Source organism: Lissotriton vulgaris, chromosome 9 (assembly GCF_964263255.1).
Source record: "Lissotriton vulgaris chromosome 9, aLisVul1.2, whole genome shotgun sequence".
Taxonomy (NCBI): Eukaryota; Metazoa; Chordata; class Amphibia; order Caudata; family Salamandridae; genus Lissotriton; species Lissotriton vulgaris.
The window spans coordinates 298,357,245-298,429,333 of record NC_141697.1 but is presented as its reverse complement, the minus strand read 5'-3'; positions in this window follow the sequence as shown (position 1 = coordinate 298,429,333).

Below are 72,089 nucleotides of genomic sequence, written 5' to 3'. Positions count from 1 at the left end.
TTACAGTGAACTACAATGGAATGTTTCCAGATGTCTATATTGCAGTGTATGTAGCTAAAACCTTTTGGGTATCCAAATATTTGTACACATTTCTCAAGAAACAATTTGATATTATACCCATTGCTGCTTTATTTATGTACTAAATCCAAAATACAAACGAATGCATATGGAAAGAATTAGCACAAAATAAATATAGATACATTCAAATAGAAATGTTTAAAAAATACCATAAATCTGGGAGTCCTGCATATAATATATTTAAGACATTTGTTAAGAGCTGAAGAATTAAAAAAATTGATAACTGGAAAGCTTTCATTTATTTCAGTCAATGGTAATGATTTAGACTGCATCTCAGTGCATCATTTTGTGACCACCATGCATCCTCAGATTTGACCCAGCTATATGCAAATCAACCCTGTTCCTTCTCCAGTAGGAACAGACCAGCCCAAACAGTCAAGGAAGGGCCTCACAGAACTAGAAGAAAACCAACTAAGTCCTGTTTTGGCATATTTCAGTTTGGTGCAGCTTGCTCCAAGTGAATTAGTGAGCATTGGATCTATGTCTAGGTATAGTTGTCGCACTTTAAGGTGCGACAAAAAAATAAAACAAACAAAGCAATATTGGGTGAAATGATTCAATTGATCTTAGGCACCAGTAATTAATTGGTGCTGCATCCCAGTCCACCATTTATTTGCCTAACATGCCACCTCAAATTAGACCCAGGATATGCAAAGCTTCCTTTGTTCTGCACCAATAGGAGCAATCCAGCCCGACTGTCAAGCCAGGTCCTATCCAAATTAGAACACAAGCAATCCAAAGCTAGTTTTAGCCTATTTGGACCACTTCAGTTGGGTGCAACTTAGTTTCACTAGCTCAATGAGCACAGGCCCGGTGTCTGGGCATATCTGTAAAACGCAGGGCATAAAAACCAAATACTAAATTTGGTTTTTGGTTGCTTGTGTTCCAGTTCAGAGGGGGACTAGTCTGGCAGTTCAGGATGGAAAGTTCACTTGGAGCAGGACTGATTTTCATATTTTTGAATCTAGTCTGAGGTGTCACGATGGGCAAAAGAATGATGGACTGAATGTAAACCAGAGTAATTACCAGTGGCTGAGGTGAATTCACACATTCAACTCATCCCTTTTTGTGTACATCAGTACAGACCTCTTTGTTAAACGAGAATACCCAGACTTGGGTTCCATGCTCACTGCCCCATAGGATTGGGAAAGGTCTATAGCCAAGTGACAAACAATGATTAGATAATTTAATTTATGGTTTTCTGAAAATGAAAACCTGAAATGAATGGTATATTAAGTCCAACTGTATACAGAAACCAATAAACATAAATTATTTCTGATATAGCTTTATTGTTTATTGTTATTTATTATTTTTTCTTTGTTTTCTACTGTTTTTTATATAGTTTTTATAAGTGATTATGTGTTTTCGTTATATAGTATTGAATTAAAAATACAAAAGAGAAAATACAAAATCAATAGACATGAAACGTATATATACAGTGATGAAGGCAAAGCGGTGGACACCACTACGCGCGTTTCGGCTCTTGAGCCTTCTTCAGGTGACCGTCTATTGTTAGAATTTCTCTAATTGAGATCGTTGCTCATATTGAAATCTCCACAAGGATGACTTCCTGCGAACTGATGGTGGTCTATGAAGGATGATCCAGCATACCAGTGTGCGGTTTTCTTGGCGGTCCGCTCCCGTTGCGAGTCCTTTTATACCAGGAGCATAATCATCTTTAGTAAAGCCTACGGACAATATTATGACTAGATCATCCTTCATAGAGTTTCCTGCTCCTGGGACACCTTTTCCACTTTACTTTTAGATAGATAATAAATATTCGTGTTGACAATCAGATACTACTATTGTTCACCTCCGAATACTTCATCTACTTGTGGAGATAAAATACTCATTTCCTGTCCTATCTCTCTCATCACCTCACCATCAGTTCGCAGGAAGTCATCCTTGTGGAGATTTCAATATAAGCAACGATCTCAATTAGAGCTACCTCCACTATATTCCCTTCTCTGATATCTCTGAATATCATATGACATTTTATAGGACTATATCCTTTCACATCTTAAGATTTTGAGAAGCTGTTTTTACCGACTGACCTATTTAATCCACGCCACACCAATTTTTGAGTTCCGGACTCTTTGAAATTCTAACAATAGATGGCCACCTGAAGAAGGCTCAAGAGCCGAAACGCGCGTAGTGGTGTCTACCGCTTTGCCTTCATCACTGTATATACGTTTCATGTCTATTGATTTTGTATTTTCTCTTTTGTATTTTTAATTCAATACTATATAACGAAAACACATAATCACTTATAAAAACTATATAAAAAACAGTAGAAAACAAAGAAAAAATAATAAATAACAATAAACAATAAAGCTATATCAGAAATAATTTATGTTTAATGGTTTCTGTATACAGTTGGACTAAATATACCATTCATTTCAGGTTTTCATTTTCAGAAAACCATACATTAAATTATCTAATCATTGTTTGTCACTTGGCTATAGACCTTTCCCAACCCTGTTTCTTCCCTATGTATAGCAAGTGCAACTGTATTATATAGGGGTCCCCTGTTTCCAAATATTCACTGCCCCATAGGACTCAAGCTACACCCGAATAAAGAGACCCAAATAGCCAAAACTGTATTGAATTGCTTGAGTTCTGTTGACAGAGACTTTGATCTGGAACTTTAAGGCTGGACTGTTCCATGTGGCTGGTTCTTGTGTGAGGTCATTGTCAGTTATGGTGGTCTCCAGTTGACAGTGCTATGAACCCTGTCTAAGTAGGGACCCTTCCTTCTAGTCAGGGTGAGGTAGTTACACACCTAAGATAATCCCTGCTCACTCCATTGGTAGCTTGGCATGCACAGTAAGGCCTATCTCAGAGGCAATGTTTAAAGTATTTGTACATAACACATAGAGTAACACAAAGAAAACACTACAAATGGACATCATAAACGTTTATAAAAATAAAGAATCTTTATCCAAACCACACAAGACCAAAATGACAAAAATCTAACATACAGAATATGACTTTTTAAAGGTTTCAAGCGATTCTGTTCATAGACATCTATAGATGTGGTGATGTTACACAACCTACCTTAGATGCGTTAAATTCCTCATAGAAAACAGCTGCAGAGGAGGAAAGTGTCGGAAAACACAGCGATGCATCGATTCCTTCGTCCCTGGGGAGGCGATGTGTTAGTTCTGCTGCACGCAGGAGTAGTGTAGAGATGAATCCGGACTGTAAGGGAAAGCGATGAGTCAAAATCCAAGAAAATTCTGGTCTGCGGGTGATGCGGTGGAGAACTTGGCCTACAGGTGCGATGCATAGAAATCCAGATGCAAAGGAGGTTGATGCAATGGCGGCAAACAGGCGCTGTGACAAAGTATTCAGCTGATATCACACGATGTGTCAATCTTCAGGTCTTTTGTACATTTTTGCAGCAGGAACAACCTCCGAGGGCACAGAACAGGAATTGGCACCACATGGCAGGTCAGCACTCCCAGCAGTGGAGTTCAAGGATGCTGCAGGTGAAGTCCTTGATGGCCCTGAGACTTCTTAAAAGTAGGCAAGCACACACAAGCCCTTGAAGAAACTTCACGAGCAGAATACAAAGCAAAGTCCAGTCCTTTTTTCTCTACAAAGCAGAAGAAGCAACTGCAGGCCAACCCAGCAAAGCAATACACAGCAAAGGGGCAGTACTCATCCTCACAGATCTTCTCCTTGGCAGAGTCTCCTCATGATCCAAAAGTGTTGTAATAGTCTAGGGTGTTTGGTCCAATACTTATACCTCAAGTAGGCATTCACCAAAGGATTGCCTTTGTAGTGCCCAAGTTCTTGCCTTGCCTGTTCTTGGTTCAAACACACTCCGGGGGGGGGGGACAGCATTGTGAGAGTCCACTCACAGCCCTATTCAGGTGTCAGTGACAACTCCTCCCACCACTCTAGCTCAGGACATCCCATCAGCCTGGTGATAGGCCATCAGGGTACACAGGTCACACCTCAACTCCATTTGTGTGACTGTGTAGAGAGAATGTATAAACAGGCTCCTGTCAGTCTAAACCAGAAGTCGATTCCATGCAGGCAGATGCACAGGATGATTAAACAAGAAAATGCCCACTTCCTAAAAGTCTCAACTATCTGGTGCGTCATCACGCACCAGCTTCATGTTGCACTGCTATTTCATTCCAGGCTCCACAAGGACAAGAAAGTTGAGTCCAATATTCATCCAGGTAAACTTTTTATTCAAAAAAATGACCACGATTATTTTTATCCATTTCCAAAATAGAGGCTGTGTGATACTGAGCTTCAAATGCCTGAGAAATGCCCATCCAGGCCTTTATCCCACGGCACAACAGAAATCACTTTATATGATGGGCAACCATGATGTCATGAAAACCCAATGCATTTTGGGCCGATGGCCCTTACTCAAGGGTAACTGTAACATAAAGAAAACCCAATAAGAAATGTGAGGAATCTCATGCAAAAAAGGACAAGCCTACAACATCCATCATGCACTGTGCCAGAAAACTACAAAAAGAAATGTGCTTCTGGCTTGCACGAAAAAAAATGCGTTATTGAAGATTACGTTTACATTGTTCAAACTAAGCATTAATTAGGAGTCCAGCCCACTACTTTCTCCTCCTACTTCCAAAAAGTGGCATTTTCAAACACACAATTAAAATAACACCTTTACTAAAAAGATGTGGTTATACATTCTGAGCTCAGAGTGTCAAAGCCCAACTCACCTGAGTTTCTGTTCAGTTCTGATGGAGGTTGAAGACAGTCCGATCCCACCCTGAAACTGCTTGTTCCAGCACACTAGTTTTAAAACAGTGCACTAAGAACCAGAAGCTCAAGGGAAGGGGGGAAGTGGATAAAATAAAAAAAGAGAGACAACACCGTTCTTGCGTTTCCACTGTAGAAGAGCTGCTAAAATCTGCGTCCCTCTCTGACTTCTGTAGAAACTGGTGCCTAATGAAACATAAACAAAGAACAGATAAGTGCAACCTATCCCTAAATGTGTTCCTGACTAAACCTTAATCTTATTAGAAATTCTCTTCTAAAAGTACCTCTTGGATCCTGGTCTCAAGCTTCCAGGTTTGGAATGTGTTACTGTTCATGGGATGTGCTTTCTATTACTGTAAAACTTCTGTAAAATCAAATGAATATCATTATCAGAATTACCAACGTCTAACATTCACCTTAATATAACTAAAGCCTAAATTCTTAATAGCAAACTCACTTTTCACACATTTCCAGACTTTGTATAAAACAAATACTGTACTTTTACATCAAAATACAGCAGGTAATTTCTGCAAGTCCTTGATTTACTGTTTGACTTGCTGTCAATGGTTTCCTCTGTTCGATTCTTAAAAAACAAGTTCCATGTAAAACAATGTTTATTTCACAAAGTTCCACAAAGTATTCTTGTAACAAAGGGTTTGAAGCACAAAGTTTGTGGGAGATATCTGGTTCCAAATTGTCTTTACATGAATCCAGAAATCGCCAATAAAGTTCTTTCAGGTAATAAAAGGTTTTGCACTTACTTGTTGCTGAAAAGGGATACTGATCAGTCTAACCTTGACCTCTTTCTCTTTTGCAGGTCGATTGCAGTGGACAGAAGAGGGGCTGAGGCAAGAAGGTGCCGGAATCCAGAAGAGGAAAGAGCCACAAGCCGTGCCTGTTGAAGTCAATGAAGGTCTGGAGAGAGCAGGAGTGCCAGCGCCGAAAGATCTTTTCTCAGGTAAGTGGGAGGTAGACAAGCATAAGCACTGGGTGAGGCTCAGGGACTGCCTTTTATAGACAGGGCTGGGTGTGGTTCAAAGAGCTGGGTGAGGTTCAAAGAACTGGGTCTGGTTCTCACAAGCAGGTGTGCAGAGCTTCAGTTATTATGCTAATGAGATAAAGTAACACATGGCCTAGGGAGGAGTGTTCTAAATGAGCCTTGGTAAAAGCAAGGCCCAATGTTTTCTAAATAAGCCTTGGTAAAAGCAAGGTCCAATGTTTTCTAAATAAGCCTTCGTAAAAGCAAGGTCCAATGTGCAAACAAGACAGCAATGTCCAAACTTGTGACTACATTGAGCAACATACACAGAAGTATTAGGGAGGGGCTGAGATAACAAGAAAGGCATTCAGCAGTATGTTTAAAGAGAGCTATTACAGAGACCACTAGTGCAATGAGAGGGGACATGCTCTTTGCTGTGCACAAACCCTAACAGTTGCCCCCCTCAAAGGGCCTCCTACTGGACGGGGTTTCCCTGGATTTTTTAGATAAAACTGTCTAATCAACCGCGGGGCATGTACCTAGGACGCTGGTTCCCATGAATTCTTAGTTTCGTCATATCCTTTCCATTCTACTAAATAAAACAGACGTCCATGAATTCTTTTTGCGTCTTTTATGCTTTTCGCTTCATATTCTAGATTTCCCTTATTGGTATGGGTGGAGGTGGTGGTTCAGGTCGGGTATTTGGGTTGTACGGCTTAAGCCAGGACACATGGAATGTAGCATGTACTGGGTATTCTTTTGTAAGTCCAATTTTACTGTTACCGGGTTTACTATGACAGTTATACTAAAGGGTCCAATGAAACGTGGTTGCAACTTTCGGGATCCCTCTATATTTAGGTTCTTTGTGGAGAGCCATACTTTGTCACCGATTTTATACATTGGGGCCTCAGATCTGTGTTTGTCTGCTTGTCTTTTCATGCTTTCTTTGTACTTTAATAAATGTTTCCTGGCCTTGTCTTGTATGTCACCTAATCTCATTAGTCTATTTGTTACTGTAGGCAACAGGGAATCATCTAATATACTGGGTATAGCTCTCGGATGATACCCCTGCATGAAATAGAATGGTGAGCAAAGTAGAGCTGCATGCTCAGTATTATTATAAACAAACTCCGCTACAGGGAGAGCTGCCAACCATTCTCTAAAATAATCAGCCAATAAACAACGTAGCGTTTTAAGTAAGGTTTGGTTCAGTCGTTCAATTTGTCCATCTGTTTCTGGATGAAAAGCAGTGGATAATGCCACATCTATTTTCAGTTTTTCGCATAATTTTTTCCAAAATCTAGAGTTGAACTGGCTACCTCGGTCTGACACCACTTTACTTGGCAAACCATGTAAACGCACAATTTCTCTTATAAAAATATCGTCAAATTCTGCCGCAGTTGGCAATTTCCGTAATGGTACAAAAAGTGCTATTTTAGACAAAAAATCCACTATCACTAACACTGTTGTGAAGGATTTTACTGGTGGTAAACCTACAATAAAGCCTACACTCACAGTGTGCCAAGGTTGTTTGGGTGATGGCATTGGTATTAACAAACCGTCAGGGGCCTTATGAGAAGATTTATGTCTTGCACAAACTGGACAGGTAGTGACAAATTGCTTAATGTCCTTACTCATATTGTCCCACCAAAAGTGTTTTCGCACATTTTCCAGGGTTTTTACCCAGCCAGGATGACCTGCCAACGGTGAGGCGTGATGCCAAATTATCACCTTTGTTTGTAATTCTGTGGTGGGCACTAACAGCATGTTGTCGTGATACAATAAACCTTGTTGTATTAAGTTATGGGAATCCTTTAACCAATCTCGAGGTGCCATTTGCATGTGTGCATTATATAGATCTGTGATGAAATCCTTCTGTTGTACTGGTGCCAAAAGTTTTTGGGCAGGAATAATAGGTTCTCCTATTTTGTCTTATTTCATGTCTGAGGTATGTCCGTATCTAGATAACACATCAGATTGAATTTGTTGTGCACCTGTCTATAGGTTATAGCGAAGTCCAATGTACTAAAAAAATTTAACCAGCACATCTGACGTGGAGTTAATGCTTTTAGTGATCCAAAGAACTGTAGGTTCTTATGGTCAGAAAAGATGGTAACAGGGTACTTGGCTCCCATTAAATGGTGCCTCCATTCAGAAAAGGCTACTTTGATACACAGTGTAATTTTGTTCAGCTGGTGATAACTTTTTGGAATAGAAGGCTATAGGATGTAATTGGCCATCTATTGCATCTCGTTGAGAGAGAACTCCTCCTAAAGCTACTTGTGAAGCATCCGCTTTGACAAAAAATGGCAAGTCAGGATCAGGATGTTTCAGAATTGGGGCTGAAGTGAACTTTTGTTTCAGGAGTTGAAAGGCGTGAGCCGCCTCATCAGACCAAAGAAATCATTGCCCTTTCCGCAACAAGGTGGTAATTGGGGTCTCAATGTCTGCAAAATGAGAAATAAACCTCCTATAAAAGTTGGCGAAATCCAGAAATTTCTGAACATCCTTCACAGATGATGGTTCTGGCCAATCAGTAATAGCACTGATTTTCTTTTCATCCATAATTATTCCTTGAGGTGACAGGCAGTATCCTAAAAAGCTCACTTTGCTGACATTAAAAGTACATTTTTCTAATTTAGCAAAGAGATGATTTTCTTTTAACTTTGATAATACTGCACGAACATGTTGGGTATGTTCTTCCGGGTTCTTAGAGTAAATGAGGATGTCGTCTATGTATACTATGACACAAACGTCCAAGAATTCATGTAGGACCTAATTTATAAAGAATTGAAAGGCCACAGGGGCATTACACAACCCAAAGGGCATTACTGTGTACTCAAATAGACCAAACATTCTCTTGAAAGCTGTCATCCACTCATCCCCCTCTTTTATTCGGACCAAGTGGTAAGCTCCCCGCAGATCTAGTTTAGTGTATACACTAGAATGTCTTAATTGATCCAACAACACAGGTATTAGAGGAAGAGGATATTTATTTTTTATTGTAGCCTTATTTAGTCCTCTATAGTCGATACACGCGCGCAGAGATTTATCCGGCTTCGGGATAAAAAAAAGTGGAGATGACACCGGAGATGTGGAATGTCGGATGAACCCAGACTGTAGTAGGTCGTCTAGGTAGGTTCTTAAATATTTGGTCTCTTCATCAGTCAAAGTTTATACTCTGTTAATAGGTAAAGGGGCCCCTGGGATGAGATCTATACAGCAGTCATATAACCACTGTGGGGGTAACAAACTAGCCTTCACTGGATCAAAAACGTCTTTAAAGTCAGAATATTCAGGAGGAAGACTTGGTTTGTCTTGTGTAACACAAGCACAGTGTATTACTGAGCTCTGTTCTGTACCTGCTCCTTGATAGAAATTGGTTCTACAGAATGAGGAATCCAAAGTAACTGTTCTGTTCACCCAATCAAGTTTTGGGTTATGAGTTGTTAACCAGGGTACCCCGAGAATCAAGCCAAAATTAGAGGTATCTATCAGATCAAAGCTAATCTTCTCTATGTGCCCGTTTTGACAGACCATGACAAGGGGACTTGTTTGTTTTGTGATTAATCCAGAGGTCAATTCTGACCCAACCCCTGCACATACTGCTTCTGGACGAGGCTTTAGGCAAATACGAAGACCTATTGTGTTAGCTAACTTATTATCCACAAAATTTCCTGTTGCTCCTGAGTCCAGTAGGACAGGGAGAGACATTCTCTGGCAAAATGTCCTGCCTTGCCACAATATAAACATAATTGAAGTTTTCTCCTTTCTTTTTCCTCTGACGTAAGTGGACCTCAGAGTGTCCCTATTTGCATAGGCTCAGGTTCAGGGAGTTTATTATCTGTGTCTTTCTTCTCATGTCTAATAAAAGTTAACCGCGATTCCAGTTTGGATTTATCTCCCTTTCTTTCTCCTTGTCTGTGTTCCTATTTCACGACTAAATCTACAAAGTCAGAACAGTCTTCTGGCAAATCAACGATATGAGCCAGCGTGTCTTTTAACTCGTCTCTCAAACCTTTATAAAAAAGGGAGACACGCTTTTCTTCTGAGCAACGTGTCTCGGTGAGTAAACGAATAAAACTAGTGAGATGGGTCAATAAATCCTTGTTACCTTGTTTAAGATTTAAAAGCTCAATATCGCTTGCCTGCATAAAAGTGTGTTTTGCAAAAAGGCTGGTCATAGTACGTTTAATTTGATTCCAATTATGGAGGATGGGATCATCTCTATCCATGAAAGGAATTGACCAATTGGCTGCTGTACCGCCCAAATAAGACAAGACGAATGCCACTTTCGTAGCATCAGTAGGGGACTGTTGTGGTTTACAAACAAAGTGTAATTGACATTGATTGATAAAAACAGGGAATTTGTTACTATCTCCATGAAAACGTTCAGGTGCTGCTAAAGGCACAGCATTAGGAACATTAACAGTAACCTCAACTGGGGGGGGGGAAGTTGCATGTTTTGCTCGCGCCCCTGTCTCTGAGGAGGTTTTAAACAAAAGGCGTAACAGCTGTGTTCCACTGAGATTCCCTAGGTTTATACCTGCTTAAATCCTGTTTTAAAAAGGTGTTTTTCAACTTTAATTTCTCTATTTCCTCTTGCATATGTTGCAAGATGCCAGACACTGATTCATTATGGGCCAAGTCCTCGTTTAGGTCCTGTGCCATATCCGTGGCGTCAATGCCCTCTGTTTCTTCCACGGCATTCATCGTCCAACAGAACTGAATATTTTAAAGTCTTGTGCTTCTGTCAAAGCCCAGCTCACCTGAGTTTCTGTTCACTTCTGATGGAGGTTGGAGAAAGTCCGACCCCACCCTGAAACTGCTTGTTCCAGCACACTAGTTTTAAAACAGTGCACTGAGAACCAGAAGCTCAAGGGAAGGGGGAAGTGGATAAAATAAAAAAGAGAGACAACTCCGTACTTGCGTTTCCACTGTAGAAGAGCTGCTAAAATCTGCGGCCCTCTCTGACTTCTGTAGAAACTAGTGCCTAATGAAACATAAACAAAGAACAGATAAGTGCAACCTATCCCTAAATGTGTTCCTGACTAAACCTTAATCTTATTAGAAATTCTCTTCTAAAAGTACCTCTTGGATCCTGGTCTCAAGCTTCCAGATTTGGAATGTGTTACTGTTCTGGGATGTGCTTTCTATTACTGTAAAACTTCTGTAAAATCAAATGAATATCATTATCAGAATTACCAACGTCTAACATTCACCTTAATATAACTAAAGCCTAAATTCTTAATAGCAAACTCACTTTTCACACATTTCCAGACTTTTTATAAAACAAATACTCTACTTTTACATCAAAATACAGCAGGTAATTTGTGAAAGTCCTTGATTTACTGTTTGCCTTGCTATCAATGGTTTCCTCTGTTCGATTCTTAAAAAAAAGTTCCATGTAAAACAATGTTTATTTCACAAAGTTCCACAAAGTATTCTTGTAACAGAGGGTTTGAACCACAAAGTTCGTGGGAGATATCTTGTTCCAAATTGTCTTTACACGAATCCAGAAATCGCCGATAAAGTTCTGTCAGGTAATAAAAGGTTTTGCACTCACTTGTTGCTGAAAAGAGATACTGATCCGTCTAACCTTGACCTCTTTCTCTTTTGCTGGTCGAATGCAGTGGACAGAAGAGGGGCTGAGGCAAGAAGTAGCCGGAAACCAGAAGAAGGAAGAGCCAGAGGCCGCGCTCGTTGAAATCAATGAAGGTCTGGAGAGAGCAGGAGTGCCAGCGCCGAAGGATCTGTTCACAGGTAAGTGGGAGGTAGCACTAGCACTGGGTGGCACTAGCACTGGGTGAGGCTCAGGGGCTGCCTTTTATAGACACGGCTGGGTGAGGTTCGAAGAGCTGGGTGTGGTTCAAAGACCTGGTTGTGGTTCTCACAAGCAGGTGTGCAGAGCTTCAGTTATTATGCTAATGAGTTGAAGTAACACATGGCCTAGGGAGGAGTGTTCTAAATAAGCCTTGGTAAAAGCAAGGTCCAATGTTTTCTAAATAAGCCTTGGTAAAAGCAAGGTCCAATGTGCAAACAAGACAGCAATGTCCAAATTTGTGAATACATTGAGCAACATACACAGAATTCTTAGGGAGGTTCTGAGATAACAAGAAAGGCTTTCAGTTGTATGTTTAAAGAGAGCGAATATAGAAACCACTAGTGCAATGAGATGGGACATGCTCTTTGCTGTGCACAAACCCTGACACAGAGACCCCAAACTCCATATCTCTAGCCGTTCCCAATTGAAAGTTACAGTTGTATAATGTTACAAGGCAGCTCTAATGATAGCCTATGGAAGAGCTAGTCCCTGCAATAGGGGAAAAAAAATTGACAGTATTTCACTATCAGACCATGTACAATACACCAGTACATGTCCTACCTCTTAAATATACTACACCCTGCCTTCTGGAGTTGTGCTACTAGAAACTAGAACTGGTGGGACGGTTTTGACTGCCGCCCCCATAAGCTCTACTGACACTATGGAGTTCCACTCAAGAGATGGCCTCCTGGTACCGAATAGGCCCCCTCCTGGTGCTCCCTCTGCAAATCGTCCAAGCCCTGGTACTGGGTATTGAGCAACCAGGGTCTCTGCCCACACCCACCCCCTCTACTCTGAGAAAGGACATGGTTCACCTCACCCATCCCACTCCACTGGGACCTATCTGGGTCACAGCAAACACCCCTTTTGTGGGGGAAAACCTGAAACACCCCCTGCAGGATTACTACCAAAAGCCTCTGCAGACCCTCAAATCCATCAATAGTAACCCTGGGTGTAGTTCGGGAAGTAGCACTATGAGAAGTGCACTTCGCACTACACGAGCTACGCGTAGCACTATGCGAACTGCGTAGTACCCTGTTAGCGATGATTGCACAGTGCCGGATGCTTGTCCGCACTGTGCAATCATATGCTTTTCCGCACTGTGCAATCATTGAAAACGGCATCTTGCACAGTGCTAGCTGTCATTTACTGCCGCTCGAGTAGATTTTTACTCGAGCGGCAGCTTTCTCAATGCGGACTGGTAGTTTCTCATCGCGAGCGGTCGCGAGCATATGCGAGCACTCGCAATGAGAAATCTGACCTCCCCGCGTTGAGAATCTCACCGGGAGGTTTGTTTTCCATGCTCGCGATCGGCAACTTGATGTTGCTGATCGCGAACGAGGATAAAGTCTTGCCGGGATATCATTTTGCTTGCTTGCGTCGCCAACTTGACGTTGAGGACTGCGAGCAAGCAAAAAATGACTGGGGCACTACGCTATGCGTGTTCGCACTGTGCTATGTGCAGTTTGCGTAGTGCGAAATAGTGAGAACTTCGCAAACTACGCAAGCGTAGCGTAGTGCTTTGCCCAGGGTTAATCAAAAGGTCTGCCTCCAGTGCAAGCTTCCTGGGGTCATAGAACTCACACTCCATTGGGTATTGGCATAGCTTTGAAAAACTGTGACTGAACATATGCTTTCCAGCAATGAAGTAGTCCAGTTTCACACATGTGTTAACCATACTAACCTCCACCTTACCACCCAGTCCCTTACAAAAGTACCCCACATAACCCTCCTGAGACTGGTAAGGCAGTATCTGAATGTCCTTGAAACTAAACTCACTATGTGTGTCCGTACCTCTCTACCAGGGCTTTTACGATGGGAGAATCCTTCTCCCTCCCACTCCACTCTCTTCTAGAGCCAGTAGAGTGTCCCTCCCATGACTAGGAATATGAATCACCGTGCCAGTTCCCCAATCCAACACTGGACCATAAACCCCTCTGGTGCTACATCATCAACCTTAATCCCCTGTTGCATGTCACCCCCCTCTTTCAAGTCCCTCATCAAGTCTCTGGGCATTTGCATTTCTCCCTCAGTACTGGATATTGTACTTTTGCTGCCACCATAGCTGCAGGACTCAGCCCTCATGGTTTCCAAGTCCAGGTCTCTCCTGCTGAGATCATGAGCAGAAAAACATGTCTCTCTCCACCTTGACCAATTTCTGCTTGATTTTTCAAGCTCCAACTCGAGCTTCCTGACTTTCTGCCTGAGCTAAAGCTCCTCTGGAGACAGACCTGGAGAGAGAGCATTGCTGCCAGCACTGGAGGGAGTTCTTCCACTATTCAGGTTGGCCCATCCATTTCACAGGCGATGCTGGGTCCTCTAGCCATCCCAGGTGCAGACTTTGTTCCTGCTTCTCCACAACATCACTCTGACCCTCTGTGTGCCCACCTGTCCCCCTGGCTACTACCCAGGGCCTCAACACATTTGCATTTACTCCATTTGATTGAGGTATTTAAAAGGACACTTGACAACCCTGAAGAAATTTTTGAAGTGAGACACGAGTCACTCCTCCTCAAACACTGACTCTGCATGTACTGCTGATGGCTCATCAGACTGAGACATGATTACAAATCAAACTCGAGTTGTAAAATCATAAAGAGAGAAAATAACATGTGGTTGAGTGGTGGTCTTCGCCATAAAGTAGTGTACAACAATCACTGTATTTCAATGTACAAACACAAGTTCTATCCTCAACACTGACCAACAATGTTAGAAATGGGGGTCTCTAGTTGGCACTAGAATGCACCTTCTAGTCAAAGTAAGTGACTTACACACCCAAGATTACCCCTGCTCACCCCTTTGGTAGCTTAGTACAAGCAGTAAGGCCTATCTCAGAGGCAATGTGTAAAGTATTTGTACATAACACATACAATAACAGAGTAAAAACACTACAAACGGACGCCACACCAGTTTAGAAAAATAACATGTCTTTCTCTTAACCAAACAAGACCAAAAAGACAAAAATCCAGCATACAGGTTATGACTTTTTAAAAGTTTCAAGCAATTCTGTACATAGAACTCTATAGATACAGTGATTTTACACAAAGTACCTTAAATGCGTCAAAATCCACTTTGAAAAACAGCTTCAGAGAAGTGAAGTGTCGGAAAGCACTGCGATTCGTTGATTCCTGAATCGCTGGGGAGGCGACCCGTCAGTTCTGCTGCGCACTAGAGAAATTTGGTGTCAAATCCGGACTGTAAGGGGAAGCGATACATCGAAATCTAAGACGGTTCTGGTCTGTGGGTGATGTGGTGGGAAACTTAGCGCACAGGAGCAATACTTGGAAATCCGGCAAGCTGGAGGTCACTGGGGTGGGTGAAAACAGGTGCTGCTTCGATTTCTTCAGCCACAGTCCCACAATGTGGCGAGCTGGATTGGAGCTGCCTTGTAAAAATTTACAAGTTTTACTTCCAATTGGGAAAAGATAGAAAGAGTAAGTTTGGTGTCTCTGGACTCACAATTTAAAAACACATCTTTTAGTGAAGTTGGGTTTTTAACTTGCGGTTCTGAAAATGTCACTTTTACAAAGTTGTCATTTTCTTGCTTTATTCTGTGCCTCTGTTTGTCTGTGCTTTGTGCATTCCTCTAGACAGTCACATATAAAGGGGGAAGAGGTGTGCCCTGCATATTCTGATACCCATCATCGGGAGCTGCATATTCCCCTGTGTGTGTATGGAGCCAGGGCAAGGAAAGGCAGGTTCCTGTGCACTACAAAGACTTTTTTTGAAGTCACCATTCTTAAAAGGCTAAAATAGGTAGAAGCATTGGACCTCTGACACCATATACTCAGAATACATCAGGACTGAGAGCATTCTGCCAGGAAGAAGAGCTGTTGTGCTTTCAGAGGGAATTCCACTTTGCTTCTTGCTTTTTTTATGTATGCCTGCTGCCGGCTCCTCCTTGCCTGGGAGCGAGAGGACTGGACTTTACTCTCTGCATTCAGCATCTCTAAATGTTCCCCAAGGGCTTGTTTGGAATTGCCTCCTGTTTCTGAAGTCTCAGGGATATCAAAGAATTCACCTGCATCTTGCTATCAGCACCTAGGCTCCTCTGCGGTGAGTCCTGCTCTACCAAGTGGTGCAACATCCAGTCCTGGGCCCTTTGATGTGAATGTTTGGTGCGGCAACCCAAGAAACTAGTGCATTAACCTCGAAGCATAATTCGGAACTGGCGCATTCCCTGCAAATTCACTGCTTTGCCGCTGCTTGCATGAAAGGTGTGGACACTGCTTGCTGAGTGTGAGATGCAATTACCTTGACTTACAACAGAGCCCAATTTTACTGATGCAGCACCTGCAATTCACCACTGCTGTGTGAGTCTCAGACAATGCATCACCACTGTCTGGTCCCAAACTCAAATGCATTCCTGACTCAGTGTGGCTTTTAACCGACGCATTGCCTTCAGCCTAGTGGTTCAAAATCAACACAGCAGAACCAACTCACAGCGCCCTTGACATTAACGCATCTTTGACTTTGCCTGACCTTGGAACCAATGTATCACCTGCGACAGCAACAAAGCACTTCCGGATTTCATTGCATCATCCCCGAGCATCGATGCATCCAAAGTACTGTCAGTGGTCCTGCGTGACTCCTGTATCCGGCCCGCCCTCCATCGCGATCAGAATGAACCTTTGAATTTGCCCAAGGCAAGCAAGACCAGATAGCCCACGTTGGAGCTATTGTCACTAAGAATTGCATTTTGATTTATTCTTGCAAAATTGATATCATGACTTGTGTTTGTTTGATTTTTGTAGTTTTGGTCTTGTTTTAAATATTGGCTATGTTTCTAAACTGGTGTGGAGTACTTGTGTGTTATTTTATCCATATTTCTGTGTGTGTGTGTGTGGTATACACATTGCCTCTTTACTTTAGCATGACTGCTCTGTGCCAAGCTACTAGAGGGTGAGCACAGGTAAACCTTTGGTGTGTACTACACTTACCCTGATTAAAATTGGGGTTTGTGCTTGGACAGGGTGCATACCTCTGCCAACCAGAAACCCAGTTTCAGCGGTGAGGATAAGACTTGTATATGTGCATTTACATACAGTGATTGGTGTACACTACTTCCATATCTCAGACTATTATGTACTAAAATGCAATTTTCTTTTTTTTCTATGGCAACCGTTTCAGTTTTTGCAACAACCATGTCTCAATCTGGAGAGCCTAACAAAACAGTAAGAACCCAATATACTGGATTCAGAGACCTAGCTTGTGTGATGGTCACTGATCAGATTTTGTCAGAATAGACCAATGAGAAAGAAACATTTCTTTCTAGTGTCCCCTCACTCACCGGGGTTTCCCCACGGTGACATGCTTCATCATTGGGGCCATCCCAGTTCTCTATGAAAAGGGGCATGCTGCGACTTGCGAATTACGTAGGAGCACTTGGTTGTGAAAGACTATGTGTGGTGTGAGTGAGATAGTGGTGGAGTGGGTGTGAGTGATTAAAAATACTGTGCTAGTGGGCCTCAACAAGTTTATTAAGCTCCTAGGTTGGTATATTTGATGGGGTGTGACACTGCAATTTAACCTATAATGAGGGTTAAATCAGTGTTCGGTCAACATGTTTCAAGCTCCCCAAAGCTTTTCATCAGGACAATACAGGGACCAGCCCTGTATTTACCACTCCTATGAGCCCCTATTTGGGGTGTGCGAATTGAATGAATAAAAAACATATAACGCTGTTAATTCTAGAACATGCTTTTTATACATACGTTTGTACTGTTTCGTTGTTTATGTATTGGTGCCTAGTAGCACTGCATGGTCTCTGGTAGGGGGCAGAATCACCTTATGGAAACATCGTTCCTTCACGGTGAAACCGCACAGAAATACCTAATCGTTAGCCCTCCGGACCCTCCGGAACGCGTTAAAACGAGCGTGGTTCCACACTCCTGGGTTCCTGCCATTATGCCGATGAACCAACAGCACACCGTTGAAGCACTTGTCTGAGACTCATCTGAGCTCTCCAAGCGGTGAGCCGCTTTCTAAGCGCTGCCGCCACCCAACTGATTGTGACCTCATCCCGCAGCATCCGCTTGAATTGTCCGGGATGGAGCATCACTCCCGCTAGCCATTAAAGAAGAAATATAACGCTGGAGAGCGGGCTGCAAATTTTTTGCGCCCCACACGAGCCCCCGGGTCTTTGAAGAACCTACCTAACTTAAACTCAATGTTAACGAAAGTTCCACATTCTTCATCCGGACTCTGGCATATTTGTTATACACCAGGCAATTGTTTAATTCTAGTCCTGATGATGATCCCCCTAATTAAGGAGCTTGGGATCGAAACGTCGTTGACATTTCGAAATAGTACCACTATAGTCCATTGTGTTTAATTATTGTGGTTACTATTTGGTTTAGCTTGCTTTATTGTAATAGTAAATGCAAGCTACCACAGCTCCTAATTTTTTGCCTGTAACTTCGTTTTGTTTAATTGTGTAATTGTTATTTCATTTTTTCCTCACATTTTCTTCCCTATGTTGGGTGCAGGATTGCGCCCCACTGTATTGCTCCTTTCGTATATTCCTTTTTATCTTGATAAATTGTCACATTAAAAACTCTTTGTCCGGCTGGGCATTGAATATATATATCACCCAACAAGGTCTATATTTAATTTTTCTGAATATAATTGTTTACTTAGGACCATTGTTCTCTATAAACTAAGTAATGGAAGAGCACCCTCAGGAGCAGGCAGCAGTGCTTACCCTAAATGTTTGTCTTCAGCAGAGTTGAAGAACAAGCGGGAAGAAAGGAAGCTCCAGGAGGAGCTAGCAAACTCAATTTGGATGTGGAAAAGCAGCGTTTGGCCATGGAGGAGAAGAAAATGCTATTAGCTCAGGAGCTGAACTTGAAAGAGTTGGATTGAAAAGCCAAGGTGGCGGAGACCAGTACAGATGGTGGCATCATATCTTCAGTGTACTTTGAGAGAAAGGTACACATCCACAAAAGTCTGATATCTGATTTAGGAGTTGGCGATGCCATAGATCGGTGGTTTGAGGCCTACACGATAGCTTTACAAATGCACATGATTCCTGAAGGGGATTTGGGGCAGGTTTGTGAGAGCATTTCTCATGTAAGGGGAAGGACACCTTATTGACAATAGTGGAAGAGGACAGGACAAGATACCCCACCACGAAGGAGAGCCTGATCAGGAGATACGGTTTGAGAAATGCAGACAATGGTTTAGAGGCAGTGTGAAACTTGCCCCTCAGACATGGTGTTGATTCTTTCTGCAAGGCACTGAATGGTTGGTTAAAGGGCAGTGAGGTAACAGATTATCAGAGGCTGTACAATTTTATTGCTCAAGAGGACATGTTTAGTCTTTGTTTTCCAGAGTTGTGACATCACTTGATTGACAATAGGCTGTCTGACCCCAGGAAACATTGTAAGGAGGTGGATCAGCTCCAGGATCAACAAGAAGGTGTATAGGGGTTATCTAGCTAAGGGTGGGCACGGTCCCCGACAGCAGGAGGGGGAGGACAAAAATATAAGTAAGGAGTTCTCTAAGGGCCCCAAACTAGCTTCCAGGTTCAAGGTCTCCAACCCCCCAGTGAAAAGAAGAAATTGTTCCTTACTGGAAATCCTAAAGGGAAGAGACCCCTAAAGTGTTTTGAATGTTATCTGTAAGGACACTTCTAGGGGGGACCCAAGTGTCCTAAGATGGATAGTCACTGGGGATGGCTAGTGTAGCGCTTGGAGAGGAGTTGGTCCCTGTTAGTTGTGGGGCTACAACTGAGGTTACCCTAGTGTCCCTGGGTGACAGTAAAATGGATCAGAAAACCCTCATGTCTGATAATACTTGGAAGCATAGACAGTGGGTTAGCATTGATGGGCAAAGGGCTCTGAGAGACACAGGGGCCAGCATGAGAACCATCTGGTGTCATCTGGTGTCTTCAGAGCAGGCAGTCCCTAATATGGTCCACCAAGTTGTTGCTGTAGACAACCATGAGAATCAATGTTTAGTGTCTCAGTAGCTGTGAGTCCATCCATGCCTATGGAATGTTTGCTGGGCAATAACCTGGCGAATTCTGCCTGGAAGGAGGACAAGCGCAGGTCACACTTGGAGACATTGGCGTTGCTTGAGTGGGTGTGCTTGACGACACAGTCCTTGACAGTATATGAGGTGATCAGAGGGACCTGAAACAGTGGCCCAGGTGCCTGCCAAGAAGAAGAGGGGCAAGAGGTGTGGCAAAAAGTGCTCCTGAAATTCCCATGGTCTGGGATGAGGCTAAACCTGAGAGGGATGCCCAGAAAAGTACATGGGAAGATGTGGCCAAACTGGGGAATCTGTCTGAGCTGTCTCATTGTCAGCAGGATGGAGGTCCCTCCAGGGAGGAGTTCTACATGCACAGAACGAATGCCCTACTCTTGTGGGTCTTCGGTAGCAGGCAGAGACTCAGGCAGAAGTTTATACCTCTGGCCAACACCTGATTTATTGGGAGAATGGTCTCCTGTATAGTGAGCCTAAGGTTCCTGAGCCTGGTGCAACCCGTGTGGTACTCAAGCGCTTCAGAACCTTCCAACTGGGTCGAGCTCATGATGTGCCACTGGCAGATCATTTGGGGCAAGACAACATCTTTGAAAGGCTTGTCACCACCTTTTATTGGCCTCAAATGAGGAAGGACACATATACATTCTGTAGGTCATGTCCGATCTGCCAGGTGAGTGGCAAAACAGGGGGAGAAATGCAAAGTCCCCCTACTGCCGCTTACCCCTACAACCTTTTTCTGTCAAAAGCACCCCATTTTGAGCAGGTGGGCATTGACATTGTGGGGTGTCTGGATCCCAAGACAACCATGGGCAACAGGTTTGCCCTGGTCTTGGTGGCTCATGCCACCCGGTACCCAGAAGCTATCTCTCTGAGTATGGTGATTGCACCCACTGTGGCCAAGGTACTGATGGGAATATTCACCCAAAGGAGGTGATATCTGACTGCAATATCAACTTCATGTCCTCGAACATGAAGGTCATGTGGAAGGAGTGTGGAATAACCCACAAGTTCTCCACTTCTTACCGCCCCCAAACCAATGGGTTGGTTGAGGGATTAAACCCTACCCTCAAAGGCATGATAATGCGTCTACCTGAACCCATGAGGCCTAAGTGGGACATCCTCCTGCCATGTCTTTTATTTGCCTTGAGGAAGGTTCCGCAGAAGGGGGCTGGCTTCAGTCCTTTAGAACTTCTCAGTTTGGTGAAGGAGGGCTGGGGGCAAGCTCTCAGGATGCCACCCCAGGATGTATTCAGTTACATGCTGGCCTTCTACAATCAGACTGCCCGCTTCCTGAAACCTGCCCATTTATGGTTTTTTCACTGTATTACTGCATGCAGAAAGACTTTATACATTGCAGGACTTAGTTACAAGCCTTTTGTGCCACAGGTGCATCATTTTTAATATGGGAAATAGTGGCGTACTAGCAGAGAAAAGGGCTTGTAAATAAGCCCCTGCCTCTTTTTAAACTAACTGCTCTGTGCCAAGCTACCAGAGGGTGAGAATAGGTAAGCTTTCATGACCTCATTTACAAGGCCATTGTGCCGCTAGTTCATCACTTTTTGTTGATGCACCAGCAGTGCAGTGTGCCTGCCCATATTTAGAAAGCCATGCAAAGTCACCATGCATGACTTTTCATGACCTTGTAAATATTCATTATTACACTGCATGCAGTGTAATGTGGATTCCGGGTTGGTGGTAGCAGCCCGGCGCCATTATTGAGAGACGCTGCATAACGGCGGACTGGACTACAATTGCTCACTTGATATTTTAAACCAATTTTGTGATATTGATATGTGCTTTTAAACAGTTACTGTGTGACTGCAACGGTGTTTCGGTTTGCGTGCAGGGCGGCTGACTCATAGCGCCATTTGCACCCTTACCTTAATAGCGGCCCCTCTGCCTTGGTCCATCGCGGCTTCTGCCGTTTGTGTGGAGGGCGGCTCACCTACCGCGGCTTCTAGTGCCGGGCTGGTGGTGGGAACGGGCGCCATATTGGGAGGAGCCAGAGAGCGCAGGGACCTGTGGCAGCGGTCCAGTCGCTCGAGGCTCCCTCACATAAAACGTAATGAGGTGGAGGGAGCGCAGCGGACGAGCGCAGCGGGCGCGACGGAGGCGCGCCGGAGTCGCGCTAGAGTCAAGCTCGTCTGCGCTCGTCCGCGAGCGTCCGGGACTAGGGGCTAAGGACTCTGTGTGTCCTCTGGTGTATTCTTCCGCCGAATTATTAGCGCTAAGACCTTCTACCATGAAATGCCCCCCCGTTCCCCTCAATGCGGTGAGGCGGACATTCCGCCTAGGCATTAGTAATCCCACTACCCTAACTACGGACTCTGCCTCTACCTACGCGGTCTCGGCAAGTATGCCAGTCACCACCTGCAATTTTAGATGTTTTTACTTAAATACACGTTCCATGACCAAACATCAGATAGATATCTTTCTGCTACTATCTGACATTAAACCGGATTTACTCCTGTTGACTGAAACATGGCTCACCCCGGATTCATTACCGGACATCTTGGCCGCCTTACCTGCTGATTATTATATTATCTCCGTGACACGACCGGCAGGTAAAATCGGGGGTGGGGTGGCCATCATCTCCAATAAAAAACACCAACTTAGACAACTCCCCTCCTTGGATATTCCTAATGTGGAGAATATTGTTGCCAAATTGGACACTGTCAATGGGACACTTGTGGTGGTTTTATTATACCGCCCGCCCCAAACCATGGTTATGTTCCCTGCTATTCTTGCGGAGCAACTGGCCATGCTAGCCACTGATAATTCAAAACTGCTTTTGGTCGGGGATTTAAATCTCTGGTTTGATAATATTCTATCTGACCCCCAAGCAGCAGAGACTAGGGACCTTCTGAGTGATCTGAATTTAATACAACACATAGACACTCAGACCCATCAAAAGGGCCACAGTCTCGATCAACTTTGGTCATTGAATCTAGCCATTGATTTTATTGATATTAAACCTTGTAGCTGGTCTGATCATTTTACTATCAGTTTCTCATTTTGTGTTGAGAAAGCTCTTCAATTTAAGCTGAAGGCCACCAGTTTGACCCGGAAATGGTCCTCGCTGGATATGTCTGCTTTCTTAAATCGGTTAAAGTCTACTCTGCCAGAGCAGAGCTCAGATGTGGAGATAGCCGAAGGTAGGCTTCAAGACTGGCTAAATTCGGCCATTAATGTTTGTGTTCCCCTCACTCGTTTTGATAACTCGCGTGGCGCGGATGCGCATGAATGGTTTACATCGGAGTTGAGGAAACTAAAACTTGAAGTGAGGCAGCAAGAGAGAACATGGCGCTCCAACTATTGTCCTCAAGCAAGGATCGCTTATTGTTCCACCCGAAAAGCCTACCAAAAAACATTGCACACCCACAAAACTGCTTATTTCTCTTCTAAAATACTTAATGCCACCAACAAGTCGAAAGAAATTTTCAGGATTGTGACGGAGTTGTGCAATGATGAGAGAACCTCTCCCCCGGTTGTCCCTTCACAACTGCTCTGCAATTCGCTGAATGACTATTTTAATGACAAAATTATGCTGATTAAGGACACTTTATCCAAACTTCCAGTTTGTGCCCCGATAGACGACACTTTTTTAAACCCTTTTACCCTGCATTCCTTTCCTTTAATCACTCACCAAACCCTTCAAGACTTACTCACTAGAGTTAAATCAGGATCTCCTCAGGATGCCTGTCCTCCCCAAGTAATGAGAGAAATTGGTCGGGCGCTCCCAAATAGCCTGATTCCACTGCTCAATAACTCCCTTGTGTCTGGAAGCGTCCCTAATAGTTTCAAACAGGCCTTATTGATCCCTTTGAAAAAAAAACCTGGCATTGACTCCTCAGACCTCTCTAATTACAGACCAATATCGTTACTGCCTTACTTATCCAAAACATTGGAGGCGCATGTAACTAACTGCCTATCAAGTTTTGTGGAGGTTTCCGGGTATTTACAACCCAACCAGGCAGGCTTCCGGCCTGGTCACTCCACTGAGGCAGTGATATTGGCCGTCCAGAATACTCTAAGGTCTAATGCAGACAGGGACTTACACCAGGCTTTGGTGTTACTGGACCTATCTGCGGCGTTCGACACGGTTGACTATACCATCTTGGTCAACCGTGTCGAACAGGCCGGTCTTCGAGACTCGGCCTTGGCCTGGCTCAAGTCTTTTATTTCTGGACGTACTCAATCGGTTCGACTAGGCTCCTTCACAGCCCCTAAAAAATTCTCCTTCTGTGGGGTTCCTCAAGGATCTTCCTTGTCCCCTTTATTATTTAATTTATACATGCGCCCACTGTTATTTTCTTTACGAGAGTTCAAGGTTGATGTCTACAACTATGCAGACGACCTGCAGTTGGTTTTTGTGCTAAACTCCCACAATGCTGCCGAGGAATTTCGAGCTACCATGTCTTTTATTCAGAGGTGGATGTCCCTAAACCACCTTAAGTTAAATCCGGGAAAAACGGAGCTCATTCTACCTGGGAAGAGTGAGATTAGCTGGAGTCCTAGCTTCTGGCCATCGGACATGGGCTCGCCTCCAAAAAAATCCCGCACAGTGAAAAGCTTGGGAGTGACTCTTAGTGAGGATCTTACCTTGGTGAGCCAAGTCGGAACTGTGGTCTCCTCGGGGTTTTTTCAATTGAGGAAGATCAGAAAAATAGCACATCTTCTTACAGGCCTGGCTTTAATTCAGACAGTCAGTGCTCTAGTCCTGTCCCATATCTATTTCTCCAATGGCCTCTACTTGGGTGCGCCTATTGGCCAACTTAAAAGATTTCAGTACTTGCAAAATCAAGCTGCGAGACTTATCTGCAAAGTACCTAAGTGGGAATCGATTAGACATGGACTAGAGACCCTGCACTGGCTGCCTGTGGAACAGAGAGCCACTTTCAAGGTGGGTTGCATTGTGTTCAAGGCTCTGGAGGGCAAGGGCCCTATGTTCCTTAGATCACTACTGCGCAAATATACACCTTCGCGCAGTTTGAGATCAATCCACAAAGATCTACTTGAGGTCCCTCGTTTCAAAAAGAAACGTCAAGGGGGCAGCAGTTTTCAATTCTTAGCCTCCTCATTGTGGAATTCCCTCCCCTTGACCCTGCGACATAGCAAGGATCTCCTTGCTTTTAGGAAGGCATTTAAAACTCTTCTTTTTTCCCAGGCCTACTGTAAAAAATAATTGTATTTCTTTTATGCACTGTTATGTTTGATTCTCTCACCAGCGCCAAGAAGCCCCAGGGCGTATGCGCGCTTAATAAATAATAAATAACATAACATAACATAACATAACATGCAATACGCTGCATGAAAGGGGCATTCCATGGGTATTGCTATGGGTGTGCACAAACAACAGCTATGGAACCTGGCACATTCCCAGATTTAGAAAGTCAGGGTGATGCAACGGGTAGAAATACTATTATTTTCTCCTTGTTTTTCCTCTTTCTATGCATGCTGCATTTCTGCAGCATGCATAGACAGAGGGAAATACCATCGATGAGTGCTAAACAATCATGGCCGCAATGCAGGCACCCTTGCACCATGATGCAAGGGTGCCTGCACTGGCGCATGGCAGCCAATTGTGCACCAGCACTGGGGAAAGCGCACAGAAGCATTGTGTTGTTATTAATACAACCCATCCCTGTGCATTTAAAATGATGCAGCTCGGGACAGCAAATGGCTTGTGGTGCCCTGCTACATACGTTTTTATAAATTAGGTCCTTAGTGTGTACTACCCTGACTAGGATTGTGGTTCCTGCTTGGACAGGGTGTATACCTCTGCCAACCATGTTAAGTTCAGGTATGATATTTAGCCTACAAGGACGTTTTGCCTGAACTAATTATAGCAAACTGTGGGAATGTTTGCGGTCCAGCTTGTGAAAGGGAGACTGAAGTGCTACCACCCTTATTTTTTACGATTGAACACCAATGGCATTACAGTCCACAACGTGGCTAAAATCCTGAGGTCTGGGTGGAAAATGGGAAAGAAGTTTTGTGTACTGATATCCAAATAGTAGCTTGAACTGGACATTCTATTATCTAGCTTATGTTTTTAGCCAGAAATATGATCCAAGGATATGCGCTGTACTGATTCTAACTCAGGGTTACTCTTGATGAATTTTGATTTGATTGTTTTTTTTATCCTTATGTGAGATTCTTTGTTTTGTGATTGACCTTTTTATCTTGCTGTGTTTTATGCACATTGTATCCAAAATAAATGATGGGAAATACAATTACCAGTTTCTGTGATTAAGTCCACGCATCACATGTTGTAAACCTTTGTTGAAAACCAGACAATAAGGTAGTAGGGTAAGAGTTTATCATTTTTGGAGCATTACCTGAAAAGAATTATGTAAAGGTGAGTTTCTATTATTCGTCTTTGAAAGAAATAATTTCCAGGAGAGGGGGTACAAAGATTTCAAGAGACCATGAAACACCTACTACTTTCTAAGTCAGATAAAAAGAAGAATGGGTATGTGAGTCTTTGTGAACAATTCAAGCCAATTACTAATGTTGGAATGAGCACAAAAAGGTGAAGGGAAAAACATCCACATTAGTTGTTTCTGCACATCTAACATTCCACATAATTAGTCTAATACTTTATGTGCCAATAATAAATATTCCTGAGATATCAGGACTTACTAGTCCAACATCATATATGACCTCTGGTTGCATGAATAATGTTATGTTATGGTAGCAGTATTTGTACAGCACACATTCTGCCATTGGTATAGTACCTATTTTCACCAATTTGGAGACTCTCCACATGGGTCCTGGGGAGAATCTCTGAGGTAAAGCCTCATTCAGTTTGTAAGTGTTCAAGTTTTCAGATTCACAGTCACATTGACTTTAGAGCATTCTCATGTTTATCATCCTCTTATGTAACTGGATCAGCAAATGTATGTGTGTATGTATGCATTGGTATTTGTTATATTGCAAACCTAGCTGTGAAGCAATGAAGCACTGCACTTAACAAGAGAGGTTGAGAGACAAGCTACAAGATCATTTACATTGAGTGGGGATTACACAAATACATTTTACATTCATTAGGCACAGAGATTAAGGGGCTCATTTCAAGCCCCTTTTGCCGTCAGTGCATCACTTTTTATATTGGAAAAAGTGACGCACCAGCAGCGCAAGGGGCTTTGCAAATAACCCCCTAATTGTTGTACTTAGAATCGCATGATCTTGACTCTACTACAGAGGCCAATACTTGAACCTGGGTTGTAAAGGCAGCCATTCGAATCACTAGGCCACATAGAATCATTTGCACATTATTAGAACTCAGTATTTCAACTTTTTTCTTTCATGTTGAATAATGACCTCCTTCACTATGATATTCCTCAGCAATATGAATGGCGATATATGAGATCTTGTGATTGCTAAAGAAGGAAAACTGAGTACTCAAAAGCCAATGCCAGTAGGATCAAGGGATCAATTTTTGCCCCTATTTTGTTTCATTATGCCACCAAAAATATCAATCAAGGGTCAACAGAAATAACTCAAGTAATAGGTTAGAGACCTAAAGGATACACGCCTATTCTGTCCAACATAGAGGCTAACATCTCCTTTAAGGTGGCACACACACACACAGAACTGTAGTTAACATAACTGTATGATCCATACTAAGCCCATGAAGGGGAGTATAGGTGATTTGGTACTACCTCAACTGAAAAGCATGAAAGTCAAAAATGTAACTTAATTACTCTTTACTTCTAACAGTGGATAATAAATGACTTCAACATCTCTCTAGGTTTAACCTTGATACTCAATGCAGGAAGAAAAAGAAATACAAAATATGTATCTTTGATGTAACAAACACTTTGGGGAGATCAGAGAAACAAACTTGTTATATATCACCCAAAGAAACATTTGAAACAATGAGAGATACACAACGGCCACCCTTCCAGTACTATATGTGCGATTAATTCCAATGAAAGGAAACTGTTTCTTCAGAGACAAAGCAAAACGTACAGCACTATCTCTTATTATTTCATAAAAGAGACCTAACATACTTCTGTCCAGCCCAGTAAACCAATGTATCCCCTTTCATGCATGTAAGCTCAAGCTATATTATCACTTCAAAGATCCAAATCCTGCCTCTCATCTCAAAGATATCATATCCTTCATCATTCCTTAATGGACTAACCTAATCAACCCCTTCTCTGATACAAGGAATAGTGCCAGACAACCTTGATGTAGGTCAGGGTATTCCTGGGCTATTATAACAGCAGTATTGATACACAAACAACTTGAATATAGAAATTGCCCTCATATAGCCAATCTTTCCTTCCTCTCTAAAGTCCTAGAAAACTGCTTTGGCCTCCAATTTAACCAATTAATGTCAGATGACAGCCTTTTGGAAACCTGAATTAGATACATTGGGTTCTCCAGATATTTTCTAACAGTCTCCATGTTGTTATCAAAGGAAAAGGATTCCTTTTTATTTTAATGAACCTGTCAGCAGCATTTGATAGGGTACCCTCTCTTACTCTTTGCATTGTGATTCAGGAGAGAATGAGAATATATGGAACATTTCTAAACTCATTCTCCACTTACTTGGAAAACTGATGCATTCAAAAACATTTTTTAAATGTCTCTCCTCCCTTCCCTGCTCTCTTCAGAAAGGTAATTCAGAAGGCTTGATCCTCTACCTCAACTATGTTCAGCAAACATATTAGTGTTAGGAAGTTAGCTATGTCCTCCCCTTTTATACTGACTGTACTATTTTATGTTTGAAAATTTCATTGCAAGACGAGATTACCTAATTGATTCAGATCCTCGAAATCATTAATTCATGGAAAAATCCAGACTGTTTTTGAGGTCTTTTGAGCTGTGCAAAGTATAAACTTAATCTATGAGTAATGGTCTAAAATTGTTTTTATTCTCTAAAAATATGATATTACTGTTTATGGACAACTCGTGTTTCACAACAACATGTCGCTTCATCAGGGCCAAAAGAGAAGTCTGTACAAATGTTAGTGAGGATAATTTAAACACAAACATTGATTCACAAAAGTAGACTTAGACCAATAGTCCAAGTTTAGAACTGAAGTTTAAGTTTAGACCTAAAGTCCAACTTTACTACTAATAAAGTTAGACTTTTGGGGTAAGTTAGACTTTTTGTCTAAACTTAGATCAAAAGCCTAACTTTAGTAGTTGTAAAGTTAGACTTTAGGTATAAACTTAAACTTCTGGTCTAAGTTTATTATTGTGAATCAGGCCCAATGTTTAGATGATACTGTGACAGTTGATATAATCTTCTTGATTTTAATGAATACTGACGGTCCAGTGTGTGCACATAGTATATTTCTTTTATTCGTACGAATATTTGCCATGATACACGTGTTGGCTGTAACCATTAATATCCTGTATTTTGAGAATACAAATAATTTTAGACCAGTACTCAGCGATTACGTTTTTACTTTGTACAGCTCAATAGACCTCAAAAATAGTTTGAGTTATTTGTATTACATACAGGACAGGAGGGTTAAGTCCTGGTATTCCATTTGAGGTCTTGTGTCAAACCTATTAGAGAGTCTCTGTTACCCTCCCATCTCCCTTTGTAGCAAACATTAGTTCATGGATGTTCTATCATCAAGAGGCGTGGCTTAAGTGCAGATGTAAGCAGAAGCGGTCCTTGGAGCTCCTCCGCGGCCGCCCTCCGTATCAACAGATCCTGGTAACTAATCTGGGGCCCCAGCACTGCAATCAGTGGCGGAACAGCTGGTGCCCATTTGGAGATGTAATCGGGCCATTGGAGGGGACGGCGGGGATGAAGAAAGAGTTTTCCCTTCTGGCTGTGATCTGCCGGGGCGAGACCTAAAATGGCAGCCTTGCATGGCAGAACAGACGCCTGACCAAGAAGACGGCTGCCGCAGACTGAGGGTGCCACGGGAGCGTCTCTGCCTGCGAGTGAACCTACCCGGGAGGAGGTCGCGACTTGCCCGGGCATCCGCTGTAAGGAGGCATCAAGGAGCAGCGGGAGCAGGCATATATTACCTGGCTGGCCGGACGTGGTAGCCTGGTTTTGAAATGGCGGTGCACGGGACGCCGACTACACCGCAATGAGGCCGATTGCTTTTGAATCCTGCCATCTCCTGTGCTGCATTGGAGCTGTTATTGACCTGAGCTGCTAAGAGGGCGGCAGCCTGTGGCATTACTGCGGAGGAGTGGAGAGATGGTCCGGTGAGCAGTGCTGCGACTGCCTATGAGTGCCTGGGACCTGTGGTGAGGTAGGAGTCCCAAGTGCGCGAAAGACCAGGGGACCGGCGGGAATGACCCTTGATGATGTGACACTACCTGAAACAAGCTTGAGCAAATCAGACGAGACCATCTGATGGCCGGCGGTGACCACTGAGAGCTAAGTGTAATAACACCGGGGGCAACCTATAGGGATTAAGCAGGTTGCATTTGAGCCCATCTGGACACTGAGATAAGCGGGGGAGTGGAGTGATGTCTACACTTGGAAGTCCATGCTGAGGTTTGAGCTGCTGTCAGTGTGCAGGCCCTTTGATCTGGAGCAAGGAGAACTGGAACTATTTGTTGACGGAGGTGTCGGACGCATCTTCCCTAGAAGCCTGGGCGCGTCTTGCAGTTGAAGTTGGGTATAAGCTGTACCACCCCCCCCGCCCCCCCATAGGACTACTGCAGGGAGGACAGAGCCAGCTTTCCTCTGTACTGATCCCACGCGGAGATGAGTGGCTTTGCACCTGGAGAGTCCACTTCCAAATATACTTGAGGCTCTTGGGGTGGCTACTTGGAGAACCTGTGAGGAGGGGCTATCTGCCCAGCAGGCGTTGGGCGAAGGCTGGGCGAAGTCTAGGAGACATCGCCTTAGTGGGAGTGAAACAACTACACCATCTACCCGAGAGGGTGAAGCTCACAGACTTCCCTTACACAGTTTACGTCTGCTGACTACGGGCCGCAAGATGGGCAGATTGTCCAGGAAAAAGGGTTTTGAGGTCCTGCGGGTGAAAGAATCAGAACAGCATACAGATAACGACGCCGCTGCCGCTGGGGGCCAAGAGCCTGGAAAATCCGGAGACCCGTCATTGGGGGATATCATGCAGGCCATTATCGCTTCGTGAGAGGCGCTTGAGGCTCGGATGGACGACATTGGTTCTGATCTCACCCTATTGAAGGACGAAAAACTCAAGGAGAGAGTTGTGGCCAACGAAACTACAATGAAAGACATACATGACACGGTAGCCACTCTGCAAGACTCTCTGAAAGAAGTGGTGAACAGGGTCAAAGTGCTGGAGATGAGGGCTGAGGACAGTGAAGGGCGCTCAAGGCGAAATAATCTCAGCATCGTAGGTGTACCGGAGCGCGAAGAGGGAGCTGATGCAGTCCAGTTCTTGGAAGCCTGACTCAAAACAGAGGTGTCACCGGAGGGCCTAACCCCCTTCTATGCGCAGGAACGTGCACATAGGGTCTAGGCTTGCCTGCCTAAACCTGGAGCTTTGCCCCATCCTTTGGTGGTGAGACTGCTGCATTATAGGGACCGATACTTCATCTTACAGAGAGCCGGAGAGCAACAGAATCTGCAGATTGGGAATAGTAGGGTGATGCTATTCCCAGATTACACTCCGGAAAAACAACAGCAGAGAACTCTCTTCTTGGCTGTCAAGCGGAAGATACGCCAGCTTCATCTCTCGTATGCCATACTGTTTCCAGCCCGCCTTAGAGTAACTGCAGACTCGGAAACGCAATTCTTTCTAACACCACAGGCTGTGTGGGACTGGTTGGAAACCTGTGCTAGCTCTGGTGCACGCTCACAACAATCGACTTCTCCTCGAGCTCGGTTGTCCACCTGGTCACCGGTACAGAGACCCATCTCCCCTGATGATCGATGACAGGAACGAGACAGAGCGTTCCTGGCAGTGGAGGCTATTAGTCAAGGTGAAGTCAGCCCGAATACCAATGACACGGATAAGGAGAGCACCACGATGGAGAGTTCAGGAACGAGCAGTGCGCTGGGATTCTATGATGTTGACCTGACGGATGTTATTCCACAGACAGCAGATGGACTATTTGGGTGATCAGCTCACGGAGGGTACAATGCACGAGATGGTAGAATACCGGTTGTGACTCCGGGACCTAGGCTCCCAACTGACACACCAAGGGGGAGCCTACAAGAGATAGGGGGACCCATTGGGTGAATTAGCTCCAACGAGGGGGGCCGGGAGGGGTTCTTGAACCAACGGAGGTGAGCCATGCACTACCTTCTTCCTATGGTTCTTTTTATGATTGTCCGTGTTTGGATGGGGGCTTGTTTTCGTGTACCTGTCCTGGGGAGTGGGAGTTGGTTAAAGTTTGAAGTTGGAGGTGGGTGGGGGGGTCAGACATGTCGCTATGGGGGCTCTTTGGGGTCAGGACCTAGATTTGGAGCCATGGGTACCTTCGTATGAATCAAAATGATGTCTTGGAATGTTAGGGGGGTGCACACTATGTGCCGGCAACACAAAATTCATGCCTACCTGGTGCGCAGAGGAGTGCAAATTGCATTGCTGCAAGAAAACCACTTGATGAAGATATAAGAGGCACCATTACAACGCCGTTGGAGGGGGCAAGTGTTTCATACTACATATTCGGCCTTTGTAAGAGGGACCTTGGTGTGGGTGCGGGCAGGGGTGCCATTTCAATGTGTCTGGCAGATTATCGACACCGAAGTCCAATTCACAGTAGTTTTAGGGCACATGGATGGCCGGGATATTACGATAGGAAGCATATATGCCCCTAATATTGAACAACCTGCTTTCTTTGCACAGTTATCGCAGAAACTGGCAACGGTCTTGACGGTCTCTGTGCTCCTGGGGGGAGATTTCAATTGCGTTACAGAGGTGGACCTAGACCGCTCCCATCCACCGCTTCCTGATGCTCCCGCACACAGGATTGCAGACGCCCGACGGGACTGGCAACGGTACTGGGGACTGATGGAAACTTGGCGGGCTCATCACCCGGGGGAGCTGGACTCCTCCTATTTTTCAGCTCTACATGATCTGCATGTACGGTTGGATTCTATCCTCTGTTCCCCTGATTTGTAATTTGTAATTTGTTGTGGTATTTGTAAAGCGCAACGGTCGCTCCGAAAGGAGCATCTTGGCGCTGTTTGAAGGTAAGCTTTCAGTTACATAAGAAAAAATTAGATGGCAGCCATGGTATAATCGTCTGGGAGATTAAAGATCCAGGTTTTTAGTAGCTTCCTAAACTTGGGTTCCGGGGTTTGGGACCTAAGACTTTTGGGCATAGAGTTCCAGGCTTTGGAGGACAAATAGGCCAAGGTTTTGCCACCTTTGGTTTTGAGATTAAACCTAGCTAGCTGTATTAGATTGTCATTGGAGGATCGTATATTTCTAGTAGGGTTGTAGTGGGGATAGCGCCCGATGAGATATTTAGGGCCTGTGTTATTGAATGCCCGGAATGCGACAATTAGAATCTTAAAAAATATTTTTTTATGCAAAGGGAGCCAATGTAGAGTTTTTAGGGCAGCTGATATTGAAGATTTTCTGGGTAGTTTTAAAACTAATCTGGCTGCAGAATGTAGTACACTTTGAAGTTTTTTAAGTGTAGATTTTTTGCACCTGCCATAAGCCCATTGCAGTAGTCTAGGCGGGCGAGGATTAGAGCCACTGTTACAGCCTTTCTTGAGTCGGTGGGAAGGAAGTCGAAAAAATGTTTGAGAGATTTTATGATGCCGAAACAGCAACCGGCCACATTCCTGACATGTTGGTCGAAGGATAATTCAGTGTCGAACAGGACTCCGAGATTTCTTGCTGTCGCTACGGTCTGGGGGAGCTGTGGAGTCCTCTGGCAACCATAGGCTGGGACAGAAATTAGCATTTTTTCCCATAGGGAGGATTTCCGTCTTGCTAGTGTTGCATTTTAGGTGGTTTATATCCATCCAATGGAAGATGGCCTTCAGACAGTTTTTAAGATTTTGTTCGGCCATGGTGGAGTGTTCATCTAATGGCACAATGAGTTGAGTGTCATCGGCATACGAAGTTACGAGAATGCCGAATGATTCAATCAGGGAGATGAGCGGGATCAAGTATACATTAAAAAGTAGAGGACTTAAAATGGAGCCTTGAGGAACTCCAGACCGAACCTTCTTCACTTCAGAGAGGAAAGGGCCCAAGGTGATGGTTTGGGATCTGTCAGTTAAGAAGGATGTTATCCATGCAAGGACCACATCAGAGATGCCGATATCTTTCAGTCTGCTCAATAGTATGGAATGAGAAATAGTATTGAATGCTGCTGTGAGATCCAGTAGGATCAACACAGCGTTCTTTCTCTGATCTTGCAGCAGCTTTATAGAGTCTGTCAATTCAATTAATGCAGTTTCTGTAGAGTGATGGGGACGGAAACCTGACTGTTGGGGGTGGAGTACGTTGTATGCTTCTAAATGACTTTTTAGTTCTCTATAGACCATTTGTTCAGTGATTTTTCCTGAGACTGGAAGAAGTGATATAGGACGTAGATTTGTGAGGTCTGAGGGGGATTTATTAAGTTTTTTCATCAGGGGTTTGACTATACCCTGTTTCCATTCATGAGGGACAATACCTGTATTGAGTGAAGAGTTAACAATCTTGTTAATGATTGGATTCACCACGTCAATTAATTGATGAAGAATTCTAGGGGGGCATGGGTCTGAGGGTGTTCCTGATTTACATGCTAGAATTACTTCCCGTGTTTGGGATAGACTGACCGGCGTGAAAGTTTTAAGACTGCATATGACGGTCGGTTGAGTGAGTACTTAGCCAGGACGACATCTGATCACAATCCGTTGCTGGTGTTCTTGAATTGGGTTAGAATTAGGCCCACTATCCCCAGCTGGCGTCTTTGCCCGGAAACACTGGCAGACCAGACCTTTAGAACCACCATAGGTACTGCTATAGAGGAGTACTTTCAGAACAACACTAACACGTCCACTAGCCTACATAATGAGTGGGATCCTTTTAAAGTTGTGATACGAGGCCGATGAATAGGGGAAGCGGTGGGAGTTCGTAAAACCTTACTGAATGATGTACAGAAGACAGAACAATGGCTCGGGGATACAGAAAGGGAAAAACCCAGACGGGAGGATGGACAAGAGAATCTCATGGCGGCCAGGGAGGAGTTGGCGGCACAGGGCATACACAGCATGGGCACACGCAGAGAGGGACAAATCTGGGGCACTATTGACTTGGCTGGCTAACCCGGCACGCAGGGTAGCATCGATTCTAGAGCTGAGAGGCGAGGATTACACAACCTATTATGGGCAACAGGCTATCAACATGCAGTTTCTGGCATACTACACTACACTGTATCATAGTCGGCTAGATCCCAGAATACTGGAAGAGGTGGGATTCCTGGACATTGAAATGCTGCAGGTTGCGGCAGAGGATGCAGAGGTTCTTGGGCGAGCAGTGGAGTTGGGAGAAATCAGAGGAGCCATAAAACGTATGCCCCGGAACAAATCCCCTGGCACCGATGGGCTGCCGGTTGAGTTCTATGCCACGCATGTGGATTTGTTCTCCCCCCAGTTGTTAGTCCTCTACAACCGATCAAAGCAAGATAGCTACCTGCTAGCTCAACTAGAGAATTGGTAAATATACCGCTCCTCATGCCGGATAAACCAACGTGGGATCGCGCTGCCTATCACTCTCTCACAATGCTTATCCTCGATTATAAGATCTTGAGTAGTATTTTGGCCAGTCGATTGATGGTCCATTTGACTACGCTTGTTCATGGGTACCAGGCCGGGTTTATTCCTTCCCGGAATACGGTTATGAATATACGAAGGCTGTGCCTACTGGTACAGGGCTCGGCGGGTGTGGAGAGAGAGGCGTGCATACTATCGATTGATATTGAAAAGGCCTTCGATAGTCTGAGTGGCCATATCTGTTCAGGGTCTTGTGGGCATTCGGACTGGGCGAGGGATTTGTGGCTTGGACGCAGATTCTACATAACCGCTCGACTGCCAGGGTTCGAATGGGGGGCGTGATTTCAGAGGCCTGCAGCGTGGACAGGGGGAGAAGGCAGGGATGCCCGTTGTCTCCCCTCCTGTTCGCTCTGGCTATGCAACCACTAGCTGTCCATGCAAGATCGGGGAGGTATTACAGGGGCTTGGACGGTATGGGTCGGACACCCTACATTGCCCTATACACAGACGACCTTTTACTGGTTCTCGCCAATGCTGCTGAGGAGTTACAAGGTGCCTGAGAAGTGTTGGCTAGTCTGGGGTGGATGGCAGTGCTCAGAGTCAACTGGAATAAGACGTGCCTTTTTCCGGTCTGCAGGGGTAGAGCTGAGCGGCAGATGGACTGGATGTGAGATGGGAAAAGAGCTGCTTGCCTTATTTAGGAGTTAGAATTTATCATGAGCCTTCTGACTTGTTCAAAGGCAATATAGGACGGGCATTGAGAGCTACCAAGAGCAACTTCGATTTTTGGGGGACCCTGCCTCCATCAGTAGCGGGGAGACTGGCGTTGCTAAAGATGGTAACCCTGCCCCACCTACTTTACTATTTTGGCTCACTGCCACTATGGATACCTGAAAAATATTTTACCCAACTAAACACCATGGCTACGGGGTTTCTATGGGGCTCTGGGAGGTGTAGAGTGGCGCTGAACACCATGATGCACCCTAGGCAGGGGGAGGGTTGTCAGCCCCTGATTTTGAGGCATATCACGCTGCCCAATTTCAATGGTTCACGCAGTGGATGGCAGAGAGGCTGCGGATAGATGAGGGCCAAAGGGATATGGACCCGGGCCTTCGCCAGCTCTCTCGGACTCTTCTCCAGCTGCCGGTGCACGAAAAGGAGGTACCAAGGGGCCTGTGGGAGGTGCATCAATGCTCAAATCTTGCCACTAGGAGGAATAAAGTGGGGCCGTCGTATGCACCTGAGATTCCATTATGGCTCTGTGAGGTGTTGCCACATGGAGGGGATTGGCGGAGGTTGCGGGAGGGGGAAGACCTGGGGATCTCAAATATTGGGGACCTTTATGAAGATGGTACACTTCTACCCTTTCAAGACCTTATGGAAAGGTATGAAATACCTAGACAAGTCTTACTCTTACACGCGTCATTGACGGCAGCCATTCGTAAACCTTGGAAGAAAGGGATGGAGGAACTACTGACCTTTCTCCCCTGTCAATATGTGGTCTCTTCAGCGGGAAAGGTCAAGCGGTTACCTGTCTGTATAGGCGAATTACACATGGGTTCAGAACTCCTTTAGAAGGGCTGTGTATTAAATGGGAAGCAGACCTGGGGACGCCTATAGAGGAAAAGCTGTGGGCGATGATGATGGAACGGGCATGGAAATGCTCTAGAAACGTGAGATTTCAACTAATACAGTTATATGTGTTCCACCGAGCGTATCTCACACCTCACAAAATTAACGAGTTTTTCGGATCCCGCCCGCCTACCCAAACTAGAAGATACCATATTTGTTCACATGTTCTGGGAATGTCCACTGTTGCACAGGTTTTGGGGGGAGGGCACGACCAAACTGAATGAGATAACATACAGGGATATTCAGCAGACCCCGATTTTTTACCTGCTACACTGGTTTCCCTGCACTGCCCGCAATAAGGTCACCAGTAAATTTATAGATTTAGGATTAGTCTTAGCCAAAAGAGAGATTACTAGCCATTGGAAGGTGGTCACTGCACCTAATGCTTCACGCTGGCTGAGGGAATTTATAAAGTGGGCTGACTGTGAGGGGATTTTCGGACTACAAATGCCTCTGAGAACCAATAATGACAAATTGTTGGAAGCGGCCAGTGCATGGGTAGCAATGGTGGATTTGCTCAAGAGCTCATCTGATGAAGATGACTGACCCTCTGAAGAGGGGGACCAGCACTTGACCTGACACATTGCCTTTGGTGAGCAGGAGGTGTGGATGTTGGGTAGTGAGATTGATAATCGAGCATCCCCCTAGGTGGAAGCTTATTTTCTGACACAGGGATTCCGAGTTGACCGTAAGAGTGAATGAGGCGAGACATCGTGAGGTACGGGGTAGAGCGACATGTCTGACCGGGAGGGCGGTGGATAGGGCTTGTGGGGCGAGGAGAGAAGGGGGAGTTGTTCTTTACTTAACTCATTGGATGCCGGGGTGAACCAGACTATGCTCAAACCTGGAGCAGCAAAGTTTGGACGACCTAGTGGAATTGGAGGTCACACCATCCTAGTACTATCGGCTGGGCGGACGACTTCGAGACTGTTGACGGCGAGGAGGACCTTGACGAGGCTGAACTGATTGCGATTGTGACATAGTTTATGGTCAAGGTGTTAAAGAATGTAATTCTAAGTGCCTTCTGTAATATGAATGTTGATGTTTTTGCATCTGAAGGTAATGAATAAAATCTGTTTACAAAAAAAATTGGATGTTTATCATCTACTCAATCTCAAAGAGCTATTGAGTTCTTGCTGGGTTTCATTTGTCGATGCAGCAGGCAAGTATATTCTTCATTAATCAAAATCATAATACATGATTTTAACACTCACATCACTGAACAAGCTTTCTTCCAGGGCATTACACTATGCAAAACTCTTAACCTTCAAGCACACATACATTTTTTATGTACCACCTCTATATCCTTCTTAGAAATATTTAAGTGAGCAGAATGAATGTTTGCCCATTATAACTTCCACCTTGACACCTCTGCACAGGATTGGTCTTATACTTGATATGAATAAAATGGTATATCAATTAATATTCATTGTTTCATGCATGCACTTGGCTTTTTCTGAAACTGGATAATATATTCTGTACCCATTTCCTTTTCTAGCACCACAACTATGTTCACAGCTATCTTGATAATTAGCCATATTGTATTTGTTAATTGTCTGTCTTAACTTGGCTGTATGCAAAGTGCTATCACAAATTCCATGCTACACAAAACCATAAAATAAATATCTAAATATAAAATCAAATAAATAAATAAATCAAATAATTAAGTTGAAAGACAGAGGAACTACTATTAAAATTTTATTGCGACCTAACTTCCCGCCTTTTGAAGGACTTGTCCTACGTTGCTTTAACAATTTAATTTTATAACTTTCTAAGTCTTCATGCCTTTACAGAGGTTCCATGGTATGTCACGGAGAAGATGGCATCCATCTAGTGACTCAACTGTTAATGTCTCTGATATGAACTCTCTGCTTTTATTGGAAAGGCACTATCCAAAAGAAGACCAGCCTTGTGCTGGTCCTATTATTGTCAGTGCTTTGGAAATATAATGATGTGTCACAAAGGCTTTCAAGGTTTTGGTACCCTTGAGGTCTCTGCACATCACTAGGGTCCCTTGAGTGGTGTGATTTCAGCTGGCTGTCCTGTGTAGTGACAGGCAGCACTGTCACCTGAGATGAATTGAACAAATGGACATTTTACTGCTGGGGCAGGGAAGAATTTCATTTCTATATAGAATTCATGTCTGCCTTTAAATGACCACATCCCAGTAAACAATGCCCGCTGCTCTGCTTATCCATAAGATCAACACACCGAGGGTAGACAATAACAGCGGTGTGTGAATCTGCAAATTACCTTTGTGATGGTTGCAAAGGGAACAGGGAAATGTAGTACCCCCCAGTGCACCCACACCCCCCAAACACATTGGGAGCCCACAATGGGCCCCCGGAGACACTCTCTGCATGTTTTTCTATGGCATTCCACCGCCGCAGAAAGGCTGGCTACTGCCGGCATCATAATCATGCCGGCGGAGCCTGGCCCTGCCCTGGCTTCATTTTAGCAGTCCTGCTCCATCGCCAGGCATGCATGCGGACTCCTACCGCTGAAAAGTAGCCGGAGTCTGTGTTGCCAAGTTTGCTGCTCTTTTTCTCTTCAACTCATCCTAATGATTCACATACTGCACTTAAAAGAAAACAAGCTGTAATGCAATAAAGATTCATTCTCCTATAGTGAAATGTAGGAATGCAGCCGAACAGTGTTCAGTTGCATCCTAATGAGGCAGTCAGGACCACTGACCGTGTGTCTGTCGGTCCCAGGACTGAGTTGTTAGGCAGAAGCAATACCGCCCGACATTGTAGTAAGGCCCTTAGGGATCTATTAGGATGGCGGTCGGAAAATCACCCCGACCGCCATGGTAGAGGGAAAACACCGCCCACTAGGACCGCAGCATAATCGTCAGTCCAATTAGTATGCTCCGCAATCGAAATCCGACTGTGATGGTCGGATCGCAGCATTTAACATTGCGACGGTTGCTGCTGCCAGCATCCCCTTTGGTATTGCGATGTCCAAAAAAGCATGTCCTGCATATCCCTGCACTGCTTGGCAGGCACTGCACAGTGCCTCTCACCTGGTACAGGGACATGTAGTACTCCCCAGTGCGCCGACATACCCCAAACACATTGGGGGCCCACAATGGGCCCTGGAGACCTTCTCCGCATGCCTTTCCATTGCAGTTCCACCGCTGCGGAAAGGCTGGCTACCGCCGGCATCATAATCATGGCGGCAGAACCTAGCCCTGCACCGGCCCCATTTTAGCAGTCCTGCTCCACCCGCCAGGCAAGCGTGCGGACACCTACCGGCGGAAAAGTGGCAGGTGGAAAATCTCACCGCCGGGTTGTCACCACCTGCTAATAGGACCAGCGTTCTTCTGGGTTGCAATCGCAGGCGGATGACCGCCATCGACCCGGTGGTTGCCACCACCGGACCAACGGCGGTCATCCGACCGCCATCCTAATAGACCCCCTAGTGTTTTAACCATTATCTTCTTTGCTACTGAATTTTATCATGTTCCATTTTGTTCTCTTTCATGTTTTTTGTGTTAAAACTGAATAAAGATTTATGACTGACTGATACTTCAATATTGTGCCTTCATATCACAGGATTTACAAGAATGAAAAACCGTTTTCTGATGTCTGAAACTTCCGAGCATTAGAAGCCAGGGTCAGGCAAACAACTCAGACCTCCTCTGAACAACAAAATATCATAAACTATATCCGCAATTAGTGCCAATACGCCGCTGCTACAGGCAGAGTACAGTGTTCTTAGACAACGACATTTATTTCCAACCTTCATAACCCCTGGCCTGGTCTTGAGAGTTTTCCTCATCCTCAGTTAATAGTGGCTTCTTAGAACACAATGCTGAACAGAGAGATATAACATTTTACATTTGTAACCAGAATGCTTTCATGATTTCTTGATTGTATTCAACAAAAATAACCAGAAAGCCCATTGCTTTGTGTCAATAGTGCTATATTTCCTGGAAGCGGTATGATCCATGGTTTCACAGAATTACAGCAAAATTGCTAGTGATGAACTGAAACATTTCTCCGCTCACGGTGACTAAACTTCTGCACTTCTATCTACAAATCACTGCCCCTGGATCAAAGTGCCTTTGAATTGTATCCAGCAGCGCGTGATCTTTTTGTGCAGAAGCATCTCATTAGCATCCTCGTGCTTGCAAGCTACTAGCAGGGGTGCACTGCGTGTCGGAGCATGAGAGAATAGATTGTCTGGCTTCATTATAATTGGTTCAGGAGCTAAGAGACATTCAGCAAGGCTTCAATAGCCGAATCTTCAGAAAGACATTTTGATGTTTATAAAGGACTATTGGATGATAGTTTCCTCCAAGTACTCCCATTTCACATATGAACAATTGAGGGACACAGTGAGATGCACTAGTGTGCCAAACTCACTCAGTGGGACAGTATCTGTGACTACAACGAGGCATGTCAAACTCCTAGTCCGCCATTTAGACACAGCTCCAGTGATGGAATTGGAAGAAATTTACTCTGGGAACCCATAAACTGGTGGTCAAGGTGTGGAAGATGAAATAGGATGGAGTCAAGAGGGACGGGCTTCGAAAAGCAGAGACTGGCATTAAACTGATAGATTTCATTAAAAAAGTTGCTGCTAAGAAATTGACAACAAGGACATATGTCCCAATAAATATGTTTAAGCTTACATAATTGGCCACAAAATGGAAGCATTTTAAAATGTCTTACAAGGTTAAGACATCTGCTGGAGGAAACTTTGTGGGTCCAGAAATTTAGAGGGGTTTTTAGTATTGGTAAGACAACTCTGGGTGTTAATACAGTCCTGAGAAAGTTCTATGTGTTGTTCCATCACCGTTTTGATTTATAAAGTCACAAAGGGGATTAATGTACCACACATTTGTATTTTAGCTAGATAAAAAATAGACTAATCCTTTTGACACTATAGTCCAGGCCTCCCCTGCCGGAGTTTCGTCCAGCAGCAGGAGGTCAGACTTGTGTCTGTGGCAGCAGCATCCATTTTGTGATGCTGGGGCTCTGTTTAACTTTAACCGGGTAAAGCAGTAACCTACATGTCTTTTCCCTCTAGAAGGGTGGAATGCTACCCCCGCCACCAGAATTGGCGGGGTGGTAGTATTCCAAAGTGTTTGACACCTTACACGACATGTTTTGATAAAGCCAAACCAAAGTTAGCATTAACCGCAAGGATTATAATACACTTAAGAGTATATGGTATGGCTATATCATATAACAACTATAAGGAGATGGTTTTGAAAGCTGCAGAGGGGCTCAGCTCATACTAGGGCACCCTCTCACATAAAACCAAGCACTCTGCCTCCAGGATTGTCGAGGCCTACCATTGGAGTGACTTATAGGTGCATATGTGTCTATATATAAAGGTAGATATAGGTATACTATATCTAAGTAAGGGGTGACTACACCACCTTACCCAAGCTGAGTGATCAGCCTGTGGTGTCAGTTTGGATGGCCAGCCAGGGATGTCATAATACATGCTGCAGCCCCTGGTAGTCCTTGGATGCACCTATGCCCTGGGTACCTCTGGTACACTATACAGGGGATCACAAAGGTGACCCAATACCCAATCAGGTATGTACCTAAAGTACATGGTATTAATTTAGAGAGAGAACAGCTGGGCTGTGGGTCTAATTAGCAGACCCACAGCCACACTAACGTCGAAAAACCAGAAAATCACAGCAAAACGTGGGGGTGACCACAGGAAGCAGACCCTACTTTCCTACACTGGGTTTAGATCCTTATTGTTTTTTTCTCAATCTGTTATTCTAAAATTGCAAAGGAGAGCTCTTTTTAGAAGCAATAACATATTTTTAGTAAAGACAACCACAATCTATATATTATATTTTATATCCTGGCTTTGTCCTACTTCTGACCATACTCTCCTAACATATAATATCTACAAGTATGGACGATATCTGATTCTTACTCGTATAACTCACAATGTCTTTTGTAAAATTTCCTATACTGATTTACTCACTTGTATAATTTATCTTGCCTCTGTGAGTCATGTAAAGTGTTCTAACACTACACACTGGGATAAGCAGTGCTGTAAAAGTATGAAATAAAAAATATAGTAGATGCCAATTTAATCATTATTAGGGAAATTACTGACACACTTAGATAAATATTGCATTCCAAGAGTGCATGTTCCTCTGTTACATAGAGGGTAGAACAAAGTCAGGATTTCTCTCAAGTACTTATTAAGTTTAAAAAAATCTGTGGCTAGAGTATCCCTCCTTTGTATGGGCCTCAGGCATTAGGCACCAGATAACTCCCAGCCAAAGTGATACTTGAACAAACGAAGGGCCAATGACCCTTTAAATCAAGCCTTTATTTTAGACTCAGCTGGAGGTGAAGATAAGAAAGCCCCCTAGATGCCAGGAAATTGCTGCTCCGAACAGAAAGCAGATATCAGACAAGCACTGCTGAACTGTGTCCTAGTGTCGGAAAATGAAACCAGGTCACATTCAGCATGCTTCCCTCGGTTGGCCAGATCCCATATCCAGCCCAAAAATGGCTGCCGAAACTGAGATCTGGAGGTATCCCCCTACTTTCCATAGTTAAACCACTCATTCAATCTTGTTGCAAGGTACCATAGGCCATAGGGCAAGCAAAAACTAGATTCTGTTGAAGTACTGAAATACATCAATAAACAGGATTCAGTAGGCCCAGCGGACCACTGACGCTCAGTGTCACTGCAACTATTGCACTACTGATAGCTACACCATTGATCAAATCAACTTTAGCGATTCAGAATGGGAATTCGGTGTCTTCCCGTTTTAACCATTTCATTGGCTCCTTCACAAGTATTTTGCTTTCACCAGACCAGACATACTATCCATCCCTTTGTCGATATTGGCCTTCAGTTACTAGGTAGGACAAGGAATACATTTAGTTAGCAGAACAGAAGCCTCTTAAATCTTCAGATCAATGGAGGTGCCCATTCTGCTAGATCCCTTAAAATAAATTCCATAAAAAGGCATGGTTGTAACCCTCATTAACATTTCGCTCTGATAAAGATGTACGCTCCGACATTTATGGAGAGTAGCACTAGTCTCAAACATCAGACAAATAAACACCCTTTCCTTCTATGTCTTTGGACTACGTTTGATCCCCACAGGATGGGGTTCTGCATAGCTTAATAACTGCAAGCTTAGGGAATATAAAACAGCAGCATCATAAGCATGGGAATTAAAAACAGAGTCAAGAACAACAGTCCCGAGGAGTTCAGTGTTTGCTGCAACATTTACCTCACCCATAAAATCTGACTGTTAAGGAGTTGGAATGTATTGTAGCAAAAAATAGTACCTCTTACATGTTTCTGGGGAAATACATGGGCCTTTTGGTGCGTACTGCACCAATATCTGCATCCTTTGGTAATAACTGTGCTTTTTCCCCCAGTAAATTGCACAGGTCTAAATGGTCCAAATTTACCTGGGGAAAATTGCAAGTGTGTGGTCTTAGTCGCAAACTCTTATAATTCTCGCACGTTAGATAACACATGCAGGAATATAACTTGTCACTTATAGTTAGGGAAATATTAGGCGCAGCCATATTTATGACCCCCAGTTGTATCGCACTTGTACCACACAATGTGGTACATGTGCGACACATCTGAATTTTTTTATTTATTAAGCCATGCAGGCCACTTTGCGTTCCTTTGAGTGGCATCATAAATCTCGAGTAAAGTAACGCAGCACAAAAAGTGTTCCCTTACTCTATGCTAGGGAGGTGATCCATGGGCATTGTGTTAGTGTTCCCACGCAACTCCCATGGTTTTTGGCACATAACTTGATTTAGCAAAACTGGTAATCCTGGGAATGCGCCAAAAGATACGCCTTCCCAGGAAAGGAGTAATGAGGAGAAATATCTTTATTTTTCCTTGTTGCTTCGTCTTTCTATGTGTGCCGAGTTAGCACACATAGATAGAGGAATATAGATTGGTGCTCCTTCCTGCTTAAAAACAATCCTGCATGCAGCACTAGCACACTTGCACCATGGTGAAAGGGTGCCTGCATTGGCGTTAGGCAGCCAAAACGGCATCAGTGCATGCGAAAAGGCAGGAACATGCTGTTTTCTATTAAATATGGCTCATTACTGGCCTTTCTTTGTCATGCAGTGCAGCACAGCAAGGTTACTTGCTGCACTGCGTGACAAATCTCATAAATGGCCCATAATCTTTGTACATTTGGAAATGCCTGTGTTTGCTTTAGAATAATAAAGCCAAACCCATTGCTTTGGTCGGTGGTTCCCTGCCAGTCCTCAAGGTAAAGTCGCGCACTCTGACTGGCTACTGTAATGGCAGAGTTTTTGGCTTTATTTAGCAGTGATATAGATCATTAGTCTTGCTCGCATCTAGTATAGGTATTCTTAGCCTGTGTTGGCCCTTTTAAGCCCTTTTTTCCAGACCTAGAAGAGGATAGCTGCTTAATATGCCTTTATTCTTGACTTTAACCTGTCTATTGCCTATTGGCTTTGACATATTAGACACATTGGTATGGTTTATGTAGGTATTCTGACAGAGCTAAGGAGCATTTCACCCCTTTCAGGCCTACAGGCCTAGAGCTAGAGGGACTCCATCTTGATGAAGCTGAGAGGCTTTTCAGGGCAAAGGCAAAGTTTATAGTTAAGGCTGTTTTTCACTTGGAGAGATCCGGTCTGGGCCAGCCCTTATCGGTAGGCTGTATTATTCTCTGTGTTGAAGACACCACAAAAGGCTGGCCAGCTGGGTGTGTGTCCTTGATGCGAAGTGGTGCAGAGATCTGGTGGGCGGCAGGCTGATGGCTGGAACTTTCCATGAGGAAACAGCATTCTATATCAGTGAAGTGCAGAGGCGGAGTCAGTGAGTCAAGCAGAGGGTCAGTCAGCCAGAGAGTCGAGCAGAGGGAGTCAAGCAGAGCGGGTTCAAGCTGGAGAAGAGCTGAGTTGAATAGTGAGCTGGAACTGAAGGAAGCAGTCAGAAGCAGTTGCTTATCAGGAGGAGGTGTGAATAGCTGGAGTCTGAAGTAATGCCTTTTAGAAGAGACGGAGGAGAGATCGTGGACTAACCTATGGGAGCAGATGGAGTTAATTGGACATTGGCGCAGAGACAGAGTGAATAAGCTAGTGGAATGAACGGTGATCAGAGCGGCAGGAACCATTAAGATTGAAGATAGAAGGTGGAGACAGTCCGTGTGGGGGAGAGGAGTCCAGAGACAGAGCGATCAGCGCAGAGGTGTACCCAAGAGTGCAGGAGAGAGAGAGAGTCTGAGATGAGCCAAGGCACAGACGAGAGAGGAACCCAGATGACAGCTAGAACAAGACTTCACACTAATCAGGTGATATTGTTTTCATCACATTAGTTACACTTACACTTTATGTCTAATCTTTTCCCTTTCAGCGGAGTGTTCCTGTTATGTTTAATCCTTCTCTTTCAAGCGGTGTGTTCTACCTATAGTCTTTGTCAGATCTGTGTAAAGGTTTATATTGTACTAATAATAAATGACCCCATTAATTAGTGAATTAGTGTGCATGAGTTCTTTTATGATAAAGTTATCCTGGCTTCAAGCCAGTTGCTGTTGAGCCACTGATGGATCAAAAAGGGGGGTAGGAGCGCTTAAATCAAGAAATAACTCAGTCACATAGTGTGTATATCTTTATCCCCATACAGTGAGGTTACTCACTCCTGGTAGGTATTACTGTTTGAACAGATGCTACCCCTGATCAGGTAAGTAATAGTGAGGGAGAGAGGAGACTTGCAACCAAGGGACTAAGTTAGTACACCATCCCATAATATTATTGTAGTAGCAGACCCTTAGTGAAGAGACTTCCCAATATATATATATATGTATAGGTGTTCATAGGAATGTGGTCGTCGTTGATATGCGGCGTTAATGAGAGCACTGGGGAGGATTACCAGTGTGGATACCCACTGGATTGTGGCTTGAATAAGTGAGAGCGTTAGGAGGTCGAACTAACGTGTAGTTTCGCAGGATTGCGAACAGTTTGGAAAAGGGAGCATTGGGTTCTGCAGGCCCGTGTGTAGACGCACCGGATTGTGTGTCATATCTGCCCTAGGGTAGAACGGTCTGGGTCAGGGTGGCCGCGAGACCAACTGATGTAAATAAGTGTGGTGTAGGGTATGGATATCCCTAGTAATCAGTGAGTATTCTTAGTATCCCTATAGATTTAGTGGTGTTCTTAATAATATGAGCTTGTATATTGCGAGTTCCCCATCCTCAGGTAGGTACCAGGTGCCTGGATAGTTGGTCCTGAGGAGGGAAGGTGAGTACGTTCTGGCTGGGTTGGAGGGGCCCCTGGGGGCTGATCCCACCTACTCAGAAAATCCAGCCATAACAGCTACCCAACCACTTTGTGACCACTCTAGACATATCACTGATGGCGGATCGCAGAGTAGGTTAATAAAGAAATTGAGAAGGGAAGTCGGCATGTGGAAGTGGCCTGCTTGATTTAGAGGCTCAGTCTAAGACCTAAGAAAATTGAACGGGCGGCACAATGAGCATACTACAATTTGTGCTCTGCTACCATAAACCAGCAATAAAACCATTACGGCCGAAAACCATCCATAATGCATGCTCCAATAGTGAAATGGGAGGTGCTGTGAATCCCTGCGCCTCGTGGCACACAACTCAAGGTGCCTGCCACAAGGTGCAGGGATCAACAAGGGGCACAAGGCCGTGCACCAAAAGGGGCCATGCTGGGGGCCCCCAAACATGCTCTCCAGCATGGTTTCCATGTCGGACAGGCTGGCATTGAAAGCATGCTGAAAACCGTACATGGCAATCTCAAGGTCGGAAAGGCCCGCCCTTGAGATTACTGGTCAGATTCCAACTGGTTGACGGGCTGTCCGAGCCCATTGTAAGCAGCCGGAATGACCAGTCGGTTTACTTTCTGTCCACCTATATCTTAATTAGGTGGTCAGAAAGTAAACTCCATTAAGTCAAACAACATTCTCAGTTTAACAGCTCTGGCTAAAAAGACTGCGATAGAAAACAGGTGTGCTGACCTGGTAACATCTGTCTGAATTAGGTTCACAATTAAAAATCCTGTTGAAATTATATTTTGTTATGAAATACCATTCACCACACAAAAACCTATAAATTGAGCCGTCCACCTTTTTGTGATAAGTGGATCATTGACTTCCCTGGATTCCAAATGATGCGTTTTGCGCTTTGGACCACAGAGAAAAAAAAGAGACAGATTGCTTTTGACCACTGCAGACAACAAATCAAGTAAGTAAAATACTTACAAGAAATACACATACAGATAGTATACTAAAACTTCTGAACATTTGGTAGTAATATATTTTTTTAATAATCCACAGACTTTTGCCTGACTCTCTACTGGATACTCTCCTGGAAACCGTGCATCGTAATCCGGACTCTGTACAATGCTGTCATATCGATTACGTGCTGGTGCCAACTGGAAGATGGGCTCCTATCAGAAGCCAGCCGGAATGTCCAGCCAGTTTCAAAACCGACAGCCTCCATTGTAATGAGGCTGTTGGTTTTGAACCTGATGATCTTGGTAGGAAAGCCTCAGACCTAAGTTGAGAGGCTTTCTGACCGAGATCGTAATTGGCTACCAATTATCCAAATAATTTTATACTCAGGTATTCAAATTAATACCCGAGTTTTAATATAGTCTCCCATCCATAATCCCAAAATCCCTAACCCCGTGCCAAAATGGTTATGTTACAAACCCTTTCTTATTTTAAATCATTTTGAGGGGAAATATTAAATTATATTGATTAAGTCTCTAAATAAATTAATATTCAGGTATTAAAATTAATACCTGAGTATTAATACACTTTCCCAGCCATAACCCCTAAATTCCTCACATCCTGTGCCTAAATGGTATGTTGCAAACCCTTTTCTTTTTTTAAATTTTATTTAAAAAAAAATATATATATATATATTTATTCATTCTCTAAATAAATGAATAATCAGGTATTAAAATTAATACCGGCGCATTAATACACTTCACCACCCATAACCTACTTAATTGCTGATCATTGACCCACCACTCTGATGACATTTGGCTCTCCCTGGAAAGTCATGCTTGGGACCTAATCTTTTTGACCAAAACCTGGGACAGGGACCACTGTAATCCTGATCTCACCCTAACCAATACTAGCGGCTATTGGTTTGCCAGGATGAAAAGAAAAGAGCTGGTAACAAATTAGGAGGTGGAGTTGCAGTGGTCCTTCACTCCAGCTGGGAAATATCTTACAGGAAAATCCTGAATTCCGGACCCCTGGAGGCCATGTACTTCAGCATAACAGCTCTCACTCGCCATTGTCCTGCGCATCCGGAGAACAACCACTGGCGGGAGATCATTCTCCCACCTCGCCGCCAAGACATGGAACACCCTCCCACTGAACCTACAACAGACCCAAGACCTGCTGACCTTCAGGAGGATACTCACGACATGGCTGTTCGATCAGTAGCGACCCCCCTTCCCAGCGCCTTGAGACCCTGGCGGGTATGTAGTGAACTTTACAAATGATTGATTGATTCACAAATGATTGATTGATTTGCACCTAACGTAGCAATGGTCGGAAATCTGGTCTATAGGCTCCCTAATTCTCCTTCCACCACCTACTAGAACTCTATAATATAGCTGCCGACCTGTCGCTTAAGCATTCCCACTTTAAAGATTTCAACTTGAACGCGGATGACAAACATTGCACCAAATCCCGTCAGCTAGTAGAGACTCAAGAGGGCCTCAATCTGAATCAACTAGTGTGTGGCCCCACGCATTGCGCCGGTCACATGCTTGATTTGCTTTATACTAACAACCGTAATTTAGCCATAGCTTCTCCCTCATCACTCTCCTGGTCCAACCATTTCTTAATTCCTTTAAACATTACACTACCTCCTTAAACTTCCAATCCCCCCATTAACATGGATTACAGAAGGGAGCGGTTTAAAATTACTAAGAATTCCATGACGCTGGTGCCCTCCTCCACCCCCCTTTAGTTGGTGGGCGATCCGGCCCTTACTCTCTAATTTTTAACAGCTGGTCTCCTCGTGTTAGATATTGTTGCACCCCCCTAAACTCTCCCACTCATCAAGACAAAAACCGTTAGCCCCGTGGTTCACCTCTGTGCTGCGTGCAGAAAAGATTTGCTGCAAGAAACTGGAGTGCAGCTGGAGACTAGCCTAAGGTCCCTCGGCTAAATTAGACTATAAAAAATCTCCATGAACTCAAATGCTCCACAATAAAAGAGTACTTTATTAGTAAAATTAATTCCGCTGGCAACTCAACTAAAACTCTTTTCAAAATTGTTAAATGCTTTACGAATCCATCTGCCATTTCGAGAATAATTCCTCCTTCCCAGGAGCTCGGTAACGGACTATCTGATTTCTTCCACAATATAATTCTGGATATATATGCTACATTTGTCCTGCCATCTCACTGCCCAATCCCAGTCACTATTAAGCCTAACACCAATGCATTGACCTCTTTCCACCCCATTTCTATTGATACCTCACTTCAGAAACTCCTAGCCTGCAAATCCGGTTCACCTAAGGATCCCTGCCCGGACCTGTTCTTCCGTATTCTAGCCTCTCTCATCGGCTCTCCACTTAACCAGATCTAGAATTTCTCTCTCTCTACTGTTACTTTCCCCTCAGGATGGAAACAGGCTCTTTTAGTACCCATTCTTAAAAAATCTGATACTGACCCTGCATTCCATAAAAACGATCGAACTATCTCCCTCTTACTGGCTCCAGCTAAAGTTCTGGAAAAACTAGTTCAGGAACAACTTTCCAGTTATTTGGAATCTCGACTTCCTCTCCATGACTCTCAGTCCGAGTTTAGAGCCGGCTATAGTACTGAGTCCGCCCTCCTAGAGGTCTTGGAGACTCTCCGGGAATGTGTGGATTCAGGCAAAGCTGCCATGTTAGTGCTTCTAGACCTGTCCGTGGCATTCAACATAGTCACTCATTCCATCCTTCTAGAGAGACTCCACAATGTCGGGATCCAGAGCACTGCACTGTCTTGAATTCGGTCCTACCTTTGCTGCCGGACTGAACAAGTCTGTCTGTTTGTTATTTTGTTTTGCATGGTGACTTCACACTTATAGTGCAATGGTGTGTTGAAACTCTATCCCCATGACCCCTGACTGCATTCAATGATGATGTGGACAGGATGTGTTTTGCAAATTGTACATGTACAATGTTGACTGGGATATGTCACACTTTATGCACCACTTCCCTGTGAGGTGTTTAGCAATCTAGATCAGGCTTATCATGTTTACATAATTGTGATGGGCAATGTCTACTGTGCTCATGGTGCGGTATACAACCTTTAGCACGCATTTTTTACAACGCACTACCATTACAACACAGGCATTACCACGCATACCATTACAACGCATTGCGCTGGGGGGCGCTCTAGGATAGGGAATAAGTTTAATTTTCTATCCAACACCTTCCCTAGTGTCCACGGGGACTGGAGTTGGAATAGAAAATTATACTTACCACTATCCAGCACCTCTAAGCGCAATGCGTTGTAACGGTATTCGTTGTAAATACCGCGTTGTAAAGGTATGCGCGGTAAAAGTATGTGTTGTAACGTCATACATCCCATGGTGCATTTAAGTTATGTATAGATGTATACAGGTCGCCAATGGAGAAGAGAGCTGTTGATCCACGAGCTCAAGGCATGTTTCTGCATTGGCCAATGTTTATCAGAAATCAACTCCAACACATCAGAGACATTTACACTGCAGGCACAATCCTACCATTGTGCCAATTGTGATGTGTGGCTCAAATGTGTAAGTTCTGTTTGGAAATTCACTTGGGAATTGCAGCTGAGTATCATGATGGCATGCCAGTGTCAGTGTACCATTGCCTAAAAAGATGTCCTGTGAATGCACAATGCTGACAATCATAATCTATAAACTGACTATTTCAGCCATCTGAGTAGTTCACCATAATCTCAGTTTAGGAGTACTAAAGTTAGGAGTCCTAACTTTACTGCTCCTAAACTGAAAACAATCTTAACTTTAAGACTTTCTGTAGTCACAGAAGGCATTTAGGAGTCCTAAAGTTAGGACTCGTAACTTTTGTGAATACCGAAATGAGTAAGTGCCTTCTGTGAATACCAAAATGAGTAAGTGCCTTCTGTGAATACCAAAATGGTAGTAAGTTTAGGATTTTGTCTTAAGTTAGTTCTGTGAATTGGGCCCTTTGCCTTGAAGTTTTTGCAGCCTGTCTGAGAGATGTTTGTGTTGAATAATAAATATTATTTTGTGTATGACCCTTGTGGCTGTGCTTGTTAATGATTCTGAACAATGTTGGTGTTTATGTTGTCAAATCAAGTAGCTTGATAGCAATGTCACTGTTAGACCTGGCATCCTTGGCTTGGTTTCCCCCTATCTTTTTGCCTCTAGCTCCTGTACTTTTGATGCTGTGCTGGATTTCGTTTTTGCTGGTTTAGATGCTTTAGGCACTTTGCCACTGCTGTCCAGTGTCAAAGTGCAAGTGCTCCCTGTGTAAATTGTTATTGTGATTGGTTATCCATGATTGGCATATTTATATTACCAAGAAGTACCTAGTAAAGTGCACTGAGTGTGCCAGGGCTGGTGATTCAAATGCTACCAGTGGGCCTGCAGCACTGGTTGTGCCACCCACATGAGTAGCCCTAAAATGGTGTCTCAGGCCTGCCACCGCAGAGCCTGGGTGCAGTCTGTGAACTGCCATGTTGTCCTGGCAAGTACCCACACTTGCCAGGCCCTACCCTTCAATTTCTGTGCACATAGTACACCCCTATAGTGGATGTATGATAGTACAACGCAATCTTTTTGATCGCGGTACTTTACATTGCGGATTTTACAACGCAAGTTGTTGCAATGACTTTTGTTGGAGGGCGCAGATTGAGGATTATTATAATTTTCTATTCTAACACCAGTCCACGTAGCAGTAGGGAGGGTGCTGGAATAGAAAATTACAATATTCCGTAACCAACAGTGCCATCCAGAGCAAGTCGTAGTAACGACTTGCGTTGTAATGGCAGCGTGGTAAAGGTCGTGCGGTGTAAACACCGCGTTGTAGGCCCAAGGTATCCCCCTGGGCAGGGTGCAGTGCAGGTGAAAGATAGGACATGTACTGATGTGTGTAACATGTCTTAATAGTGAAATACAGCCAATTTAGTTTTTCACTATTGGGAGGCCATCTTGCCCATAGGATGGAATGTGGAAGGCTGTGTACCATTACACCAGCCTATCTTCCCATAGGAACAAGATTGAGACATGGAGTCTGGTACCCTTGAATTCAGAATTTAATAACACATCTTTTTGTGAAGATAGTTTTTAAATCCTGCGTTTAGAAATGGCACTATTAGAAAGCTGCTGTTTCTCTGTTCAAACCTTCCTGTGTGTCTCTGCCTGGTTGTGGATTGACTGTCTGGCTGTGGGGAGTGACAGGGGCTGGTGAGGTGTCTTGGCTGCAGGAGTCTGGGTGTGTAGTCCTAGGCTGAATAGGCCCATCTGCATTGAGAGAGGTGGGTGGGGAAATCCCAGTAGCTGAGTTGGGCTGTGCCTGCCTCCACAAAGGACTGGCTACAACTCCTGCTGGGCCCCTGTGGACCCTGGCCAGAAAGAAGTTGTGCACTGGCAGAGTGCCCCCAGGACTGGTTTGAACTGGGTCCAGAACCCCCAACACATGAAAAACAAAGACTTTAGGGGTATAAAAGTAGGACAGAGACCCCTTGAAAATCAGACTTCTACAATAAAAAGGAACCTCTGCCGGAAGAAGGACAGCTGGAGAAACTAAGGAAGACTGCCCATGCTGTATGCTCTGGAGCTGACCTGCTGCTTTGCTGATTCAACTAAAGGAGAGAAGAAGGGGACTTTGCTGTGTGCTGTGCTTCCCCCAACTGCTTGCAACCAAGACTTTGCTGTGTGCTGTGTCTGCTCAGAGTCTCCAAGGGCCTGAGAAGAGCTGGCCTCCTGTTCCTGGAACACAGGGTTATAAAGTTCCCAAGAAGAACCGAGACTCTGTAGGAAATGTCTTCCCAGATCTACCCAGATTTCACGGAGCGTTGTGAGAATATAAAAAAAAAAGGCGCGAAATTACATTCCTTATGCCCGGCGCTCATTATTTTTTTGATGTTCTCACAATGCACAGTGAAATCTGGGTAGATCACGGGACCCAGGAGGCACACATATCTACGAATCACCAGTCTAAAATTAAAAGAAGTAACTACTAAAGTAAAGGTGTGCACGGCAATCTTTGTGCATTGCAAACGCTTCTGTCTACCCGACTTGCCAGTTGCACCCTAAGAGGATAAACGTTGGACAATTTGCTCACAAGACACCAACTCACACACGTGCGATGAACATTCTAGTCATTTGAGGAAATTGCGAGATAGCATTCGATTTTACGGACATGAATAACTTATAAATCTTTCAGATATTGTATTTCCATGCAAAAATATGTGTCTAATCGTATACGAACGAGTTGAAATGCCATGCTTACATGTGTAAATGTTAAAGTAGAAAGAGCGCTAGAGATAACACCAGAAGGGAGGGCGGGGTACAGATTTGAAGTGCTTTGAACAGTTTTAGTGGAGTTAGGGAGATTAGATCAGGATTATTGAAACAAGTGGGCTTTGGCGGCTACAACACCAGATGGATAGTGGGAAATTGAGTCACACTTGTTCATTTAGCGACCACAGGGAGGTTGTGATAGGCTAATTTCAAGAGGCGGGGTAATGCAACTAGAACTTAAGCTATTAGGGGAAACACGTAATGAGTTTGATATCGCCACACAAGAAGAAAGTGGTCTTGAACGAAAGTGTTTTGAATACAGCTGCTAAAGGTATGAGAAGCAGTACATTCAATTAGGGGTATGAACTATGGGTGAGGATCAGTGCTGAGAGAAATGAAGGGTGAAGACTAGGGGACTTTTGATATGGAAGGAAAACTGGTAATTTGGAAAGTGTTTCAGGTACAATGGCGGAGGAATATAGGGCCCGATGTAGGTAAAAGGGATTTTCCGATTTCAAAATACCGAGGCGGGCCGAATCGGTATTCTGAAATCAGAAAACGAGATGTAGCAAACAAACGGCGAAATAATACCGATTCGGTCGGCATCGGTAATGTGAATCGGTACGTTCCGAATAGGCACGGACCGAATCGGAAAGTACCGAATCGGCTACCACCGAATCGTAAATAGCCGAATCGGCTACCAACGAATCGGAAATAGCCGAGTCGGTAAAATCCGATTCGGCAATTAACGAATCGTAGCTATGAAAACACACCCATGGCCAAAAAGCCCATAGGAATGCATTGAAGAAACCGAATCTGTAAAATCCGAATCGGATAATACCGAATCGGATTTTACCGATTCGGTAATATCCGAATCGGTAAAAGCCGATTCGGCAAAAGCCGATTCAGCCAATGAGGTGGCTCCCCCTCCCCCACCCAAACAGGGAGTGGCAACCCTGGCAGGTGCAGCTAATTAAGAACTTTCTGGAGAGCCAGCCTGAGCTGAACACTCACAGTTAGCAGCAGTGGGAGTAGGAGGTTGTGAACTGTTCTGAACAAGATGGCAAACCAGAGTGAGAGCCAGAAGTCCTCCCAGAAGAGGAAGCCTAAGTTCAGCACCACCGAGCTGCAGGTGTTGGTTGAGGAGGTGGTGAGGGTGCACCAGCAGCTATTTGGAAAGCTGTCCCTGAATGTTCCAGACAGCACCAAGAGGAGGATCTGGAGCAAAATCGCCCAAAAGGTGAATGCTGTGGGTGTCACCCCCAGGTCCCTGGAAGAGCTGAAGAAGCGTTTCTATGACATCCGCAGCCTCACAAAACGGAAGATGGCAGAGATCCAGAGGCAGGCTGGAGGCACTGGTGGAGGCAGGAACCCGGCGCCACCCCTCACAGACCTCGAGGAAATTGTGTCCACCACCATTGAGAGGGAGAGCGTAACTGGAATTGGGACCCTGGACAGCTCAGCCAGAGCTACAGCTACAGGTAAGAAGCATGCGCATCATGGTACACCCTACCAGACACCTCCCCATTAGACACAATGCATAGGCAAACCCCAGCACAGTACTGTAACCAACATACAAGAGACAAGCATCATGGTACATGTAGTCAGCAGAAGTTAGCAAACTATGGCAGTGCAGAATCACAAGACAGGAAACAGTGGAACACATTCTAAGGAGATGCAAGGACATGTGGAATGCTTTAATTGTACTGACTGTAATACATCGGCACTCAATTTACAAATGCTTCTTTGTACCTATGGGCACCATCAGGCGGACAAACAATGTCAACAGAGGCAGCAGCACCATCTGACACTGCACTCGCAGGGCCGAGCACCAGCCAGGCTGCCGAGGAGGAGGAGGACGAAAACACCATAGGGCTTGGTATGGAGGGAGACCTGGTAATAGACTTTGAAGCACTGCACTCCCCACAAATGCCCAGCACACCCCCCTTGCAGTTCTCCCCAGAGAACTCCCCGACAAGGGACCTCCTTCCACCTACACCAGCTCCTGCCACGACCATGGCTGTGGCACCAGTACAACCTGTCCTGGGAGCAGGGGCTCAGGCCCCGGCCAGCACCACACCCCCACCAGTGGCACCCCAGCCCACTCAGCAGGCCGGCAGCTGCAGTACCCGGCGCCGTGCCATCCCCACCACTGCAGCACCAGCACGGGAGGGCAGTGTCTTCCTGGGCCTCGAAGGAAAGATGGTAAAGATACAAAGGCAGCAGGCGAAATCCATGATGGCCTGCCAACGCCAGCTCCTGCAGCACAACCTGCAGATGGGGGAAATGGTAAAAGGATTTCAGGCCTTCGTGGATTCAAACAAGGAGGTAGCAGCAGGTTTAGGCAGGCTAACCACTGCCATAACCCAGTTGTGTGGCAGAATGGAGGAGCATGAGCTGGTGCGCAGGCGGGATGCCCGGGTGCAGAACCGCTCCATGAGCCGCCTTGCTGCGGCAACGGCACAACTCTGCCAGCGCAGTGCCAACATGGAGTCTAGCCTCACACAAAATACGGCAGAGATAACAAGGGGAATGGCCCGCATCACGACTGCAATGGAGGCCATGATCATCTCTAACACTGCCGCAAATCCCGCCCTGGACCTGGGGGATGCTGGGGACAGCAGCAGCCGCAGCAGCCCGGCCAGCGCTGCGTCAGAGCCACGCAGGAGCACCAGGCGCTCCGCAGATGCCGCTGGTCATTCTGAGGGGGCTGAGGGACACCCCAGTGGGGCTGCCAAGCGGTCAAAGAAATAGCCTTGTAAGGGCGGGTGAGGCAACCTGGACCTTGGACTTTTGTTTTCTTTGCCATTACACCTTTTTTTTGTTGCACATCAGTGCAGTAACTGTGTTGCAACAGTATTAAAAATTGTTTTTTCACAACAACCATTTAGCTGTCTTTGCATCTGTACTCACTCAGAAATAGTTTTCTGTAATCTCCTCACGTCTGTATCTGCCATCACTTGGCGTACACACCCCAGCTGGCTGTGTCAGTGGCACAGCTTCGTCGTCGTCATGGTCCTCGTAGTCAGACAACTCCACCTCAGTGCCCTTCTTCACCGCAAGGTTGTGTAACATTGCACATACAGCTATGATCTTGCAGCAGGTGATGGGGGTATACTGCCTTGCACCTCCACTCTTGTGCAGGCATCTGAATCTACTTTTCCAGATGCCAAAGGTCCGTTCGACGACATTCCTTGTGCGTATGTGGGCCCGGTTATACCTCCTTTGGCTGGGTGTGGAGGGGTTGAGGTAGGGGGTGAGTATGAATGAGCGGAGGGCATATGCACTGTCGCCTGGAAGAGAAAGGGGTAACATTACACACATGCATACATGTATTCCACCTAGCTACTGTGTGTTATGGGGGTCTGATGATGTGTCTCACCTAGGAGGTATCCTTCACCAAATTCGCCAGCCATCAGCCGTGCATAGATGCCGCTCTGTTGGAAAATATAGGAGTCATGGGTACTCCCTGGAAATTTTGCTACCAGGTCTGTGATGGTGCACTTCGCATTGCTGATCACCTGCACGTTGATGGTGTGTGTAGACTTCCGATTGCGGTATATGTATTCTGTGTCCACTGGTGGGCAAATCGGAATGTGCGTGCCATCTATGCAACCAATGATTTGGGGAAATTGTGCCATCTGGTAGAAGTCAGCTTTAGTTTGTAGCAGTTCTGCGTGGGTTGCAGGGAAAGAGATGTATTGGTCCATCCTGTGTATCATGGCGTCAAGGAATGTGTGGAAGAACCTTGACAGGCTGCTCTGGCTCACCCCTCCTGCCGCTGCAACTCCACTTTGATAGCTGCCAGACGCTAGCAGGTGTAGGCTGCATAGCACCTGGACGTGTGCTGGGATGGCGTGTGCCCTTGGGGTGTGGTGGTCCAAGAATGGTTTGAGATCCCTGATGAGCTCAAGTATGGTGTCAGAGTCCAGCCTGTATCTCTGTAGGATCTCTGCCTCTATGAGCATGAACAGGGTTATCCTCTGTCTGTAGACCTGTTCATTTCTTAGCCATTCCCTCTGTCCTTCCTGCTGTAGCCGTAGCCGCCTCGCAATGACATAAAAAGCTGCCATCCTGCAAGTTGCAATGCATTTTGGGGCTGTTTATATGGGTTGGAGTTGGTTACCACCTGATCGTAATCCATGGTAAATACCGAGTGAATTCTACCGATTCTGAGCCGATTTCGGTGTTTCTGTGCCTCCCTACATCCCCCCATCTGTCGGAATCGGGGAATTTCCCGATCGGTGATTCATACGAATCGGTATGTTCTCCGATTCGGCTCATGTCCGATTCGGTCTATCTACCGATTCGGTACATGGACCGAATCGGCTTCATTCCGAATCGGTGTGTCTACCGAATCGGTACATGGGCCGATTCGGATAAATTCCGAATCGGTGTCACTACCGAATCGGTACATGGACCGAATCGGTTATTTTCCGAATCGGTGTCACTACCGAATCGGTACATGGACCGAATCGGTGTTTGCATCCGATTCGGTGTGTTACCGATTCGTTACATATCCGATTTTCGGTATGTACGTATCGGATTCTTTTCCATTCGGTACTCATTCCGAATCGGTTTTCACTCCGATTTTGATTTTATTTTGTTCCCTACATCTCGATGGCTGCTTACCGATCGGTAAGGGCCAAAAATCGGTATTTTCGGCCGTTACCGATCGGTAACGGCCTACCTACATCGGGCCCATAGTTCCGCGTGTAGAGGGAAAAGCACTGCATAACATCAGGGCATGGACTTGTCTGTATAATAACTGCATAAGTGTTCAAGAGATCGAATCTTAACAGTAATGTTTTTTTCATTTGTAGAAAACCCATAAGAAGAAGGGCTTGTAATGAGCCCGAAATGCATTGGGTGCAAAAAGAGCTGCAACTAAGAATGTTTAATGTTTGTGACACGTTCCCAGAAAAAGGCTTGGATTAGCGTATCCGTGGCATTTGAAGCGGTGAAAGACATTTCTATCCCACGTGTGTGAAGAAGTAAAGAAATAAATGAACTGATGTAAAAGTTTGACAATACTAGGATTTATTGTTGCTCAACATTGAAGAGTTTAAAAAAATATTTGAAAATTACTTGAGTCGCTGTGCGCCGGGCATAAGGAATGTAATTTTGCTCCTTTTTTTTATGTTCTCACAACGCACCGTGAAATCTGGGTAGATCACGGGACCCAGGACGCACGCATATCTACGAATCACCAGTCTAAAATTAAAAGAAGTAACTCCTAAAGTAAAGGTGTGCACGGCAATCTTTGTGCATTGCAAACACTAGTGTTTCACAGGCACATGTGTACAGTTCCATATTTTGACTGAACAAGCTGTGCATATTGATTGCCATGGGTACTGCAGACTTGCAAATGGGTACAGTGGAATTCAAGAACAAGCATTCACACATGTACATGACATGTGGTGACAGCATGATTAGTGCAAAACTCAGAGATATGCAACAGGCTGTAAGCACAAGGGAGCATTGCTGCAGGTGCTATGTGCGGTGTGTTAGGGAGAGTGTGGTGATCTAATGTGTTAGACAATAGTATGCCAGTGGACAATCGTGGCTACTGGCCGCGGGCGTGTACCAGCGCTGCCGGTGACTAATTTTAATTTGCACTCCAGCTGACTACGAGCTGGCTTTCAATTTTAAACTTGTACTTTGTTTCTTGCTGCATCGCGCCCGCATCTAAACTTGCACTATCTGACCTGCTGCTTACCTCATTTTCCCGCTCTAGACCCCGGTCCGCCCCGGCAGAGTGCCGTTTGCGCGGAGGGTCCCTGCACGAGCGTCACTTCCGGCTTTGCACCACTTCCGCCCTGCCTCTCCACCGTGCAGGTGAGCGGTCTAGTGGTTAACGTCGACTAGCATAAATGGCAACCTGGAGGAAGCGCAGCGGACGAGCGCAGCGGGAGCGCCGACTTCGTGCCAAAGTCGTGTACAAGTCAAGCCCGTCTGCGCCCGTCCGCGGCCGACCGGGGCTAGGGGCCATGCATGCTGCTCTATGTATTACTTATACCTCCCTGGAACTTCGTTCATGTTTTTCCCGTGCTCCTCCTTCCCCTCACACGATTGCCATCGCTCGGACTCATGGTATTTTCTCCCCTCTCTCACCTAGCACCCCTCTGGCTGCTCCCTCTACTACCCTTCCCCCCAACTCTACCACTCCCACACTTCCCAGGCCTAGTTCCTTTGGTACGCGCTCCATTTCTGTCGTGTACCTGAACACCCGCTCTCTTCCCAAACATCAGCTTGAGGTCTTCCAACTTCTCGAGGCTGGCAACATTGACATCCTGCTCCTCGTTGAAACCTGGTTACATGCGGACTCCTATCCTGACATCTTGGCCGCAATACCCCCGGGCTACTATATCCTTCATTCCAACAGGACCTCTGGTAGACCGGGTGGGTGAGTTGCTGCCATCATTCGCTCCAACCTGCAATTCACTTCTTTAACAACCACTCCTATATTGAACTCCGATATTCTTATGTTGAAATTTTCCTCTCTCAAACACTCCTTCATTTGTGTTTTAGTGTACCGTCCCCCTGTTAACATGCCCTCTTTCCCATCTTTGTTCAGCGATCTCATTTCGCAACTAACCATTAACTCTGCTAGGATCCTGATCATTGGTGACTTTAATTACTGGCCATCCGATCCTTCTGAATCCTCCGTGTCACTTGATTTTTCTGGTTTTTTATCTGGCCTAAATCTATCCCAACATATCTCTGTTCCGACTCACATCAAGGGCCATACCCTGGATCAGGTGTGGACCACTAACTTGGACATTTCTTTTCCTTTGGTGTACCCCTGTACCTGGTCCGACCACTTTTTTATTTCTTTTGCCCTACAAATCATTGCACCCACCCGCCCCCCTCCAACCTCTAATTTCTCCGCACGCAATTGGAAGCACGCCGATATTTCTTTGTTCCATTCGACCCTTGCTTCCACCCTACCCCCTAGTCACTCCGATTTGAACTCCCAAACAGCCGCAATGGATCAATGGCTGTCTCAAGCCAGTGACGCAGTCGCTCCAGCCAAATCCATTAAATCGAAGCGACCCCACGACGCTCAGCGCTGGTTCACTGACCAACTCAAGGCCAGTAAACTCCTTCTTCGTCAGGCTGAGCGCCGATGGAGGCGTAACTATGATCCCTCATTGAAGTCTGTCTACACTGACTTACTTAAATCTTACAAAAAATCCATCATCCTGGCCAAATCTGCTTATTTTTCCCAAAAAGTAATTAACTCTGCATCCAAGACTAAAGACATTTTTTCAATTGTCGCTGAATTTTCTCTACCCGACCGTGTAACACCTCAGCCTCAGCCATCACAAGCTTTGTGCGACTCCCTCAATTCTTTTTTTATTGACAAAATTGCCACAATCAAAAACAATATTCCCCCTACCACTACGTCTCACATCAGCGTCCTTCCTCCTTCGAATCCCCACTCCCTGAATGTTTTTCCCCCGATTTCTTTAGACACCTTCCGCTCTCTACTTTCGGCTGTGGGCTCAGGCTCTCCCATGGATTGCTGCCCCCCCCAAATCCTTAGAGATGCCTTTATGGCATGTCCCCACCCTCCTCTGGACCTCCTAAACCGTTCACTCTCCATAGGCTCTGTCCCCAATGCTTTCAAAAGCGCTGTGGTGGTACCTATCCTGAAAAAACCCGGTTCCGATCCTGCGGTACTGGGCAACTACCGACCTATCTCCATTCTCCCATATCTTGGGAAGGTCTTGGAAACCTATGTCACCCGGTGCCTGAGCTCTTTCATCGAGGAGACTGATTTCCTCGATGATCAACAGGCAGGTTTCAGACCCTCCCACTCCACGGAGGCAGTGGTGACAGCGGTCATGGACACGCTGAGACAGGGGGCGGATAAGAACTTGGCCCAGGCCCTGGTGCTACTTGATCTTTCGGCCGCTTTCGACACGGTCGACCACGACATTTTGGTCGACCGTGTCAGAAATGCTGGGATCTCGGGCCACGCCCTGTCTTGGATTGTGTCCTTTCTCCAACTTCGGACCCAATCTGTACACCTATCCTCCTTTTCTGCCCCTTCCACTTCACTTTCTTGCGGTGTCCCCCAGGGTTCTGCCTTATCCCCCCTTTTGTTCAATCTTTATATGCAGCCTCTTCTGGTCTCCCTCCGTCACTCTTCTGTTACCACTTTTAATTATGCAGATGATCTGCAACTTATCTTTCCTATCGACTCTTCTCCTCTCTCCCGCTCTAATTTCCAAACCACCATGCTCTCCATCTATGAGTGGATGAACTTCAGCCAGCTGAAGCTCAATCCTAGTAAGACAGAGCTGGTCCTGATAGGTGGGCCCTCTCATCCTTGGACTTCCAACTTCTGGCCTCCTGCCCTCGGCCCCCCCCCCTTGCCCAGTTGACTCCGTAAAGAGCCTAGGTGTTGTCATCTCCAGCGATCTCTCGATGCGGCCGCACATTAATGCTGTTACCTCGGCCTGCTTTTTCCATCTTCGCAGGATCGGGAAGATCCGAAGGTACCTGTCCCCAGAGGCTCTTATTCTTGTCATCTTGGCCCTGGTCACCTCACGTTTAGACTATGCCAACTGTCTATACGTGGGGATTCCAGCCTACCATCTTCAACGACTTCAACTGGTGCAAAACCAGCCTGCCAGATTAATCTTCCAGCAACCAAAACATCAACATGTCACCCCGCTGTTAAAAACCTTGCACTGGCTCCCGGTTGCGCAACAATGCATTTTCAAACTTGGTTGCACCGTTTTCAAATCTCTTTTTGTTTCTGCTCCTGCTTTCATTTCTCTCTGCCTACACCCTTACACTCCTCCCCGACACCTTAGATCCTCTGCCCACAATCTGCTGATCACTCCTAGGTTTAGACGTAAGAAGCACGGTGGTGCTGGCTTCTCCTTCCTTGCCCCATTCACTTGGAACTCCCTTCCCCTCCCTATTCGGCTCACCCCTGACTATCCCACTTTTCGCAAATCTTTAAAAACTCATTTGTTCCGTCTTGCTCACGGTTAGCTGTCCACACCCCCTGCGTCCTATTCCACTGTCTTCGAGCGCCAAGAAACCAATTGGTGTATGAGCGCGGTATTACAATTTTTTTAACATAACATAACATAACAGTATCTGGACATCCCACATTTGTGATTTTCCTTTGTGACCGTGAATTCACTGTGCAGCATTACTCTGCACAAGATATTTTTCACTTACTGTCATATCTCCTACATTCATGTTCCATGGGACTGTATCCAACCAAGGCAATGCTAATTCACACCATGATAGTCCTGTGCAAAAAAGGCAAGTGTATGCTACTCCACTACATGCTGTTATGCTGTAACTGCCCCCACTTTATGACACTACAGTGTGCACAACAACATTATCCACCTCTACAAACTGTTATCCTCCAACATTTCATATGATACTGTAAATCAATACACTGTGCAACATTCCTCTCTATGCTACTCCACTCTACACCATTCCACTGTAGATCATTCCAGTGTTTGACACTACCCTACAACTCCAGTGTGTGCCACTATACTGTGGCACAATCTGTTCTGACCTACTCCATTGTGCCCCTCACCAGTGTTTGCACTAAAACTTATGTATGGGTCTCTATCACATTCCAATGACATCAAATCCATTGTAGTACACTTCACTTTGCAACACTGGGCTGTAAGTTTATCTCTTGCATAAGTAGTTGCTTACGTTGTCCAGCAGCTTGTGACATCTGGAGTGTTGATGTGTTTGGTGTGCGAATCCCACCCATCCTGACATTTGTTGTGGATGCGTATATGTCACATATGTAGGGATGCATTTGAGCTTGTAGCATGAGATGCAGAAGGTGTCATTTCAGAGGCTGTGCAGTGAGTGAGAACTGTGGTCTGCAGACTGTACATAATGGTCATGTGGTATGTGAGAAGTAGTTTGACTGGTTTGTGTAGGCCATTCCATGTTGATTTTTGTTGACACAGGGACACCAACTTACATGTGAGGGGGGTCTGATGGCTAAGATGTTGCATACATGATCAAAGTTGCTTGGTTTTGTGTATGGATGTGTGAGTGAAGGCCTTTGCCACTGTGTTGATGTTTTCGGGTTGGGTTGGCATGTGCACTGATGACACCTGCTTAACTGTTTTCTGTATGCTATGTCTGTATATAATAGCCTTTTGTGTGTTGCTATTGAGTGTCTATGACTGTTCATTCAGTGTGTGTTTTTTAAAAACCCTGACATGTACATGTGTTGAGTGTACAGTATGGTCATGATAATGTTTCTCCTAGTTGCAGATGTGCTGTAGTTGGTGACCTTCATTGTAGTGCGTTTGGAGGGTGGACTGTGAAAGTGACTTGAGGATTATTGTATTGGTCAATGATGGATAATGAGTAGTGCAATGTGTGCAGTGATGAATTGTGATGTATGGCACCTGTATCAGAGATTGGGCAGGGTGTATAGCAGAGAAGGTGATGGCTGGGTAAGTCAGGGCTGATGTAAAATTAGAATTGATATTATTCATGACAGAGCTAGGCACAGAGAGGCAGGAGAAGGGTGACAGTGGCATACTGATTTAAGAATTGTGTAGGAAATTATGTTTCATATCCCTGGATGCCTGTTGCCAATGTGCAATAATTGTGCTTCAATGGCTTCCTTGCATTCCTTGACCCCAGTGATAGTGCACTGATGATATCTATCCTTCCAATTCCAGCTCTGTGCCACACTGAGGTCAGTATAAATGCAATGTGTAATCTCAGAGTGAGACCTCTTTACTTACAGCAACAGATAAAGCCATGTATTTTTACAAACATTTACTAAAGTGCTTGTTTAAATTTGGAACAGTTTACTTGTTCATATACAGTGTTTGGGATTTACACAGTGTGAATGATGCAGGCTAAAGTGACTTATAGGCTGGCATAGAGTGGATTACGGAGCTGACGTGCAGAGTGACCAGTGAAAAGGTCTATAATCAGAGCTGTCAAGTCTTCAATAATATATTCCACAAGGTTATTCACAGGAGGATGAGGCAGGGGGGACAATGATGACTATTGCTATGTTGCTTAGGTTATGTGTCACCACTTTATTAGAGGCCTATTCATTATACATCAGCAATACATTCAGCTTTAGGTCTTTAAGCTACAGTTATACATGTTAAGTACTGGGTTAGAGCAGTTAAGTTGATAATCTGCATAGATATTGTTTTTGGTGCACAGGACGCACACACATGACAATATATTGTGCTGCTAAACAGATATGATTCAAGATGTCCACTGTTGATATCCTGAAGTTTACAGAGCAGGGCAGCAATACTCTGGTGTGATGAATGGCATGCCCTGTCCTTATGCTGTATGCTCTGCCATTGTATGGTATGTGCCTGCCATTGGCTGATTGTGGTACGATATGGCCTGTAATTGTATAGCATGGTTCCTCTCTTTATGTGTCATCTACCTTCGCTCGGTGACACATCTCAGAACTCATTGTACTAGTGTGATTTCAAATTTCACATTTGTTGTACTCTTTATTCCTATGTTCCTCCTTGGATCAATCCAAGCCTCATTTCACTAGAATGAGCTCACTAATAACTTTCAGGAGACTGTGTCCTCCTACAATGTTTATATTGGTCACTCCATAACTCATATTTCTACTATGATCTCACAATTTACACTTTCTGGACCTTTCCCTCTACTCTCTAAGCATGGGCTGAAAATTCGTTCCGCTCACGGAATTTGTGGATTTTCCGCGATTTCGCGATCCGTGAATCTCGCGAAATCGCGGTAAAATCCGCGAATCAGCGGGGACGAATTTTCAGCCAAGGACTTACAGGCTTACAGCAGGAGGTGCAAAAGTTGAAGCAAATTTTTTGTAACCTTTTACAAAAGGGTACCAAAGAAATTAACTTCAACTTGGGCACCTGCTGCTGTAAGCCTGTAAGTGCTTCTTGGCGCCTCCTTGCCTACTTGCAACTATTCTCTGACCCTGCTCTGACCCTTGAAGCAGGGTCAGAGAATAGTTACAAGTAGGCAATGAGGCGCCTGTCACGAAAATTAAAACTTAACAGGAAGCACTGACAGATATAAAAACAAGCATTGCAATGCAATAGGTCTCGCATTAGGAAAGTTTGAGCTATTGGTCTTGTAAATTATATATTTTTTAATTTATGTGTTGGTTTTGAAAATAGCTAAATTAATAGCTTTGTCATTTACAATGCCAATAGTTATAACTTTCGCAAATGGGACACCTATAGCATTTGTAATGCAACATGTTTTGTATTTACGTGACTTAGCTGTATTGATATTACAAATTACAATGGCTTTTAATTTTTTTAAATAATTAATACTTAAATAAAAGTGATTTTAATTTTTAATGGCAATAGCTTAAACTTTTGTAAATAACCTTTGTGAAGATTATGTTCAGTGTATTTTATTGTGACGAAAATCCAAGAACAGAAGTGAAATATTAACATATTTTTGTGACATTTGTAATAAAGTTTGAAACATTGAGAGAACATATTTGAATCCGCTGTTGTTGAATGGTTGTGCAGATTGATGCTGGGGTGGCGCTGAGTGGTGCTGTGGTGGTGCTGAGTGGTGCTGTGGTGATGCTGAGTGGTGCTGTGGTAGTGCTGAATGATACTGGGATTGTGCTGAGTGATACTGGGGTGGTGCTGAGTGGTGCTGTGGTGGTGCTGAGTGATGCGGTGGTGGTGCTGAGTGATGCTGTGGTGGTGCTGAGTGGTGCTGTTGTGGTGCTGAGTGATAATGTGGTGGTGCTGAGTGATGCTGTGGTGGTGCTGAGTGGTGCTGTGGTGGTGCTGAGTGATAAGGTGGTGGCGCTGAGTGATGCTGTGGTGGCCTGAGTGATGCTGTGGTGGTGCTGAGTGATAATGTGGTGGTGCTGAGTGGTGCTGTGGTGGTGCTGAGTGATGCTGTGATGGTGCTGAGTGATGCTGTGGTGGTGCTGAGTGATGCTGTGATGGTGCTGAGTGATGCTGTGGTGGTGCTGAGTGATGCTGTGGTGGTGCTGAGTGGTGCTGTGGTGGTGCTGAGTGATGCTGTGGTGGTGCTGAGTGATGCTGTCGTGGTGCTGAGTGGTGCTGTGGTGGTGCTGAGTGATAATGTGGTGGTGCTGAGTGATAATGTGGTGGTGCTGAGTGATGCTGGGGTAGCGCTGAGTGATGATGTGGTGATGCAGAGGGCAGAAAGGCACAAAAAGCACTCTAACAATGGGCAGAGGGGCAGAAAAACAAGGGAAAAACGAGTCTAACAGAGGGCAGAAGGGCACAAAAAAACATTCTAACAGAGGACAGAATGGCAGAAAAACAAGGGAAAAACGAGTCGAACAGAGGGCAGAAGGGCACAAAAAACGAGACCAACAGGGCAGAAAGGCACAAAAACGAGTCTAACAGAGGGCAGAAGGGCACAAAAAACGAGTCTAACAGAGGGCAGAACGGCACAAAAACAAGGGAATAACAGAGGGCAGAAGGGCACAAACAACGAGTCTAACAGAGGGCAGAAGGGCAGAAAAGCAAGGGAAAAATGAGTCTAACAGAGGGCAGAAGGGCACAAAAAACGAGTCTAACTGGGGGCGGAAGGGCAGAAAAACAAGGGAAAAATGAGTCTAACAGAGGGCAGAAGGGCAGAAAAACAAGGGAAAAACGAGTCTAACAGAGGGCAGAAGGGCACAAGAAACGAGTCTAACAGGGGGCAGAATGAATCCCGCCCTGCGTGTTTGTCCACGAAGATGCCACCTTTTTGTGCAATACCTCTACTCAACTGGAGTACTTTCTACTGTCTAATCAGTAAGTGCTCCCTCGTTGGCTAAATGTATAGGGGCAGATTTACAATAACTGGCGCATCCCCAGGGATGCGCCAGTTATTGTGCGCCGCAGCTCCGCCAACCATGGTGCGCCGCATTTACAATGCTGCGCACCATGTGGCAAATACGGCACAGATGCATTACGCATCTGTGCCGTAAAAGCAGCGCATTGCTGGACCTGCGTCGTGCTTGCGACGCAGCTCCAGCAGTGCTCTGTGGGGCCCTATCTCCCCAATGCTGCATCAAGCCTAAGTATGAGCGGAAAATCCGTTCCGCTCGCGGATTTTGCGAATTTTCGGTAAATTCGCGATCCGCGAACTCCCGCGAATTTACCGAGAATTCGCAAATCCGCGAGCGGCGGATTATTCCGGGGGCAAAAGTTGAAGCCTGGCCTGTTGTAACTATTTTACGATGGCACTGGCAAGCTGCCAGCGCCATCCTAAAATAGTTACTAAGTTAGCTTCAACAGGAAGCTCTAATAGATAAAATAAAGCAGGTGCTCGATTTTATCTATTAGAGCTTCCTGTTGAAGCTAATTTAGTAAGTATTTTAGGATGGCGCTGGCAGTTTGCCGGCGCCATCGTAAAATATTTACAACATGCCCTTCCTGTGAGCCCAAAAACCATTGTGAGCATCGTCGAGGCAGGTGTGCCTTCTTCACAAATCTACCGTGGAAAATCAGCTGTGATGCTGGATAGAGGCTTTTGTATCCTTGACTTTCACGAGCGTAATACCCGTGCTGTTTCTGTGACCAGGAGCTTATTTCTCTCCATCTGCTGAACTGATCTTTCTCTGACCTTTTATACACACAAGAAGCATGTGTGAACTCGCATGGTAGCCCTGTCCGTTTGGCCCCGCCCACACACTCGCGATTTGCACCGTCTTCCCGCCATTCACCCACTATGATGGACAGCTCACTCAAGGGACCCCTGCGCCCTTCGGGGCGATTGCATAGTAACACACACATGGTCGCTCGAACTAGTTGATGCTCAAATTCAGTGACTCATTCATTAGCCCAAAAACAATTGTGAGCGTCGTCGAGGCTGGACAGGTGTGCCTTCTTCCCAACTCTACCGTGGAAAATCAGCTGTGATGCTGGATAGAGGCTTTTGCATCCTTGACTTTCACGAGCGCAATACCTGTGCTGTTTCTGTGACCAGGAGCTTATTTCTCTTCATCTGCTGAACTGATCTTTCTCTGACCTTTTATACACACAAGAAGCATGTGTGAACTCGCATGGTAGCCCTGCCCGTTTGGCCCCGCCCACACACTCGCGGTTTGCACCGTCTTCCCGCCATTCACCCACTATGATGGACAGCTCACTCAAGGGACCCCTGCACCCTTCGGGGCGATTGCATAGTAACACACACATGGTCGCTCGAACTAGTTGATGCTCAAATTCAGTGACTCATTCATTAGCCCAAAAACAATCGTGAGCGTTGTCGAGGCTGGACAGGTGTGCCTTCTTCCCAACTCTACCGTGGAAAATCAGCTGTGATGCTGGATAGAGCCCTTTGCATCCTGACTTTCACGAGCACAATACCCGTGCTGTTCTTGTGACCAAGGGTTTCTTTCTCTTCATCTGCTGAACTGATCTTTCTCAGACCTTTCAAACACACAAGAGGCATGTGCACTCGCATGGAAGCCCCGCCCCAAATCCGGGGATCCGCAAATCCGCAAAATCCGCGGATTTTGCGGATCCACGATCCGCAAATCCGCAAAATCCGCGTATTGTAGATCCGCAAAATCCGCCCATGCCTAAAAGCCTTGCGCCTGCTTCAAGCAGGCGCAGGGTTTTGACGCAGCATTGGCCTAAAAGTGACTGAGTGAAATCTTGTACATTTCACTCAGCCACTTTTAGGAGGCGTTCCTGCACAGGAACGCCCTCCCCTGCGCTGGATCGCCTCCGGATGGTGCTGGGCTTCACAACGTGACGCATCTATCAGATGCATCACATTGTTAATACCCAGCATCAATGGCGCATCTTTTGTGCTGCCGCTGCGTCACAAAAGGTCTCGGTAGAGGGTGGAAGTGATGAACCAGAGGGTGGCAGTGTTGAACCAGAGGGTGACAGTGATGAACCAGAGGGTGGCAGGCGTGAACCAGAGGGTGACAGTGCTAAACCAGAGGGTGGCAGTGCTGAACCAGAGGGTGGCAGGGGTGAACCAGAGGGTGGTAGTGATGAACCAGATGGTGGCAGGGGTGAACCAGAGGGTGGCAGTGGTGAACCAGAGGGTGGCATGGGTGAACCAGAGGGTGGCAGTGGTGAACCAGAGAGAGGCGGTGGTGAACCAGAGGGTGACAGTGCTGAACCATAGGGTGACAGTGGTTAACCAGAGGGTGGCAGTGGTGAACCAGAGGTGCTGTGATGAACCAGAGGGTGGCAGTGGTGAACCAGAGAGTGGCAGGGGTGACCCAGAGGGTGGCAGTGGTGAACCAGAGGGTGGCAGTGCTGAACCAGAGGGTGACAGTGGTTAACCAGAGGGTAGCAGTGGTGAACCAGAGGTGCTGTGATGTACCAGAGGGTGGCAGTCGTGAACCAGAGGGTGGCAGTGGTGAACCAGAGGGTGAAAGTGCTGAACCAGAGGGTGGCAGGGGTGAACCAGAGAGTGGCAGTGCTAAACCAGAGGGTGGCAGTGGTGAACCAGAGGGTGGCAGGGGTGAACCAGAGGGTGGCAAGGGTGAACCAGAGGGTGCTGTGCCCATACATGACCACATGGGTAACTTCGCCATGCAAGTGGCCCGCGAACATGCAAAAGCCCTGCGAACACACAGAAATCCCTATGAACACGCAAAAAACCCCGCAAACACGCAAAAAACAAAAATCCGCAAATTCGCACGAATTCGCTGATTTTGCAGATTGCAAATTTGATTTCACGCGAATTTGAGGAACGCAAATTCGCAAATTTCGCCCATACTTACTACTCTCCCTCCACCATGATTGACAAATCATTTCAACTACTCACATGGCCACTGTTCACATTAAATGTGATTTCAATGGACTATTCCATCACTGATCCTTTATGGCTTACAGCATGGCATGCGACTAATCACTAAGTGCTCCTATGCCTATACAGGGTGAGTGATCTCAATATGATCTCACGGATGATGTGCCTGCGCTGACTGTGCACTTAGTGCTGCCCTATGAGTAGTGTGTGTAAACCACTTGTAAGCTGAAATTACTACACATGCATTGCAACAAACTTTCCTCCTTACAAACTTATCAGGTGCTTACATTCTGGTCAGGCCACTTTTATTAGATGGTCCTGACAGGTCTCTTCATTTACTTCATGCTTGACTCTGACCTTGCATCTCCTTCATTTCTAGTAGCTATGTAAGGCTACTTTGGTATACCTTTGTCAAAACACGTTGTTTTGGCTGTGGGCTAGGGATTCTGTGATGATGTGGCAACAGCAAGGTTTTGAGTGTACTGAGTCTTGCCAGTGCTCAGCACTAGCAGTTCTACGAGGCAGGTGCCCAAAGGTGCCTCTATTAGTCTTCCCATTTTTGCACTCATCCTGGGGCTTGTTAGATAGTCTTTCGTCTGCAGCAGTAACACACTCCATTTACGTTTGAGCTCACTTCTGAGGGACTCTTTAACATCTTTCGAAGTTTCATAATTTCATTTAATATGCATTTTAAATACCCTATGTCACTGAGACCAAGGCATTGTTATTGTTTAGGTATCTTATGCACCTAATACCCATTGACATGGCCAATGGCTTGATCTTGGCAGTCAGGCGGCACACCATGCAGAGCAAAGGATCACTGCTTAGGCATTCTAAGCCACACCCTTCACTGCATCTGCCACGCTCCGTTGAGAGCCCCACCAGTATTTTCAAACCCACTACATGCTCTGTGCGACACTGTCCTCGTCAGAGAAACATCTGCATCCAAGTGGCCATCTTTG